Raw genomic sequence first — 72,089 nt, 5'->3', positions numbered from 1 at the left:
TGATTTTATTTCACTTTAAATAGCACTCTGTATCTTTTATTAAAAATTAAAATTGCCTTGTTTAATTCCAAACTACATACATACATAAAATGTTAATGATATAAAATATTCCATAAATATCCCAGGCTGGTGATTCAATGAAAAATTTAGGTAAGCTTTGTGTCAAATGAATGTGCATATAAATGCATATCATAACCTTATAATTTTCAAGAAGCAAATACACCCATGGACCGGATTGAGAAATATAATAATACCCGTATCCTCTCTGTCACTACTCCCCCACAAAAGGAACCAGCATCTTGTCTTCTATCAACATTGATTGGAATTGCTAGTTTTTGAACTTATGCAAGTGGGATTATAAAATACCTACACTGATTCTAGTTTATTTTTCTCGGTCTTATTTTTGTGTAATAAATCGGTGATTTATATATAACATAAATGTGTTCAAATCAGGACAATGTTATATTTTATTTTATAGATCATGTTTTCCAAACCTTGGCACTGTTGATATTTTTGACCAGATAAGTCTTTGATGTGGGGCTATCCTGTGTATTGTATGATGTTTAAGAACATCACTGGCCTCTACCTTCCAGATGTCTATAATACAGTCACCCTCTCCAGCAGATTATGACAATTAAAAATATCTCCTAACATCACCATATATTTCTACTTGAATACCACTGGGGACTGATATACCAAAGTATTTATCCAGTCACCTGTTAATAGACTTCTAGATAGTTTCCAGTTTTGTTGGTTTTAATAAATACCAATGCTACAAAAGTCCTGTAAGTTCTGTTGCCCATATTTTTCCCATATATATTTTCATTGAGTATATACCTAGGACTGAAATTCCTAGGTCATAATGGATGGATTTGTTCTCACTGAATTTTTAGAGTGATTGTACCAGTTTACATCCTCACAAAACAGTCTTAACTGATCCAAATGCTCATGAACACTTGTTATTTAAAATATTTTCCCTGAGGGGCACCTGGGTGGCTCAGTCAGTTAAGCGTCTTGATTTTGGCTTAGGTCATGATCTCATTGTCCGTGAGATCAAGCCCTATATCTGGCTCCATGCTGAGCATGAAGCCTGCTTGGGATTCTTTCTTTCCTGCTTTCTCTGCCTCCGTCCAGCTTGTTCTGTCTGTCTCTCTCTCAAAAATAAATAACCATTAAAAAAATAAAAATAAAATGCCTTTAAAAAAACATTTTCCCTGAAATAGGTATTTAGTACAATCTTATTATTGTTTTAATTCCCATTTCCCTGATACTCATAAACTTTAACAACTTTTTCAATGTTTATTATATGGATATTTTCTCTGTTTTGAAATGTGAACTTAAAGTTCCTTGCCTGTCTAATCTGTTGGGTTACCTGTCTTGTTCTTATTGATATGAGAATGTGTATGTGTGCTGAACTTAAAATTCTTTATTATATACACATGCAACAAATATCTTCTCCTCTTTGTGATTTGACTTCTCATTCTCTTACTGGTGTCTTTTGACTTGTTTTTTTCTAGCTCTGGTTTGCACTGACTCCTAGAGGGTGTCCTTCCAAGATCCAAACTGAGAGCCCATGGTGCTTAATCCGTTGTTAACTAGTTTTCTCTCCCTGGTAACTCTCAAATATTGCAATCAACTTTTCAGCTGCTTTGTAACACTGCATAGCTTAGAAAGATGAATGCCTCATGCTGTAAACTAGGGTAGCCTTTTGGGGTCACTTCATTGGGCTTTTCGTATCTGTGAGATCTTAGCCCCTAGAGTTGTGTTGACCTTTCTTCTCCAAACTTCCACTGTTCTCTCTTCAGCTACATTTTCTTTATCTTAGCTGCTTTCTGCTAAACTCAGTTTCTTGTGTAGTACAGCTTCAATATTACTAAATGGTTCAAGGGCAAAAATGTAGTACAGAAGTTTAAGCTACTTTAATGAGCTTCCCTTTTTATGGGTTCCTGTCCCCTCAAGTCCTGCCTTCCTCCACCTTCCAATAGCATTAAACACCTCTAAAACAATTATTCACATTTCTAGTTGGTCTTAAAGGAAATGTTGTCTTCTATAAGATGAAGTAGACTTCTATTGAGTAGTTTTATAACAGGGAATGTATGGATATGAGACAATAATTAAAGAAATTCATAACTATCCTACCATATCGTTTCTTTATTGGCAACCATTTTAATGTCAGAGAAATGAGTGATTGTAATAGACCTCTACTTAACCCTCCCAAACAGATATTTTGACTTTTAATTTTTATATATTTTTTATTTATTTTTTTAGCATTGTCTGGGTTTTTTTTATTTTGTTATTCTTTGTTTTTTTGTTGTACTGGCCTGTTTAATGTTCCGAACCTTAGAATTTCATGCAAACTATCTTTCCTAATGTAAAAATGTGACATTCTATAAAAGTGACAAATTATACTGTGACAGCTCAAAAGAATATATGCCTCTTTTACTGGCATTCAGTAAAGAACTATTTGTTGTCTTTCTGATATCTGATGCTTTTTGTTAGGTCATGTCAACTGTCTGCCATGGATTATGTTTAAATCAAAGTATAAAAATAAATAGCAAGAAAAGAGAAGATGCATGAATCACCAATCCTCCAAATTAATAGCAGAGCTACAAAGCTATGTGAAATAGATCATTGTATGACTAACTATATTTATGCCTCTGGAGATGAATTGTCCAGTGTCGCTTTGAAATTGTGTACATTTTCCTTTTTCCTTATCTTCTACTTCCAGTGTCATTCTTTTGTCAGTGAAATAACCTTCACCGAACCAAAAGTGTTCATATAGATGTACCTTTGAGAGTTCTCATAATGATTATTATTACATTACAATTAGAATGAAATATGTTAACGTGCAATACTTTTAACTAGTGTGCATTTGTATCTATTACCTAACAGGAGCCTCGTAATAATATGTACTGTGGGCAGACATAATGATTATTCATTTCCACATTTCGTGAATAAGTGTGCCTCTGTGTTTTAAGTAAAATCAAACTGTTAAAACATGCAGAGTAGCACTGGAAACAAAAGCCTTTGAGTTATTTGAAGGAAAAAATTACATGAGAAAAATTGTTACATGATCAGCATGTGATCAAGATACTTATGTGTACATTTTTCTTATAGGATGAAATAAATCGTGAATATTTTAAAACATTTTTTCTGAATTGTGTTATCACATCCAGTCCTCTATGTTACTCTGTAAGTTGGGACACATAACATGCTAAGCCAAGTCATACTTTCAAAAGTGAGGCAAGTGTTTGCTGCTTCCAGCTTCGTACTTGTTAGGAGGGAAAAGAGTCCTTACAGAATGCATCTAAATAAAAGATGAGTTTATGAAAAACATTAGTTTTATTGTATATTTATTGCTGAAGATATCATGAATTATAAATTTAAAAAAAAAACACGTAATGATGAACTCTGATGTAAATACCATTAACTTTTATGCACAAACTCTCAATTTCCAACCCACCCAACTTCCTCATTTATTTTAATCTGTTCCAACTACCTCCCATCCTCAAAAAAAGGAAGGCGTTACATAATTCTTTTTATACATTTATTTTGAGAGAGAGAGAGAGAGCACGAACAAGGAAGAGAGAGAATCCCAAGCAGGCTCCACACTGTCAGCGCAGAGCCAAATACAGGGATCGACTGACTGCAGGAACCATGAGATAGATCATGACCTGAGTCAAAATCAAGGGCCGCTGCTCTACTGACTGAGCCACCTAGGTGTCCCCAGCATTACATTATTCTTGACGTTTCCTCCTGTCCATGGTTAATTAGATTAAATATTGGCTCACATTTTGGCAGACTTCATTGCTAACAGAAAAAAAAAAAAAATTAAGCCACACAAAACTGTAAAAGGAAGGGTGTGACCACTTGAATGAAAGTTCTGTAGCATTGGTGTGGGTGCATATTTCAACACGATGTGTGCACCAAGCCAATATTAACAAAAAAATAAACTGGAGCACCTAGGGTTAATAAAATACGTGAAATATTTCCGCAGTGTTCTTTTGTTGCAAAGAATCACAAATAATTCCTTCAGGTCTTGGGCTACTTGCTCATTTTATTAATACTTTGTTGTGTGACATAGTAGTTACTTTGGGGAAAGGGAGGTCACTTGATAATGACAATTTAGTTGTTATATACTGCTCGTCTCTTTTTCTAATAAGATATTATAAAGCTTTATACTGCAGCTGTACATAGTGACTAGTACTAGTTTCTTTGAGAAATTAAGAATAGTAGGCTGTATTAAGTTTTTATTTTTTCACAAATATCTTTGCATCATGTAGGCATGTAGAAGTCCAGACCTACGTTCTTATTTTATTTTTTTTTTATTTAAAAAAAAATTTAAACGTTTATTTTTGAGACAGAGAGAGACAGAGAATGAACAGGGGAGGGGCAGAGAGAGAGGGAGACACAGAATCTGAAACAGGCTCCAGGCTCTGAGCTGTCAGCACAGAGCCCGACGTGGGGCTCGAACTCACGGACCGTGAGATCATGACCTGGGCTGAAGTCGGAGGGTTAACCGACTTAGCCACCCAGGCACCCCTACGTTCTTATTTTAAAATCATAAGTGAAAAGGGGCGCCTGGGTGGCTCACTCAAGTGAGCATACGACTTCGGCTCAGGTCATGATCTCGTGGTTGGTGGGTTTGAGCCCTTTGTGGGTCTCTGTGCTGACAGCATGGGGCCTGGAGCCCACTTGGAGTTCTGTGTCTCTCCCTCTTTCTCTGGCTCTCCCCCGCCCCTGCTCACAGTTTCTCTGTCTCAAAAATAAATAAACATTAAAAAAATTTAAAAAAAATAAAATCATAAATGAAATGAATGTCATGACACAAAAACAAAAGATGCATAAATGAATGAGGAACTAAAACAAACTTGATTCCAGAAAACCAAGCAAATATAACCTTAATAATAGTTAGTATTCTGCATTAATAACCCAGGAAAGATTTTATTCTTTTGTGATTGAAATAAGATGGCATATCAATTCTTTTCTTACCTAAAGTCCTTCTGTGGAACATAAAGCACCATCATTGATGTGAATACTTTGTTTTTTTAGCATGAGATGGTCTTAATCGAATTTTCTTATAATCTCTAAATTCTAGTGTTCTAACTTCTTCTGCTTTGTGTTATCTTTATTGTAAGCACTAGAATTCACAAGGTATTTTATAGAAATAATAAATAAGTGAAAAGCATTCATATAATTTATCATGTTACTGAAAGATAATTTTGACTATTCTCCTATCCTCCCCTTCAAAATAAGAAATGCAATTTGATTTTATTTAGGCTTTAAATAACTGAGAGGAAACAAATCACATCAAGGCAGTGCATGAAATTACTTGACACTCGAATGGCCCACAAGTGACAGTATAGATATCGAAGAATGATTTTTCACATAGTGTATTAGTTATAGGTGATCCAAGTGAAATAGAGTTCTTCATTCTTTAAAGAATTCATTTCATAAGAAATAAATGGCACCCAATTTAAAATACCTAACTTTACGAAATTATTTAATCAAATAATGGCAAGCAATTGATGATAAATACAAAATTATGAGTATGCTGAGATAGGCAGTAAGACATTCTGTCATTTGATACCCCTACTTCATTCACCTTTATTTTCTTAGTTTATAAAGTATATTGGCACATAGAATTTAAGGTTATTTCTCTTTTATTTTCGTTAAGAATCTACTTCATTAATAATCTCAGTACAAATATGCATGTGTAGTACATAAATAGATAGATGAAAAGTGGGTGAATAGATGTGTAGATTGTTGGAAAAACAAATTGTGTAAACAAAGAGAACTATTTGTTAGATTTAAAGCAAAAAAATATATAGTAAACATTAATACATTTTTTTTGACACTCAGGATTTAGTTTTTGGAACTTGGTTTTGTAACATTTAAATTTCAGATTAAACTGGTTCTAATTTCAACAATGAATAGATAACAAAGATGCACATACGGTCAAAATATTTCATATAACTTCTGTAGTTCCAAATAGCAAGACTATGATGATTAATAAAAACTGTATCATTTATTTATGAAGATTAATACATATAACTTTATATATCAATAAAAAACATAATAAATACATTGTTCTAAAAAAGTGTACATCTTTTATATCCATTGTATGCTTGAGCTATAATAAACTTTTATTTCTAAAACTGTAAATATCTTTTGAAAGATATCTTTAAATGTTTTACATGATAACTTGGTATACTATTAAGCAACTCTTAAACACGTTGATTATGCAGATTATGTAAAAATATGGAAAATGTTAATGAAATTATGTTAAGTGAAATAAAAATATATACATTGTGTTTGCACACACCTTGCTAATTCAGGCTTACCTTTTTTTTTTCTAACCTACATTTTTTTACCTTTAATTTCATTACACTTGGCATCCTGCAAGTGATACTATATTCAGCCTAAATAATTCTCACATTTTAACACTTATTTCAGGAATCAATCACTATTCTTGAAATATTTATCCATTCTGTGCTACTGTAATACCTGGCAAACTTTTTATCATTATACTTGTCACCTTGCATTGTAATTAGCTATGTAAAGTCTCTCTTGTCTCTGGTATATTACTTTCCTGAAGGTTGTAATTGCTTGTTCAGATTCGTAACCCTAGTACCTATCACAATGCTTGATATAGTCCTAAGCATCATTAAGTTTAATCCCTTTAGTAAAACATACCATTGCCAGAGTTGCCCTCTGTAGTCAAACACCAGGCTTCTGTACTGATGCAAGGACAATTGTGAGTGACGTTAGAACAGCTAGAGAAGAGATAAGCGATCACCCTCTACCCATACCCAACATCTCTCAGATCATTCCTAGAAGATTTTTTTTGAAAACTTTAGAGTTAGCTAAACCCACAGTATATCACACCGCAGCGATTTTTTTTTTTTTTTTTTGTCATGGCCCAGAATGTAAAAAAAAAAAGAGTAGAAGCCAATGAACAGAAAAGATTCTTAAGGACACTTAAAAATATTAGTGAACTTACAAACATGTATCCATACCAAAGGTTTTAAAATATATGTTCATGAACGATTTATTTATAATAGCCAAAAGTTAGAAATAATCCAAACAGTCATTACTTGAAAAATGGGCAAACAAATGGTGTTACATTCACAAAAAAACATTTAATAAAAAGAATGGACTACAAACACAAAACACATTGGATAAATCTACAAAATGAATTTATGGTGCTGAGCAAAAGAAATTGACAAAAATGGATACATCTCATATGGATGTATTTATGTGAAAATCTAGACAAAAAGAAAACCATCTATGGTGACATAAATCAGAACATTGACACACACTCTATGGTTAAGAGACGGATTGCCTGGGAAAAAGACCAGTGAACTTTCTGAGGTAATGGAATGTTTTGTATTTTGAGAGAGTTGTGGGTTGTTACATATGTATATGTATTTGTCATAACTCATCAATTTTGTGTGATTTTAATATCTGTGCAGTGTAATTCAGTATATGTAAATTATACCATGTTAAAAAATTGAAAATTAAATGCAAGTGTGCTTAATATGTGTTGAGAGCTTATTCTAAAGTGTATATGGAAATGAAAAAATGTATAGAAGAGCCAAAAACATCTTAAAAAAATAAATTTGTAGGACTTACACTTTCAAGTTTTAAGAAGTACTATAAATATACAGTGATCAAATTAGTGTGGTAATGGGGTAAGTGTGGACTAATAAGATTAATGAAGTATAATAGATAGTTAAGAAAAACCTAAACTAATGGGAGGAATAGGTATTAGAATGAAGGTACCAATGGGAATTTAAAAGGGAAAAGAACATGTTGTATTTCCAATAAATCCCATGGAATGATTTATATATCTGTTAGAAATAACTATGAACTTCAAGCCCTATGTCCCTATATAACACAAAATAATTTTAATTTGAACCTAAGAACAAAACACAAAAACATTTTAGAAGAAAATGTATACAGATATTCTTTTAAAAAAAAATTTTTTTAACGTTTATTTATTTTTGAGACAGAGAGAGACAGAGCATGAACGGGGGAGGGGCAGAGAGAGGGGGAGACACAGAATCGGAAGCAGGCTCCAGGCTCTGAGCCATCAGACTAGAGTCCAACGTGGGGCTCGAACTCATGGACCACGAGATCATGACCTGGGCTGAACTCGGACACTTAACCGACTGAGCCACCCAGGCACCCCGTGTATACAGATATTCTTAATAATTTAAAGTAGGCAAGGGTTTCTTATGGAATACAAAGCAAACAATAATATATAAATAAAAGGTGCTAAATTCATAAACATTAACATTAGCATAAACATTAAAAATTTCTATTCTCAAAGGATACCGTAAGGAAAATGAAAAGGACATTACAGATTGGGTGAAAATATTCATATTGTATATATCCAACAGAGTATTTATGTATAATATATGGGCGGGCACCTCTATGATTCACTAATTGAAATGGAACAACCCAATAATATAGTGGGGGAAAGCATGAGCAGACAAAAGGAGCAGTCAATGAGCACATGAAAAGGTGCTCAACATCATTAATCTTTAGGGAAACTTCAGTCAGATACCATTTCACATCTTCTAGAATGGCCAAACTAATAAGACTGACAACCTGTTGAGGAGGGTATAAAGCAACTGAAATTTTCACTGATTACTGTAAAATTTATGAGTGTGGAGAATTGTTTAGAAAGGTTTTTTTTTTGTCTTAATAAAGTTAAACACACACCTATCATATGGCCTTGCAGTTCCACAGCTACTTATAAAAGTCTTTTTCTAGAAAAAGGCACATTCAGGATTATATATAGATTTCTTATTAGTAATAGACAAAAATAGAACAAAATCAAATGCCCTTCAACATGAAAATGAATAAAATACTTTGTGATATAAAATAAATACTTTTTTGCTATAAAATGTGATATCGTACTGATGCTTGCATTGATATGGAAGTATCTCAAAATATAATGATGAAGAATAGAAGGAAGCAAAATAGAATCTGACTGCCTGTATATAATGATCCATGTATAAGCAAAACTAATCCATACTACTAGATAACAAAATTGTAGTGTGTCGTGATAATGGTGCAAACTGACAGGGAGATGGCAATGGGAAACCTTGTGTGGCCAAGGAAAAGTTCTGTATATGAAAATCAATGGTGCTTTCTCAGGTATATAACTTGTAAAATTTATACTGTAGACAGTATACTACAATCCGTACATTTTGTTATGTGTAGATTATACCTCAGTACACATTTTTGTGCTGATTACGCATTTTTATTTTTTACTGTACACAATATGTTTAGAGTCACTATTATTTCTTTTGATTAGTCAAAAAGCAAAATAAGTACATGCATGCTGAGCATTTTTTTCAGTCAAAAAGATAAGTGGATTTTCCATGTTTCCTATCATTGTCCATCTTGTTCCTTTTAGAGTTCACTTTTATTTTTGAAAGCTAATGGTTTTAGTTGATATGAACTGATATTAATATTTTTGAAATATAGTTATAACTGTGATAGTCAATGCATGGTTAGTTTTTCTCTGTGCTTGTGTGTGTGTGTGTGTGTGTGTGTGTGTGTGTGTGTGTGTGTTTTCTTTTTCCTTTGGTTGAGTATTATTTTTAACACTTAAGTTCCACAGCATCTGTAGTCTCCAGTGTGAACTTTACTCATTCCTCTATTTGCTTTCACAATGAATTTGCTTTTAGAATTTTAGAAACTAATATTTTACTAAACTAATCAGGATTAAGATGATGTGGAATTTTTTGTGAGTTAGTGAAATGAGGGCTCTACAGAACACTTAAAGTTGGCAGAAAAGGAAAAAAAGAAAGTAAACTCTTCATAAGCCCTGGGTCATTGCTAGCATGAAGTAAATTTGGGAAACTGAGCCTTTGCTTAATGTGGCTTCAATGATTGACAAAGGTATATGGTTATGGAGTGAATGCACATTGTCTGTGGAGTATAAAAAACATATTTAACGCTGTTTTTGTCATTTATTAATGGTGTGACCTCTGTATATTTCACATATTTTGACTGTATCTTGAAGCTCATAATATTTCTATTTGGTAACAGTGAATATTAAGTGCAATACTAAATGTAAATTGGTTGGCACGTTGCAGAGTCTATCTAAATATTAATTTTCCTTTACCAGGGTGAGGCAGTCAGGAGTCTATGGGAAGACAAATTGTGGAGGCATAGGGTATGGATTTGCTGGTTAGACAGGAGATAGTGAATATATATAGGTCCACTTAATTAAAATTGCCCAGAGTTGAGATTGATGGTTATATAATCAGAGATGGATGTGCAGCAGAGAAGTGTACCAAGTCTTTGGCCAAAGGTTTTCCTTCCATCTCTGGTTTCTGACTTTTAAAATAACACTGAAGCTTTTATTTTAGTATAAATATAGACCAGGGAAAATACTAACTATAAAATATTCAATAGATTATTTGAAGTGCTTGAAATACGGGCCAACGTTTCTGAAGTAAATTATGGCTTTCAAAATAAACTTGGGTTTAAAAATAAAGATATTTTGCACCAGAACTTCCAAGCAGGTCTCTAAGATCCACAAAGATTTTCACTGCAGAATTACTTTTGGCCACATTTGCCAACACCATTTTCTCTTCTTTCTGTCCATGCCAATCTCTTCCTTTTGATTCTTAGATAGCTTTCCACATTTGAGAAATATTCTTATTTGCTTCATAAAAATGAATTCCCAGAAAAATGGCAGGCATAGACCATAGCAATAAGTGAGCTTACTAAAGTTCACTACAGTAATTTGAGTTGGCTCAGACATCAGTCATTCCTGGTCTTTAAACTGTGAGAAGGGGAAGCAAGTAAGGGATTGGATGAGCTCCAGTTTCCATGGCAGGGCAAAAGTTGAAAGTGATCTGGTTATAGAGATGCCAAGAAATGGGAGACTACTTAAGCACAATGTCTACAGCAATGCATCAATGGGCTTATTTTTTCTCCCAGTCCATCATGGACTGCAGCATTTGTAAAATTGAACAGACGTTAATTACCAAAAAAATGATCATGCATTTGCATGTAGTAGCAATATCAAAATGCTGTTTCCAAATGCTTGTGCCCAATTGCTACACTTAATCTGACGTAGAATCATAACAAATAATTGAGTGATTGACATTTTTTATAGACCAAAATGTGAGTAGCACTGGTCTGTTAATACTTATTAGTCTGAATCAGTGGTGAGTGGGTAAAACAGCTCTTAAAAAACAAACAAACAAACAAAAACCTTATTTCTAAAGTGTTTGCTTTTTTTAATGATAAACTTCCTCCATGTCTGATTTCTAGCTGTAGCCATGATACCACGGAATGCACATTTGGGAGAAAAGTACAGAAGCCACTCTTGAACTTTTGGAGGACTTCACTGGTTTAAATACTAATTCGAGTAATGGTCAGCAGAACTTTTATAGCCCATCTGTTATGTCAGTGAAGAATGTGGCTGGGGGATGAATTTTTGAGAGCAAGATCCCAAGGCACACTTTTGCTGAGGAATGTGTTTGTTCTTAGGAGATTCCATCATTAAGCAAGTTACTGTGTGATATATACATTGGGGGGGGGGGGGGGTAGTGGTGCAGAAAGAGAATAAAGACCACCAACTTCATTTGGAGTCAGGTAGGGCCCAGGGGTTCAAGGAAAAACACTGTAATATTAGAAGGGAAATAGGGCTATTAATTAGAGAATTTGGTAAGAGTCACATAGTATTTCATGTGCCAGATGTACTCTCCTAACTTACAGAATCTTATTTACTTTGTTTCTTTCTTTATGTTTTTTTTTGTTTTTGTTGTTTTTTGTCTTTTTGTTTTCGTTTTTGTTTTTTGAGAGCACAAGCAGGGGTGGGGCAGGGGGAGACAGGGAGAAAAGAGGATCTAAAGCAGGCTCTGCACTGACAACATCAAGCCCGATGTGGGGCTCAAACTTGAACTGCGAAATCATGGAACTGTGAAATCATGACCTGAGTCGAAGTCGGAAGCTCAACCACCTGAGCCACCCAAGCACCCCTACTCTGTCTTAAAGCAGGAGTTAAATATTGCCGTCCTCATTTTACAGAAGAATAATCCAAAACTAAGAGGAATTAAATAACTTGCTTATCATTTCAAAGCCAGATGATGGAGCTAAGATTTGAAAGTCTGACCCCAAAGCTCGACATATTAACACTTAGTCTTAGAATGTAGCCAAAAAGTGGACAAATTGAAAGGAGGATTATTTGCTTTAAAGTAAGTGTTTTTAATTCCCAAAGTTTAGTAAAGATTCTTCAAGGGCCTAATGGAAACCCAGCAAAAAATGGCATGTTGCAATTCAACAAAACCCATATTGAGACACTTATTGATTGACGTAGTTATTATGTATCTTTTTATGCCTAATTCTCCCATCACTAAACTGGAAATAATAAATAGTAACTATGGGTGCCTGGGTGGCTCAGTAAGTTAAGTGTCTGACTCTTGATTTTGGCTCAGTTCATGATTTCATGGTTCATGGGCTCGAGCCCAAAGTCGGGCTCTGTGCTATTAGTGCAGAGCTTGCTTGGAATTCTCTCTCTCCCTCTTTCTCCGCCCCTTTCCCACTTGCACTCTCTCCCTTTCTCAAAATAAATAAATAAACTTAAAAAACAAAAGTAAAAAAAAATAGTATATTGAAGGGTCATTTGAGATTTAAATTAGATAGTAACTGTACACAGCACATGAGAATTGGTAATAAGCTAATAAATATTATCTATTTGATCATTTAACTGTTGTGATGATTGTCAGCTTAGAAATTAGGCTATCTTGAGGGGTGCCTGGATGGCTCAGTCGGTTGAGCGTCCGACTTTGGCTCAGGTCATGATCTCAACAGTCTGTGAGTTTGAGCCCTGTGTCAGGCTCTGTGCTGACAGCTCAGAGCCTGGAGCCTGCTTCGGATTCTGTGTCTCCCTCTCTCTCTCTGCCCCTCCCCTGCTCATCCTCTGTCTATTTCTGTCTCAAAAATAAATAAAAACATTTAAAAATTTTAAAGAAAAAGAAATTAGGCTATCTTGAGCCTGCAGGTGAGGTCAAATGGATTTAAGTACAAGATGCTGAGAAACCAAAGCAGTGACATGAGCTCTGATACAGCTTTGCCGTTGATGTCCTAAAACATCCAATGTTTGGTGTATTCTTAGTGTTCTTTATTCACATGTACCTAGACCATCTAAATTGTGTCCTTGGAATACATACAAGAGTGGTAGAAAGAAAGTAGCCATCCTCTTTTCAGTCATTCAGTGTTGCTTTTTATTAAATGTTGTTACTCATAAACATAATTTTTTTCTTAACTAAAGATCAAGACATATAGAATTATATCATCCTGGCTTATTTACAGCGTTCATTATATCAGTAAATACATGTGACATAATTAAGGTGTTCATATTCACTGTTAATGGAGTAATTCAGAAAAAGTTAAATGATGTATGAGATGCCAACATCTTAAAATCACAAAAATATAACTATTCTCAAAAAATAGCTACTTTAATGTTGTTTCAAGCTGCTGCATTAAGCAGCATTAATATTAACATTAAGGAACAGCAGAAAACTAATAAATTACAGAAATTCCTGTCTAGCCTATCAGCTTTCTTACTAACATATTAGCTTAAATCAACTCTAACCCTTATAATAAAACATAATAACATTGCTTAATTTCAAGCTCCCTCTTTTTATCTCACCTAGTTTTGTGTTTTTGTTGCTTTGTTTTGTTTTTTCTTTCAAACTTCTCTCTTTCAGGTTCCAGGTCCTCTCCTGACAAAATATGCCACTGGGGGAAGTTTTCTTTTGGAAAATGATTCTCTAAGAGTTTTTAGTTCATATAATTAGCAAATATTGGATTATGTCTTTCTTGGTATAATTATATACATTAATTTTGATCTCTCTGTCAATTCATAAAAAAGTCAAAACCTACAGAATTCTCCATAGCTATCTTGCTTTTCTGTAGCTTACTTCAGAAACATCATCGTCATAATAAAACAAACCAAGCTCACCTTTAGGTGTGTACATCAGGGTAAGAAAAAAGCATTACCATAACTGCAGGCACCATATCTTTTCCTAGAAAGAATTCTTTCATTAAGAAAGAAAAATCTTAATAGACTGCTTTTAGCTTAGAAGTCAAGACTCAGAAGGCAAGGCTGGAAAATGGCTATGGCCACCCACAGGGGCGGTTTTCTTATGTAGCGGGATATATTAAACACACGGAAATCTAGTAAGGTGAGAGTGGAACAGATGCTCTGATTCCTCCTTTTTCACCTTGTGATTCCCTACTGGTATATCCCACTGCTTGAAGCCAGATTGATACCAGGGAGCACAGGAGCCCTTGCAGGCAGTCCGTATACAAAAAAACTCCCAAGATACAGAACAGGGTGACAAAAATGAAGAGTGGATCAAAAGGACAGATGGAAACTATTGCACACCTCAAGGACTAAACACTCCACAAAGAGAAATTAATAAGAATATACAAGTGGGGTCAAATAGTCTAGAAAATAAATAGTAAAAATAAAATAAAATGTAAAGAATTTTGAGTCACGTACTTAAAGGCTTTTCAAAACTGCTGAAAACTTGGCCATGTGGACTTTTATACAAAAAAGCTCTTGATATAGAAAAACTTGAGAAGGAGAAAGGAAGACATTTGATGATGAGAGGATCCAAAAATTAAAAAAAAAAAAAAAGTGAACATAGGATCCCAGGACTATTCCATATTCGGACCCTTAAGACACACACACACACACACACACACACACACACACACACACACACACACACACACACTTCAAAAATTCTCTGAGAAATTGAGAGAATCACTGGATCAGTCTATCCACATGAAATGGAGTTTGAGCTAAAATTCCATTTGACCCTAAGTAGACAGAGGAACCCAGATGATGTCTAAGGCGCGCATGTACCATGAAAATACACGTCAGTATTTTCAGGTCAACTCCATATCTAGATCATTACAGCACTTTTATTTTTAATACAAAAGAGAAACTAAGAATTTCTAAAAGAAAATGCAATCACCTATTTTTAATATGTTTCTTGTCATGAAAATCCTGTTGAACTCTAAGAATAAATAAAACATAAATACGTGGCCTGAGGAGAGAAAATTCACCTTTGACATTTCTCTTTTGTTTCAAAATTCAGACAAATGTAGTTCCATATAAAGAAAATATTACCCACACAAGCAACTTTTCTAGAGTTTGTAATATAAGTAACTCTACTCATAAAATTATATTTACAAAGTTGGGTAATTATTTGTGGATTTTTTAAAGATCATATAAATATGCACCCAATTTTGTTATGCAGTTAATGATAAATGACATAATCATAAAGTTGCTGAATTTTTATTAGCTTTAAATAGAGAATACAGTTTCTAACATAAGATACATAAAGTGCCCACTCCTACTTCTCAATACTTGGTTGATATACAAGTTGGTAGATGTAATAGAAATTTGTGTCCTGTGGTCCTTATTATGAGTCTAATGTTTTAAGTAGATTTAACATAAGTAAATGACGATGGTATCAATATAAGACCAACAAACTCTATAATTCACTCAGAATACACACTGCTTTAATGATCATTTCACACAGGTGCAGAGTAATCAAATACAGTGATATACTCAATAGGTTGGCAAAATGTGACTGTTTCTAAAATTGCAGAATTTATTTGATCGAATATTATCTCTTCTCTTGAGAATTTATTAACAAAGTGATGTTCAGAAAGTTATATATCTAAATCATCACACCAATAATACATAATCCAAGTCAATTTTCAGAGGAAAAAAATTTAAATCACTGATTACCAAGGGAGTTTATAGAAGTTTCGGTAAAGTAGTAGCATTTTAATGTTTTATTTCATTTTATTAAGTAACAAAACACTTTTCAAATACAAAAGTGTCCTTCATTCTTTTTTGTTATTGTGGGAACACAGTTTTATTTTTAATCTGGTTAAAAATATAGAGCCATCCTGGCATCATTTACTGAGTGTAAATGTAATAAAGATGATGACAGCTTTATTTAGAAAGTATGATTTACACTCAAGGATGCTAGATATGAAATTTTGAAGATGATAATCATAATTTTTCTTTGGCTACCAGAGAATTCCATACTTCCATAAATCACTGGGGGAAGCACTGGGGAGATAACCATTGTAAGAATGCAAATTAACCACTTTTGCAAATTTCTTCAAGAATTGAATGACAAAGTAGACCTTGTGAGATGTAAGAGTGGGGACAGATAATCAGAGGATTTTGTACAAAGTGGGTTTTCAAAAATCTCACACAATTTCTACTGTTTGAATGACATGTAAATGAAATACACTTCTGTAGTTTCTATGTTAGGCCATAGAAAGCCTACTTATCATTTTTGTTTGAGTGGATCAAAACTCTCTTCGAGAAAAGGTAAATATTTAATGTTTAATAAACAGTCACCATTTACTTAGGTTTCTAGAGAGAAAGATTTTAAGATAAAGATTTTATTTTCTTCTGTCCTTTAAAGTGTTACTTTAGAATAATCTAGAATATCTCTCTTTACTGAATCATACTATTAAAATGCATGCAGTCTGGCTTTTATGCCACTTCTAAAAAAAGGTATCAGTGACCTCTTGCTTACAAAATCAATCACCTTAATAGCAGTAAGAGTTCTTATATTTGGGACTCTGCAAAATGCCTTATACATATTATATAATTGTGAATGATTTACATTATTTCTTTAAATATTAGTAAGAACTCTCCAGTAAAGCTTTATGTATGGCTTTATTGATTTTCTCTATCGTTTTTCTGTTTTATATTTCTTTAGTTTTTCCACTAATCTATATTATCTCATGCCTTCTGTTGGGTGTGTGGCATTAATTTGCTCCTTTTTTTTTTTTCTACTTTCTTGAGGTAGAAACTTGTTATGCATTGAGATCTTTTCTCATTTTTATTAATTGAGGCATTTAAAGCTATAAATTTTTCTCTAAGCATGATTTACTTATATGCCATAAAGTTTGATGTGCTTTTCTTTTCTATCATCTCAAAATATTCTAATCGTTTTTGGTAATTTCTTTGATTGATGGGCTATTTTGAAAAGCATTTAATTTCCAAATATATGTAAATTCTCAAATTTCTTTTTATTTTTTTATTTTAATTTGATTCTAGTCCAGTTGTGTAGCAATTTGTATGCTTTTAATACTTTAAAATATATTGGGTCTGAGAAGGAGGAGGAAGAGGGCAAGGGCGAAGCAGGAAAAGAGCAAAAGGAGAAGGAGGAAAAAGAAGAAGGGAAAAGTGGGGAGGAGGAGAAAAGAAGAAAAAGAAAAGAGAAGAAGACAACCTTAATGGAGTAATAGAAGAAGAGTTATTTTGAAAGGTGGAATATTTTTGGCAAGATAAATGCGTTTTTTTCTTTTTTTTTTTTTTTTTCTATAAAGGATACCTTTAAACCATGCCAAAAAGGCAGGTTGGAATTAATGTTCTACAGAGCTGTTAGAGTTCAATGGAATTAATTATTTATGAATATAATATAAACATGTTATTTTGGAGATGTTCAAAGGCCACACTAAATGAGGGTATGTAGTTTCACCCAAGTAGAACAAATTAACTATATAGTGTCAGGATGTATTTTAATTTATGCAATTTGAGGATATTTTCACTAAATTATTATAAAATAAATATTTGATGTCACTAGTTAAGAAATGGATAACTTTAATAATATTCCAAAGGTTATAAATATATGGAGTGGTTTTTCTTCTTAGGAAAGAATAACAGTTATTTCGTGTATCTCTATTCATTCCCAGTAGGATAGATTTGTTTTCACTCTCTCCAATAAATATAAAAAACACACTATCCTAAGAATTATAAATGTAACCCTTAGTAAGAAAATGATTTCTTTTCCAACTAAAATTATTTAAACAAAATCTATTACTTTAAAACTGAGGATGAAGATATACTTATAATTGTGTAAACAAAAGCCCAGAGATATTTTTATATGACCTTTCTTAAGTTAAAATATGTAAGTTTATGATAACATGATTTTTCTAATTTTGTCATCTGTGTCATTTAATGATTAAACCTTCCTAACTATAGAAAATTGGAATCAGGCAAACGACATCTTTATACAGACTAACTTCCACTATGACCCCTTTTTCTTTTTGTAAGTCATTGCCTTTATTATGTTTCTTTTGAAGCTCATCCAGCAAATCATGTGCTGAGTATCTGTAATGGGAAAGCAGCAAGTTCATCTAGTTAGGGCAAAAGAACCATTCAAAATTTATTTATAACTCTTCCACTGATGCTGCTGACACCATGGAACCTCCGGTGTAGGTGAGAAAATCGTTCTGTTTTCTGTGGCCTCTGTCAACAACAGGACTAATTAAAGCCAGTTATGAAGGCTGTCTTTGCGTAAGATGTGTTTACTGTGTCACTAGAATATAGGCCACCATAGTTATCTTGGTAATTGTTTTTATTCAGTCAAATTTAAAAGGGAGGTGTTTCATGAAAATAAAAATATCTCACCAGTCAATTTTATGACCGGAATAGAAAAGACATTGTATTAGATCAAAAGTCTATACTCGATAAGCAATTTAAAACATAATCAATGTATCCCTCTCTATAAAATAATAGCTGTAAGATTTAAAAAATAATAAAAGGACAATCTATGTTAATGGATATTTGAGAGGCTTCCACTCTCCTTCCCAATTTGTGAGTTTGTTTTTTTTTTTTTTTTTCAAATGTGTGAGGTCTGTAAGCAACCTGAGACCTGTAGATCAATGTTGTTCTAACATGTAAGGCATCTCGTCAGCATATTCTCACCCAACTTCTCCAATCCAGGAAACACACACTTACACTTGGGTCAGAAACATTGTGGGCCCTGGCCAATAGCAGCTGCCTCAAATCTCTCTGTGAAAGAATAATGCAAACATCACTCATGCTGACAAGAATCTCTATATATATTCATTAACGTTTTATGGTTTTCTAATAGTTTAATTCAAAAAAATTATATACCCTTTTTGAAAGAGTTTCTTAAGGTTAAGGGAAATAATTGAATGCATGCTCCTTGGAGCATTTTCAATGTCTGTTAGAAAGTCTCAGCTATGTTAACAAAACCAAAATATAGAAGAGAAACCATCAATAATTTTTATTACCCCATGTTTTCTATTTGAGGAATGTGGCTGATGATCACTTAGCTCTACTCCACAGGAAATTGACTTAAAAAAAGTGTTTTTAAGTGCTTGAAGAGGAAAGTACTGAATAATTGCAAGTTTAATTAGTTAAAATATGTAAAGACAAATCTTTTGCATTCCAAAACTGTCAGCTCTCAAGTAACTTAAATTTCTTGATTGGGCTTGGAAAGCAATTAGGTTGAACTATTCCTTACTAACTTAAATTTGCATGTTAAATGCATTATGATCTGGCTTATGTTAAGAAATATTTGCGAGAGAAACAATTCTTCCACAGGGATAATATAAACGTTTGGACGTGTTAATGTAAAAAGTAAATATAATTGTGGAACAGTAACGTTAAGCTTTTAAATACTTTTTTTTTTGGGGACAGCACAAACCATAAGTGCGGAAAAATGTGTTGAAATCTCAGATTCAGCAAGAAGGCCAGTACTTCCCCCTTTGGGGATAATATTGATCTCTTCTTTCCAATTCCCTTTAAAATGTAAGTTTTTCTGTGATGATGCAATAACCAGAACTTAACAAGGAAATAGAATAGTTGACATTCTTTTATGCTTACCAACAATTTAGGCATGCAACATTTTACTAATTTTAAATTATTTTTAAAATAGAATACTCTTAAGCCTGCCTCTCTCTCCATTTCTCTCTCTCTCTCTCTCTCTCTCTCTCTCTCTCACACACACACACACACTCACACGCACACACACAGACACCCACCCCATACACACACACAGATTCATATGCCTACATATCATATGAAAGTATTTGGTAGTTAAAGGTCAAGTAAATAAACTGTTAAATAAAATATGATTAAATACCATTTCTTAGCAAAAGCCCTTGTAAAGATTAAAGATGAGGTTTTAATTTAGGCTTCTCATATCTTTTGCATTCCATTTCAGATAATAATGTTTGCAGAGCTGACCCCTAGTTCTTATCCTGCTCCCTTCCCCCCGCCCCATTTCAGGTTCCGTGACAAACTTGTGGCCTGTTGTACATGCATTCGGAACCCTCGCTCACATACAAAGGCTCACCCACGTACTGCACAAACAGATGCCACTTGATAACTCTTTGGCCCTGGGCTGTTAAGAGGAGATTTCTGTTTCTCCTACAGAAGATAAGCACAAATAAACATGTTGCATATTATATTTAAAATAAAGAATAATCTGAAAGGTAGAGGAAAGACTAAAGATCCGCTAAAGATATCAGTACCCAAGAAATGACATAATACAGTAAGTTCCCTGGGTTTTCTATCTCATATATCCCAGACTCATAGCTGAAGAAGCAGGCATACTGGAAATGTCAACTGGCACAGAACAAAAATGTCCCAACAGAAGCCTGCTCTCTGTCACCAAGGACATTAAAAGGAGGCATCCTAGGGGCACCTGGGTGGCTCAGTTGGTTAAGCATCTGACTTTGGCTCAGGTCATGATCTCATGATTAGTGAGTTCGAGCCCCACATCGGGCTCTGTGCTGACAGCTCAGAGCCTGGAGCCTGCTTCAGATTCTGTGTCTGCCTCTCTCTCTGCCCCTCCCCTAGTCACTCTGTCTCTCTCTCTCTCTTAAAAAATAAACATTAAAAAAAATCAAAAAAAGGAGGCATCCTAAATAAACAGCAAACTTTTAGACAGTAACTACTCTAGCCAAACACTGCTGGAAAAAAAAGTAAAACAAAATTGAAACCTGTGTGTGTCCAGTGGAAGGGATGGGAGGGAGAAGTGGGGAGTGTCCTGATAAGGGACAGATTGAGGCCCTTCTAAAACATGGAATTCAGACAAGGACTTCTGCTCACCATGGTTTAATGGAAGGATTAATTAACTACTTAATAAGTGGTTTCAAGTTATTTGTTTTGCAGATTAGCAATGCCATGGTCAACATCAATGTATTCCTTTTAATCTTCCATTCATGGATTCATGTTGGCTGTGGCAACTTTAGGTGTTCCATTCTTACAGTAAGAAACACATCTCAGTGTGTGAAAGAAAATTTTTGCATCTGTACTTTATTGTATTGTTATTAGGGGAAACAAGCTAGTTCTGAAGAATTCAACACATTCCCTAACATTTTGTTGGCCAGAACTGGACACCGTTTAGTCCAAGTGCTGGAATTATTTCCCCAAAAGTTGAGAAATTCACAATGAATACAGGGAAACCTCTTTGGCTAGGCAGAAAAACTTGAGAGGGTTGGGCTACGTTGCAAACGGCTTTGGTTTAACTAAACAACAATGTGTATAATAAGCTGTATTAATATAGTTTCCTATATTAAGCATTACATTTGTCTTCTAATCCACTGTGGCCCACTGTTAATTTTATAAATTGAGGAGCATGTTCTGAAATAGCAAATTTCAACTCCATCCAAGAGGGCAGGAAGCAGACCAATCAATCAAAATTGTTTTCCTGTAACTCTGCTAAACACATGGGACTCAGATAACATAGGAACATTTAATGTCTATTCAACAGCATCTAGAGGGTACATGTTTTTATCCCTGATCTTCTAGAAGTGAAAGTCCCACTGGAATGCATATGCTAACATACTTAGTGACATCAGAGAACTTTCTTACTCTGCCAAGAATTGCCCACTTGCCCCACTGCCAACTTTACCCACTGTGCCTTGTGGAGTCCTCACACTGTTGCAAAAACATTATCCTATACTTCAAAGTATGCTACCTTTTTACTCTTGCCTTAAGTGAAAACTGTCCCACTTTCCCCCTGAAAACACAGTTACTGCTCATAATTCTTCAGTACCAAGGGCATCAATTGGCTCCCATTCAGCAGTGACATTTTCTTAGATTTCCAGTGCAAAATCTAGGTAATTTAATTTTTATCCTTCTAAAGCATTTTTCTTCTTTAAAGATTATGTCATTTGGTTATGCTATTTAGCTTACTATGTTGTAAATTACAACTACCATTCCAAATGCATTTCAACATTTATTGAGGCTTTAGCATCTGGACAATACTCATTTACATTTCCACACTTCACATCAACATTGGCCATTCTTTTTTAATGCATTTAAAAATAAAAGTTTCTGTATATTAGATTATGAAAAAAATAATGCATACACATGGAAATAAAAGCCACAGCAGTGCAGAAAAACTTGTAACCCGCTCAGTCTAATTCCTTATGGCATATATAGGTTAAGTCCTCTCTTTATATTTCCTACACTGATTACCTTAAAGATGCTAGAAATAGCTTCATACATTTCTTTCTTGAATTATCAACTTTAAATTAAATTGACATGTCATTAGCTAATGTTAATTGCTACTTTTATTTCTTCATAAACAATTTAGGAACGTAGAACATTATAGTCCTTGAACACCACTCCAATTTATATACACTTCTGATCATATTTTAGGATGTATTTATTTTAAGCCCATCACATTATAGGTATTACATTATAGAGATATTCCCATATTTATTCTTTCCATTTTTCTTAATTTTTTTTTTCCTGCATCTCTGAATTTTCACTTTGGAACATTTCCCTTTTGCTCATAAAGCAATCTTTAATGCTTATTTTATTACAAGTCTCTGTGATAAGCTATCTATATTTTTCTCTAATATTATTTCATTTATAGTCTGGAAAGTACCTTTACCATATATACACTTAAAAATTAGCAGTTATTTTTCTCTTTCATTGTCTTCTGGTGTCCATGGTTTGTTTTGAGAAGTTGTTCTTTCTTTGAGGTAAATTTTTCAGAGATGCAGGTAGTTTTCAGAGGTGAAGCAGTTCTGTCAGGAACTGACTATGCTGCTTTCATTTTCAGCAGTATCAATACATTATATTATGATAGGGCAGATAGGGTAAGTATGTATCATCTTGTTTGAGGTTTGTAGAGTTTCTTGAATCTGTGGCTTGATTTCCTTCATCATTTTGAAAAAAAAATCCATTCATTATCTCTTCAAATATTGCTTAGAATCCATTCTATTTCTTCCTTCAGAATTCTATTGATCTTAATCAGATCTTTTCCTTTATCCCTTAAATCTCATATATTTTCTTCTGTATTTTCAATTATTTTATATTCTTCTCTCTTACTAGGGACAGGTTTTTAGACCTATCTTTCATTCACTATTTCTCAATTCATCCCTCTTGAATATGTTAAATTCATACATGGATTTGCCTTTTTTCTTCCTTGTTTTCTTTCTTTTTTTCTCATTTTTTCAGTGGTAGAAACTATCATTGTTAATGTTGATTTTGTATTATTTGTCTTAAAAATAGGTTTTCTTTGATTTTTTTGTATGTATAATTTTGGGGGGGGTAGAGAGCATGAGCTGGGCGGAGGGGCAGAGGGAAAGAGACAGAATCTTAAGCAGGCTCCACTCTTCTGGTACAGAGCACAATGAGGGCTCCAACCCAGGGCCCCAGATTCATGACCTGAGACAAAATCAAGAGTCAAATGCTTAAATGACTGAGCCACCCAGCCACCACGAAAATAATTTTTAGTATTCTATTAAAAAATCTCCTAATCTTTGAGAGTATTAAACATGATTATTTTAAGTCATATGTTTATTTTTCTCTTGTTCTTTTATAAGTATTTTCGCATTCCTTTCTGTGTGTGATTTAAAAAAAATATTTATTTATTTTGGGGAGAGTGCAAGCAGGGGAAGGGTAGAGAGAGGAGCACAGAGGATCCAAAGTGGGTTCTGTACTGACAGTTTGACAGGAGCTAGGCTGATGTGGGTCTGTAACTCACAAACTGTGAGATCATGACCTGAGCTGAAGTTGGACGTTCAGTCTGATTTTTTAATTGTATGCTAGATATTAAGGAGAAATTGAGGGAGTGACTTCATGACTGTACAGATTGTGTCTTTGTTCAGAAAAAACTTATCAGTATTTATTCATGTATGTATTTGCCTTTTTTCTTCCTTGTTTTCTTTCTTTTTTTCTCTCTTATTAATTAATTAATTTACTTACTTACTTACTTACTTACTTACTTACTTACTATGTCAAGGAACTAGCAGCTTTAGCAAAGCAAATTCAAGCTAACACAGGTATAGGTGTTGAGATGATTTGAATGTGCACCCATTCCATACAAGGAATAAACCATATCTTGTTTATCCTTATTTCTAGATGTCTCCTTTTGGAGATCCCAAACAAAAACAGGGTTTTTACTAGGGATCTCTGCCCTGGACTGACACTGCTCAAAAACTTAGTTCTCCTTGGGCACCTGGGTGGCTCAGTCAGTTAAGCATCCGACTTCACTTAACTGATTGAGCCACCCGGGTCATGATCTCGCACATTGTGGGTTTGGGCCCCACGTTGGGCTCTGTGCTGACAGCTCAGAGACTGGAGCCTGCTTCGGATTCTGCGTTTCCCTCTCCTGCTTGTGTTCTGTCTCTGTCTCTCTGTCTCTCTGTCTCTCTCTCTCTCTCTCTCTCTCTGTCTCAAAAATAAACATTAAAAATTTTAAAAATAAAATAAAATTTAGTTCTCCTAACTCCATGAATTTGTCCAAATCTCTGCATGGTTGTTCAGTGTTAAGTTATATCTTCCATAACTGACAGAAACACCTCTTTGTAGCACTGTCCATTGGAAATTTTTGTCACAATGGAAATATTTTATATCTGCACATTTCAATGTGGTAGCCACTAACCTCATGTGTATTTGAGCATTTGAAATGGAATTAGTGCATCCCAGGAACTAAATTGTTGTTTTTATTTATTTTTAATTAATTAAAATGTAAGTACACAACATGAGGCTAACGTCTACCCTATTGGGCAGAGTGGTTTTAGGGAAAGGTATTGCAAAATGCTAGAGTCATAATCTGGGTTTCCTCCTTCTTGGAGATCTCATCTTCATAAAATTTCACTGCTTTGTTAGCTTCTTGTTGCCTTCAGGTAGAAGTTAAGACAAAATTTTGCCTGTATTTTCTAATTTTTCATTTATTTGTTTTGAGCAAAATTGTTGATACGTCTTGCCTGGTCACTACCTTCATACATTTAAAAATAAAATTTAAGCTTCAGTTATTAATTTTATATTTCTTGACTACTTGCTATGTAAGTTAAGTAATTTAATATTACCTATCTTGCTCCTACAACTTCTTTGACTCCTATATATTCTAAAGGTTATTGACAATTCTGTTGTTTTTACATTGCAAATGTTTACAAGATTGGCACTATTTGAGGATTATAATCAAACTTTTTATCTTCTCATGTATATTTTGATAATTATAAAAAATAACATATAGTTGTATCATGTTATAAATAAATATGATTCTAAGAATAGCATATAAAATGATTTACATATTTTTCTGGCATTCTCTGGTATTTCTAATGATTTTTTTAGTATTAGATATATTCTTTTTCAATATTTGTGTCTTATGCATTATTTTCAGTGCTCATTTTCATATTTTTCATGCCATGGTTTTTCCATTCTTTGCAACTATTTTTTTTTCTGGGCATCAGACCCATATCTTTGTTTAAGTAATTTTTTTCAGTCTTTTTTTATGGCTTTCCACATCATAGACACATTTTATGGCTATAAAAATTTGAGATTGCATCAGTTCTCTTATGTTTTAAACTACAGTTCTATTATTTCTGAATTTTAATTCAGAAGTTAGCCAGCTCCATTTTTCTTTTCTTCCATTTTTTGGTCTAGCTAGCCATTTTTGTTTGTTTGTTTTCTTTTTTGTCTGTGTGTTTTTTCCTAAATGCTTTACCCTATCTTTAAGAACAAATAGCAAAATATGGTTTGTTGTGGGATTAAATTTTGCTTGAAACAACAAGCATGTTTGAAGCTGCATATTCAGTGCTTTGGAAATTTTCACCTATCGTTTATTAAGACCAAGGGCTAGTGTGTGTGTGTGTGTGTGTGTGTGTGTGTGTGTGTGTCCCACAATGTATATGTGAACTTTTAACACAATAAGGTCAAGATAAGCGTATTTTTAACTTACTTATTAGTTGTGGGATATTTGGGTAAGCTGCTGAATATATAGTGGATATTTTCTATGTTTATGTTTCATATTTAATACAATGGTCATAGATAACAATATTCCCAACATTACCTCCTATTAGAGGGAAGGATTGAATTGCTCAAGTACATTGCAAATTTCCCTTAATTTTAGCTACTATATTAGAACTTCTACATTGTAGTATATATTAGGGAAGAGAAAGCTATGATTTTAAAGTTCTCTTTGTAAAATCTAAATAAGTATTTGGCACATGTGACAGATAACTCTGATTATAGGTGTATATATTGGTTATGAAGTTTTAAAAATTATTTTATATTATTTGCTTGAAAATTTATACTAGATATACTGGTTAGACAAAAATATAAGTTTTTAGAGATATTTACAAGTACATATCACTTTAATTGCTTGGAGAAAGTTGAGCAGACAACATAAACCACATTTTTTTGAGAATATAAGTTATTCCAAAATACTTACTGGAAAAATTTTTTATGTCTTACTACTTACTGACCAAGAGACAAAGGTAAGCCCCAAAACTGAAGTTTATCATTTTGAAAAGAAGCCATAGCCTTTAATTTTACATCTCTTTTAGTCATGCATAGTTCAGAGAATGTACCTATACTATTTTAGAGAATTCAGTTAATGGAAACTTAATTTTATTGATGTAAAATTAAACTTATTCACATAATCCTGGGGAAGTTAATATTTGCACCTCACTGTTCTTATCTGAAAAATAATAGGTTTGAATTACTTGAATTCTTCAGCTCTAACATTAACTTGGATCTAAGATATATTCCCTCACCACTCTTACCACACTTCCCTTGAATTCTTTCTGTCTACATATCTATGCACATTACTTACCCACACATATTGCATATACACATATCACATTTATACATGTATTATATGTATTTACTTATATATAATTTTATTTTTAATTATCTAAACCTCCCATTCAATGTAAACATTATATACTATTTTTTATGCCATGGGTAGCAATAAAAAAGGACATAGGACTATTAATATAAATTTGCCTTTATTCAACAATAATATACAGGTGATTAGAAAAGTTTACCCCTAAACATGTTTTTTTTTTAAGTTTATTTATTTTGAGAGAGAGAAAGAGAGAGCTAGGAAGAGAGAGAGACACAGAATCCCAAGCAGGCTCCACACTGCCAGTGTGGGGCTCAAACTCACAAACTCTGAGATCATGGCCTGAGCAGCAATCAAGAGTCAGATGCTCAACTGACTGAGCCACCCAGGCTCCCCTACCCCTAAACATCTTTACACCTCTCTAATGTATTCTATATAAAGTAGAAATATTCAATTTATATCATATCTTATGTGATACTCAGAGTGGATAGAATGCAAATGCAGAATAACAAGCAGCTGAAGACAATAATTTTGAACATCATCCTGTTTTTTATTCAAGAATTTACTTTGTTATGACATCATGTGTATATACTTTAATAAAAGATTCTCTATGTTGCACTAAGCCATTGGAGATGCATAATAGATACATTTTTGTTTCATTTTATCTTGTTAGCTCCTATAGTTTCTTTTCATATGGAAAGTCTAATTGTAATTAGATATTAAATACTGTTAAATAGATTGAGCTTCTCTGATACAGATGGGAAGTAAATCTAATTTTCAAGCTTCATTATTACCGTAGGCCAAATAATTCTTTTCTTCTTATAATATGGAAATGATATGCTCATATTATTGAAATTGAGTGGAAAAATAGAAGTGTGCTAAACTCCTACCATAAATAATAAATCATTATTTAATGATAAAAATTGTAGAAAAAAATAAGTATGACTCACACTTTTATGTTTAGTATACTTAATGTCAATAATAGCTTCTATGAAAAATTCCTGAAAATTATTGACTCTCATCTCCTCTTTATTTTTTTAAATTTTTTTCAAATTTGCACATAAGTGAAAAGCAGTTGTGATTAATATGCTTAGTGAACTTTCTAACTGCCAATATTGCAATATTGCTTCATTCAATCAGAAAGGGGAACAGAGCAAGTGAAAAGGAGAGAGCCTTACTGACCAAGGAACAATCTCTTTGGGATGAGGCAGATAGATCCTGGCAAGTATTTACATATTTAGATATTTAGGTATCTCTATGTATATATGATTTTACATAATATCTGCAAAAAGTATATTTACTAAGTATATTTACTAGAAAAAATTAAAAGCTACTATCAAAATCATATAGAGACCTAGACATTTCTAATAACATTATCGGTTTAAAAGAAGAGATGGGAGGGTGCCTGAGTGGTTCAATCAGTTAAGCGTCAGACTTTGGCTCAGATCATGATCTTGCAGTCTGTGAGTTCAAGCCTCTCATCGGACTCTGTGCTGACAGCTCAGAACCTGGAACCTGTTTCAGATTCTGTGTCTCCCTCCTTCTCTGCACCTTTCTCGCTCATACTGTGTCTCTGTTTCTGTCTCTCTCAAAAATAAATAAGCATTATTTTTTTAAAAATTATTTATTTATTTTTATAAGTGTTTTTTAATGCTTATTATTGAGAGACAGAGAGAGACAGAGCATGAACTGAGGAGGGTCAGAGAGAAGGGGAGACACAGAATCCGAAGCAGGCCCCAGGCTCTGAGCTGTCAGCACAGAGCCCAATGTAGGGCTCAAACCCAGAAACCATGAGAACATGACCTGAGCTGAAGTTGGATGCCTAACCAACTGAGCCACCCAGGTACCCCAACATTTATACCTATTTTAAAGATGAAATAGGAAAAGGAAAGGAACAAAGAAACGAGTATGTGCTTTCTGTTACGTGATTCAGCATCTAATAGTGGACTGTACCTTAAATAAAATTATAATGTTTGCCTCGTTATAAACAGTATGATGGGGAATTGATTTTGGGTTTTCCCTGTGTACCCTCTTAGTCCATCCTGGTGGTAACCTTTATAGTTTTCTTTTGCTCTTTACCTCTTCCTTTGCTGAACTCCTAAAAATCCATGGTTAAAAATTTAGTGAAGTTTCCTGCTCATGTAATCTGTGTTGAATCATACGTTCATTTCTTTTATTCAAGTGAAAAGAATTTTAGGGGTACTTGGGTGGCTCAGTCAGTGAAGTGTCTGACTTCGGCTCTGGTCATGATCTTGTGGTTCATGGGTTCAGGCCCTGGATAGGGCTCTGTGCTGACAGCTCAGAGCCTGGAGCCTGCTTCAGATTCTCTCTCTCTCTCTCTCTCTCTCTCTCTCTCTCTCTCTCTCTCTTTCTTCCCCTCTCCTGCTCATGTTCTGTCTCTCTCTCTCTCTCTCATGCACAAAAATAAATAAACGTTTTAAAAAATTATAAAAAAAGGAAAATAATTTTAAGTTTCATTATTATTGGGTGGAAAACATTGATTCATCTCTATATAACATATTACTTTTCTGCAAAACAAATACATATAATGTAAGTTTTACTATTCATTATATTTCCAAGAAATATAGAATATAATTATGAATTTAGAAAAACATGGTTTTAAATTGAGGAAAATGATTTGATATTTAAGTGTAGAAATGACAAATTTGTTGATGTAATACCCTTTTCCTTTTCCCAGATAAGAGGCATTATTATACAAAAGATTTTTTAATTACAAAATAGTTCTTTAGTTTTAGTCCCAGAGCAAGACTTAGAAGATAAAGCAGTCTTTCAGATATACTTAAGAATGAATTATTTAGGCATTTTTAAGACCCTAAGGAATAAAGATACAGTAAATTGATTGTAGTTAGTTTAAATGAAAAATATAGATCAATTCATATCTTTTATAAGCCAGGCAGGCAGTTTAGAAATACAATACACAGATTATGTCATTTGGAAAAAAATGCACACACGAACACTCATACATATGTACACAGAGAAGCACATGCATGCATGTACAAATATGTATTAATGCACATACATGTTACATACGTACAGAAGTGCACATAGTGAGTAGCAGCAGTGGTGTAGCTGTTAAAACCATGTAATCTGAAATCAGATTCCCTGAGAGTAAATTAACTGTAATACTCAACTTCTTCATCTGTAAAACTGGATCACAGTAACTTTTATTTCATAGGCTTTATATAAATATTAAGTGAGTTACTCCTTATAAAAAATTTTAGCACAATGTTTGGCAAATTGGCAAGTGTTATGATTCTCAGTGCGTTACTCTGTAAGTGTTAGCTAGCAGACATGTTTAGTTGTAAAAACCAAACTGAGGGGCGTCTGGGTGGCTCAGTTGGTTAAGCTTCTGACTTTGGCTCAGGTCATGATCCCCTGGTTGGTGGGTTTGAGCCGGTGTTGAGCTCTGTGCTGACAGCTCAGAGCCTGGAGCCTGTTTTGGATTGTGTCTCCCTCTCTCTCTGCCCCTCCCTGGTCATGCTCTGTCTCTCTCTCTCTCTCTCAAAAATAAATAAATATTAAAAAATAAAAATAAAAATAAAAAATCAAACTGATATAGACAATAGTGCCAAAACTGTGGGTTTTTAAAATTTTTTTTTTCATGTTTATTTATTTGAGACAAAGAAAGAGCATGAACAGGGGAGGGGCAGAGAGAGAGGGAGACACAGAATCTGAAACAGGCTCCGGGCTCCAAGCTGTGAGCACGGAGCCTGATGCGGGGCTCGAACCCATGGACCGGGAGATCTTGACCTGGGCCGAAGCCGGACGCTCAACCGGCTGAGCCACCCAGGCGCCCCCAAAACTGTGTTTTTAAGAAATGAGTTTGCACAGGTCAATAAAAATTAAAAAAAAAAATTAATGATTCGGATGTATATTCTTTTAAATGCTCAGTAATTTTAAGCCATATAACCCCTTAACTGGAAATTTGGCCATATATATATTTTTTCTTATTACATTACACATAGGTAATATATCATATTATTTACAAAATAAGCATGACAAAATCATTTAAGACATATGGCTGATTGTACTATAAAGGATAATTTTTACCTAATACTAAAGAGAATAAAGTAAATTGTATTAGTTTTCTCCCCCAGCACTGCCCTTCCAGTTAAAGGAAAGAAGGCACTAAATTAGTGTTGTCTGTAGATATGATGGTGTGTGGACATATGGTAAATGATATGGACTTACATATAGATCAAAAAAGAAGAAACGGAAAAGTAGAAAGAAGATATATTTTGGTGAAGATATATTTTGAACAATAGAACTTGCCCATATATTGATTATGAGATGGGAGAGAGAAAAAAAGGAGGCCTAAATGAAGAATTGTAGATTTTTACCCTAACGAAATGGTGGAATATCAGTGTTATAGACTGAGATAAGAAAGACTTGGTGTGTGTGTGGCGGGGGAGGGGCAGTGAGTTAAGAAATGCAAGGAAAATGAAAGAATGGATTCCATAAATCCAGCAAATACCCTCATAATCAATACAAACAAGAAAATAATTTTATGATAAGTTAATGAATCATAAAATATTATTACATAGCGGGATAATACACAGATCATTCATATTATGTGGGATTTGGCTAAAGTTCTAAAACTAAAGGTACTCAATACTAAGCACCTTCACATTCTAATGACGTTACAGAAGAATTGTTAACACCTTTTAGAGCTTAGCAATGGATGACCATAATATTCCTTTAACTTACCTCTTCACTTCATCAGAATAAGCATTGGTTACAAGAGAGAATGAATCTGTGGTAAAAATTGTCAACGTAATGCAGTAAATTGTGGTGTTTCTTCTCTTCCAATACCAGTCTACCAGTTAAGGGAAAGAAGGCACTAAATAAATACCATCAATTGAGCATGATGGTATGTGGGGATTTGGTAGACTAGCATTTCATTCTTCAGGTATCTGCTTAATGAAGTGTAAAATCACAAATATCCACCTTGGTAGAGCAGAAAAGAATGTAGTTGGAGAGATCTTTGGATGGTTTGGCATGTGTTACCTGCAGTTTGAGGAATCATAGTGAATGGTTTTGTCTTCTTACCTGGGGAGAATTCTACAAGTGGGGATAGGCAGTGCAGTCCAAACAACAACAACTGAAAGAACAGTGTACAATTTTGTAGTATGGAAAAGAGAAAAGAGTCTAAAATGTAAAGATACAGTAAGAAAAAACATACAAGGATGCAAATATATATAACATGAAAATAATAGTGAAAGCATGCTGTCGTAGCTATGTAGCTATATTGGCATCAGATGTAAAAGATGTTTAGCCAAGTAGTGATATGTATTTAGAAACTTTGAATTCATCATTGAGGTAGAACAATTATGAATTTACAATTCTAATACAGTTAAAAGCATCTAGAAAGAGATTATAGTTTTTAAATATATGTTAATAAAGTAAATAGCTGAAAATCACTGAACTAAGAATCCATCTCAATATATAATGTAGGAAATACAATTCAGGAAAAAGACTATAGTCAACAATGATTTATTGTACACCTAAAATTAGATACATGTTAAGTGTTCTAACCACAATAAAATAAAATTAAAAAAAATTATAATTGAAAACCTGTCCTTAAAAATAAATCAATCAAAAATTCATTAGCATATCTAACAATATGTATTTTAAGATGCAAATTTTACATGAACTCTCCCATAGAACAAAAAAGAGGAAATGCTGAACAATTTACTTTAAAAGGCCATTGTATTGTTAATACTACAATGTAATCAGAGCACTAATAAAAAGGAAAAGTACAGGCTAAGAGCACTCAGGGAAAAGACTAAAACCCTAAAAAAATTTAATTCAAATTTGTTGCAGTTGCATTCCTAATTTATTAAAAAATATAATGTATAAATATTACAGCATGATAAGTTGAGATTATTCTATGAATGGAAGATTGATTTTAGTATTAAAAAAAGTATGGTTTGCAACACTGACACAATAAAAAAGAAAAAACATTTTAAGTAGCAGAAAAATCATTTGATAAAATTCAAAATCAATTAGGAAAATTTTCCAACTAGTTAAATATAAATGGAATTATCATTATTGTGATGAAGATTATCAAGAAAAATTTTTGCAAAATATCACACAAAATGGTAAAATGTTGAAATCATGCTTTTTGAAATCAGCAAAAAGACAGACTATCATCACTACTCCTGTTACATTGTGCAAATGCAATAAAGCAAGAAAAAGAAATGGGAGAATTGATATTGGAAGTGAAGTAAAAATAATGCCTCATTCTCTGTAGACAGTATAACTGGATAAGCAGGAAAACCAAAAGAATTTGAAGCTATATCACTAGAATTAATAAAGAATTAATAAGGCAGTTTAGCAATCTTTCTGCATTTGAGTTTAATGGTTATAAAATGACATTTTAAAACCATCAATAAAATAGTAGAAAATGAATTTTTATACCATTTATAATCACATACAAAGTATCAATATCTATGAACAAGTCTAATGAATGCTGTGTGAAACTTTTTCAAAGAAAATTATAAAATATTGTTGACAGAAATTAGTCATAAATAATTTAAAATTACACCATGTTTATATATTGAGAGAAGCAAAGGTAAAATTATTTCCTCAATCTGGTCTACAGTTTCAATGCTCTCCACAGAAAAATCCCAATATGTTTTTACTGTTGCCTCTGTTTATTCAAGATAATTGTAGGATATAATAGATCAAGCATAGTCAAAGCTACACATTAAAGTAAATCACTGAAGTTTGTGGACCTGCTCTACCAGATATCAAGATTTATTTTAAATATACTAAAAGTGTGTGAAGTTGTCACAAATATAGAAAGCTGACAAAATAAAATAGAAAGCCTAGAAAATGATTCACACATATATGGACTTGTGACTTAATAAAAAGTGACAATATAGAAGGAGAAGTGATGGGCTTTTCAATAAATGGTGCTGGTGCGTTTGGATGTTCATACCTAAAAAAGTGCAGCTTGATTTCTATTTCAAACCATGCACAAAATTATTCCAGTTGGGTTATAGAACTCAATATGAAAGGGCAAGGGATAAAGTCTGACAAAATAACCGAGAAGATACATTTGTGGTCTCATAGTAGACCAAGTTTTCTTAAATGGGAAACAAAAAGATTAAACATAAAGAGAGATGATATTAATTGAAATGAAATTGAGTTTTTCTTCACTGGAAAAGAAAGAATAGGAAAAGAGAAAATATATTTCCAACATATATAAAAAATGATGTTTTTATAAAAAAGAAAAAATTATATAAAGACAAAGGATTTTTTTTTTACATCATCTAGGTGACTTGGTTGAGCATCTGGCTTTTTTTTTTAAGTTTATGTATTTATTTTGAGAGACAGAGAGCATAAACAGGAGAGGGGTGGAAAGAAAGGGAGAGAGGAGAATCCCAAGCAGGCTCTGCATTGTCTGCAGAGAGCCCAACGTGGAGCTCAAGCTCATGAACGGTGAGACCATAACCTGAGCTAAAATCAACAGTTAGATGTTTACCCAACTGAGCCATCTAGGAGCCCAAGCATGTGACTCCTGATATCAGGTCAGGTCATGATCTCTTAGTTTGTGTTATGGAGCCCCACATCAGACTCTGCAGTGAGCATGGAGCCTGCTTAAGATTCTCTCTCTGTGCCTCTGTCCTTGCCCCTCCCCTTCTCACGCATATGCACTCTCTCTCAAAATAAATAAAGGGATACTTAAAGAACTAAAGGCAAAGGATTTTTCTCCAAAGTATATTTCTAATACATTCAAATCAATAAAGGCAACCCATCAGAAGATTAAGAAAGCTTTTTGAATAACCATTTCATAAAAGAGAATATCCAAATAGTCAATATACATGTGGACTAATGTTAAACCTCCCTCATTTAGGGAGACAAGTTAAAATCACAAAAAAAGAAATTAGATGTCTGTTGCTAGCATTTAAAATTTTCTAAAAATTCAAATATGGCAAGGATATGAAGGTATAGAACCAAAATCACAAACTGATAAAATAACTTTGAAAAATGTCTTGAACATAAAATGAAGACAGACTGTGTCCTAGCAGTGGCCATCCATAGTTAGGTAACCTGAGCAAAATTTTAGATAGACTAACACAGATTTTCATGTGCCAAAAAATATATACAAGAACATTCTCAGTAATGTAATACTTAACTCTAAACTGGGAAAAACCCAATTGTCAAATGAGGGTGAATCAATAAGTCATTTCTACTATATTTATGAATAGAATACTATGGAGTGGAGGCCACCAAGTATTTTCTATAAGGCGTAGGACAGTAAATATTTTAGGCTTTTTGAGACATAATATTTCTGACTTCACCACTCAACTCTGTTCTTGTAACATGAAAGCAGTTAAAGACAATACATAAATGTGTCTGTGTTGCACTGAAACTTTATTTTCAAAAACAGGAAGGCCAGAATTGGCTTAAAGTCAGTAATATGCTGATCCTACTTTAGAGAAAAACAAACAACAACAGTAACAAAACTATAGCTAAACACAACAACATTGATGAGTCCATACACAAATATAATGTTGAACAGAAGAAATCACACATAAAAAAATAAAAAAAGTAATCATAAAGCGAATAAAATAAATGATGGCTCTTGGAGAAATGACATATTCTAGACCTGGAGAAGGAAATATACAAGAAGAGCTTGAGCATCTTGTAGTGTTAGAAAGGATTAAAGTGCTCAAAAACTAAGGCAATGATGGAGGGGGATATCAAAAGGACACAGAAGTCAACTGAGTGAGTTCCCAATGACCAAAGCTGGACGTATTTAAACAACAAAATAAATAACAGAGTATTGGATCATAACCCAAAGTATAAAATAAACATCCTTGAATTCATCCTGATATAAATAAATGGTTGAATAAATAAATAAATGGGGGATAAGAGCCTAATTACTCATGCAGAAGAATTCCAAATAATTTATGTAGATATTCTTTCATCAAGGAGATACAGCTTAACTCCCTGCTCCTTAAATGTAGGCTGCACATAATGACTTCCTTCTAAAGAGCACATTATGGAAAAAAGGTAAAGGAAAAAAAAAAAAGGTAACTTTACAGTGGAGAAACCTGACAAACAGTATCTCAGCCAGATGATCGAGCCTAACATTATCACTGATAAGTCAGACAAAGATGAGTTGTAGACCCTGCACTCCTAGTACGGTAGTATTGTAAATGCCACACACAGAAACTTCCATTAGGGGAAAATTGAGAGAACTTAACTCTTGAATGTAATTGGAATCTTCACCTTAGAGAGTGGAGTTGAAAATGTTCTAGCTCTGGTGCCCATTTATTGCTTTCTGTTGGCAGGTGCTCACATGACTTGGGGTGAGGGAGAGGAGGAATTGGCTATGTCAACCAAAGATTAAAACACTGGATGAGGAAGTGTGCTTACCTTGGAAATGTTCTGTTTAAAATTTGGGTCATGTGAATCTGGTGTAGGATCTAAGGTGTGCACCCTTGGTATAATGTGATTTGAATGGCACTTCATGTCTTTGGTCTTCCTTTTCAAGATCCATAACCCCTGTTTTATAATGAGAAAAACACCAGACAAACCCATACTGAGAAAAATTCTACAAAATACCTGACAAGGGCTCCTTAAATCTGTGAAGGTCATCAAAAATAAGGAAAATCTGAGAACAACTATAGTCTAGACAAGCCTACAAAGACATGATTACTAAATGTAAGGTAGTATCTTTCATGGGATCCTGTTACAGAAAATAGGAAGGAGGGCATTAGGTAAAAAACAAGGAAATACAAGTATGAACTTTAGTTAATAATTATGCCTTAATACTGGCTCACTAGTGAATATATCATACTGTGTAAAATCTAAAGACATGAGAAACTGGGTACAGGGAATATTGGAACCATCTGCAACTTTTCTGTAAATTTAAAATTACTATGACTATATAATAAAAATTTGCTAAAATAATTCATGATTCCATTTATAAATTTTTTTAAAGCGGTCAAACCCAAACTAAAGTCTTTAGATATACATGCCTGAATGGTAAATTATAAAGGAAAATAAGAAAATGATTTTTCTTATGGTTAGGTTAATAATTACCTTATGAAAAAAAACATAAAGCAATTGAGAAATGAAATATGGTGAGCTTTTAAAATGCTGGTAATGTCCTATCTTTTGGCCTGGGTGGTGGTAACAAAACATTTGCTTATAATAAGTTGTTCAGTTGCACATTTTTGCATACTTTTCTATATTTGTGCTAAACCAATCAATCAGTCTATCTACCTACCTATCTATATATACATGTGTGTGTATGTATGTATGTATGTATGTATGTATCTGTCTATCTATCTGTCTGTCTGTCTGGCTATCTATCAGTAGAGCCATCAGCTTGATGAAAGTAGGGATTCCAGCAAGGAGCTGCTAGGGGAATACCAAGAGAGAAATTATTTTAGCCAGATATTGCCTCTCTAACATCAGAGAACCCTGCAGGGAAGAGTTCTTCAAAATACCTTGCAAAGTCATCCTGTCAGGACTCATAAGAATTGAAATGTGAGGGCCTACCACACAGAGGGCATTGAATAAGATTGTAAGACCATCACCCACGTAGACTCCTTTTACATTCGTCTCTTCCTCCTCTTCTGATCATGGAAAAGGCAGCCATAGGAGAAAAAAATAATATTATTATTTAATTTAATTAATTTAATTAAATTATATAATTTAATTGAAAGGGCAAACCATTCCTCCTTTCTCAATGAATTTTCCAACTATAGATTAGCCTGTTGCTGGGGAAAGGGAGAATATTTACACTGAATATAAGTTGGGTGTTTCAAAATTAGGCCACACCAGCTTTATTAGGACCCAAATTCCATGAGACTACTTGATATTGGCAAGATATTGAGAAGAGAAATTTCCAAAGCATTTTCAATTAGATAAAATTAAAGCCTTTTGGTCTGTACTTACTAAACTCACTCCATTATAAATTTCATTGCAATATACACCTTAAACATGTAGTTTGACTTAAAGCACAGAAATATAGACACATGTCTATTTTTGAAGGTAACACCTGATGATGGAATTTCTCTTTCTTGCATCAACCACACCCTATTCTATTATAATTTCTATATCTGGATCCTTTGAAGTGTAAACCAAAATTTAAGAACCCTAGCAATTACATCTTAGAACTAAATCCTTCTTGATTTCTCTCAAACTTTTTCAGCTTTTTAGGTAAGTTGTTTTTAGCAGTTGACATTTCTCAGATTTTTCTGAAGCTTTAAAATCAGTTTCCACTAAATGGTAGCCTTCTTGTATTAATTTTTCCTTTGTTGTATTCTCTGTACTTGAAATCTCAAACCTACCTAAGAACAAATATCAATGACACTGATGAGCTTTGAATTGACTTATGTGGAATCAGGGTCTGGGCACCTGTTAGCATGTGTTATGGAGTTAACAGACACTAAGCAAATGCAGTGTATCACTTAAGGGTTGAAAATCATTTAAAAGTTTTCTTGAGGTATCTGGGTGGCTCAGTCAGTTAAGCCTCTGACTATTGGTTTTGTCTCAGGTCATGATCTCACGGTTTGTGCATTGGAGCCCCACGCTCAGCTTTCCATTGATAGGAGACTGCTTGGGATTCTCTCTCTCTGTCTGCTCCTCCCCGCGTGCACTCTCTCAAAATAAATAAATAAACATATAAATAGATAATTTGATAGATAGATAGATAAATAAATAAATAAATATTTTCTTCTCCCTTAAGTCTGATATACCTATAGGCTTTCCAGTAGTGATGCCATGGATTCATTTTAATGTATATCTCCAAAATATATGGAGGGAAGTCTCAGACGTGCATAAACTTAGGCAATGCTGTTACATAAAGATATTAAGCAACAAGAATGGATGAGATTACCCAGTAACAGAAAATAAAGAAAAAAGCCCAAGGTAAAGTTCTGAGGAACTGAAAATATTAGACTCCACCAGGAGGGTACAGAATCCAGAAAGCAGAAAGAGAGCAGAGATTGAGGTACAAATAAATCCAGGATCATTTCAGTATCAGCTAAATTAAGATAGATTCTGTTGAGAAGAAAGATGAATGTCAACTGTGAAGCATACTCCTGAGAGTTTGAATATGATGAAAACTGAAGAGTGACCACTGTATTTAGCAACCTGGCATCCTTTGATGATTAGGACAGAGCGTATCCAGTGCTGTAGTGAAGATATGAGCCAGGTGCTTTAAGTTTGGAAAGAGCTAAAAGGGAAAGAAGTTGAGATAGCATTGTAATTTACATTTTCAAGACATTTTGATGTAAAGAAAATGAGGGAGTGGCTATATGGGAAGGAGACAATGAGAAGTATTTGAATATATTCATAATTTTAGGGTGATGATATGTAGAAACTGCCAAATTGAAAAAGTCTAAATGAATGTGGATAATACAAGAGAAAATATCCTTTATACAGCCTAAGCGGGGGTATTGGTCTTTAGAGAGACATTTAGTTCCTTATAACAATGCGAACATGAGCATACTTCCGAACAGAATAGTAAACTTTGTGGCAAAAAGTTCTAAAAGTCTGTTTTTAGATTAATGATTTCTGTTTTCTCTATAGACACAATAAGACACAATGTCATCAGCTAAAAGAGATTGTATTGGTCTTGATAGTGGGGCCCAAAGCATAGATGAGAAGTTTGATCATAGCTAAGAAGACATAATAAAAAAATGTTTTTTTCAGAGATTGAAAATAGGCTTCCACAGAGATATTTTAGGATTTATAATGTTTAATATCTATTTGAGGTTTGATACCATGTGTTTGGAGTAAAGCCAGTCACCTATCTTATGAAAATTTTTCCTGTGAAGTTCAACTGCTCAGGTACAAGCAAAGACAGAAAAAAAATGGTTTCTAAACAGAATTTGGCTTTTTCCACGTTGGACATTTGTGGATATTTGTAAAGGGTATATTATGACGAGTGGGCCAAGATCGGTACGAGGAGGGCCGTACAATGCACTGATGGATTGTGAGATTATGGCAGAGCTACTGGATTGGAATTGTTTAAACATTGAATGTTTAACAGCGAATATTTTTAGACAATCTTACCACTCCATGCATGATAATATAGGCTCAGCAACTGACTTCTTTAGTATATCAAGGAAGAAACTATTTATTACTCCAATATTTTTCTTCCCCTCTGTTTAGAAGGATGCCAAAATACAACTTTGACCAAAATACTGTTATATCCACATAACCCTATTGTAAACTTTTCTGCATTGAAATGAGATTGTAGGTTCATGAAACATGTCCAGTTTTTCTTAGTGTTTGACAAATATGGCATAAATGAGTGCGGGGTGCTTGAAATTTAAACCAGTAACTGTTTGGGGGCATTTGTTGCAGAGAACGGCCATCAGCTGAGGTCATGAGGAAGATGCATGTATACCTGGAAGCCTAAATGTTGCTCTCATAGATCTAGGTTTAAAGATTAGCTTTTTGGTTATTGTTAGATCTGTATTGAAATGTAGTGATATTACTCAAATAATGTTTAATTTGGAGCAACCCTCCATAATTTGGCCATATTCTCTCTCCTTGGAACGTTCAAACAAATGTTGGAAGGTTCAAACAAAAGTAATTGCAGCTCCTTTTGCTTCCAATTGTGTGTTCCCATTAATTTTTTTTCTATAGGCAGCTTTCAGCTACATGCATAATTGTATCTAATTTCCTGAGTCGCTGAGTCTCTTAAATTCAGATTATGATGACTAAATGAAATCCTTGGTTTCTTGCTTGCTTAGTCTCCCCTCCACACCAGATTTTCCACAAATAATTAGTTGATCTTTTCTTTAAAGCTATTATTCATATCCATTCAAGCTCAATGAGTTCTAAGGCCCAGCTGAAACACCATTTTGGAGTTGGGACAGTATGTACGGCAGATTCCGCTTTCATGTCGGAAGACAGATCATCCTGGTGTTGCTAATACTATTAATTAAAATGCTATCAGATTTGTAACGTTTGAAGGAGACAAATTGAAGGGCATTTTTAAACAGTCTCCTAGATTAAGCCTGCTGTTGGCTCAGTCTTCATAAAACCAATCACGTGACACGTATTTAAAGAAAGAAGATCCAGGAATATGGATTTGGTACATATGTCATCCTATAAAATTCCTGTCAAAATGCGAGATGAGAGTTACAAGAAAAATGCACCAAAATAATTTCAAACAACAGTTATCTCTCCCAAGACCCTAGGCAGTCACTGTAGAGCTTCCTGGCAACATGAAGCAGCGGGAGCCAGCTAATGAGGCAAGTCTTCCGTTGTCATTGCGGTGCTTAGCCTGATTTAGTTATCTGAGTCAAAATGACAGATTCAGGAGGAAGGCTCCTGGGAACTTGACTGAAAATGTTATGTTGATGTAACCATGCATTGATCAGTCTAGTGGAGTGCTTCTTAGTCACCATGCCAACAATAAAAAGAAACAAAAAAAAAATAGCAGGTTAAAGGGCACACTTTAGGAAAATGGATATTGGGCAAGATATTTTCTTTATAAACAGGCTGAGTTAAACATTGAAATAAGCTTCATGCCCTGACCCACCTTGGGCTTCTCACACATAAGAGGTTTTATAAAGTAATTTCAGCTTGTCAGGAACAATTTTCCTCTTTCCCTTTAGGATTACTTATAACTTTAGCTTTTTCAACTATAACCCAGGTTATTGGCAGCCTATTAACTTTATTCCAGTGTGAAAACTGCATGAATTAACTCTTTCTATCCTTGCCTAATCCTGTGCTGTTCCCCAAAGCCAATAGTAAGTAGACAGCTGTTTTTAAAATGCTTTTGACATGCCAGGCATGAATTTAAGAGGCTTGATAAAAGAGGTACTAAAAATAAGAAAAAGAAAGAATCAGAATTACCTGAGGGGAATACATGCTGTTGACAAATAGCTCTGTCTGCTAGCCCTCGTTTTGAGAAAGATTTTGATAGTTTTGATCAGTGGGCCAGACATATTTTTCTTGTTACGGGCAAACTATCAACATTCAGAAAATAGCATAAAGGGCACATTAAAAGCCACATATGATGAAGAAAAGATTGCTCTTCTAAAGATAGAATAGCTCATTGCACAAACTTCATTCAGTCAAACATATCAGAACTGAAGATGGCTTATGAAAGAGAGGGTGGTTTATTATTGGTTTTTTGTTTTTTGTGTTTTTTTTTTCCCTTGGACATATGCGCATGTTATCATTATAGGACATGAACAGAACCAAGAAAGAAGAAACCCACACACATTATTCCATTTGATGTGCTTGGTTTATTTTATGCTAAGGAGTGCAAATGTATAAAACATCTTTAACTACTCCCCTGGAGTCATTGAAGTTGATATGGGCATCGCATTAGGATTTTCTAAACTGATCCAATTTAATGCTTTTTAAAAACTTTGCTTTCTTGGTCTTTCAAGCAGCCTCGCTACATCTCCAAAACAAAGTGCCCAGCTGTATAAATGAATGAAATAAGGATCTGCAGGAAGCCAAAATCCTAATTTTAACCACATGCTGGAAAAAGAAAAAAAGAGAGAATTTATCAGTTTTATCCAAGTTTTTTTTTTTTTTTCTTCTCTCTTAAATGGAAACTGTGCCTTTGTTGGCAACTTTTCTCTGGACTGTTGATTGAGTATTTAGTCTAGGCTGAGCAAAATTATAAGGATAAGCGGGCATTACTATGTATATTATCACATCTTTCCAGGAAAGTCTTCTCAGTGGATATCTGTGGGTCCTTACTTCACCACATCTAGTTACAATGCAGGTATCTTCCAGCCAACCTCTTAAAGTCCCGAAGAGTCTTCCGGCTTTGGGTGAATACCAGAGCAATGAGACTGGTCTGCTCACAGCCTAAGGTGGGGCAAGACGAACCTGGGGAAGTTAGGTCCTGCATTCTGCTCTGAGCACAGGTTCTATTCTGGCGGTCTGGTGACTTCTGAAGCCCAGCTCCTCACCTGCCAATACTATCCATATGCTCTAAGAATGTCTGTGCTTCCCTTATTAGGCAGATCAGGAAGCAGTGAGAAGTCTTATCATACTACTGTGTGATAGTTAACTTTTAAAGGATTAAAGGATTGTTAGTTCTGTTCATCTCCTATCATGCTCACCATCATTGTTCATCAAAGTTATTTTACGTAACTTCTTGTTTACTTTCCTGACACTGTTTTCTTTATAAAATTCTCTGCTTTCTCCTGGAATTCATTGTGACTTGAGGGCTTCCTGAAAAATAGTTACCAATATCTTATTCAATTAAAAAGATTGATTAAGCATATATTCAGGGAGTAAAATGAGGAATGCTGAAGTTTGGTTTCTTGCCAATGTAGAACAATCCACCAAGCGAGCTAAGAACCATGTACAATGAATTATGACACAGGAAGATATACAGTAGTAAGTAGAATAAAAGATATTATATATGAGTTGCCTACAGATGCTTAGCCAAACGAGGAAAGCTCAGAGCAAGGTTCCAACAAAAGGAAGTAAGCTGCAGGGACAGCTGGCCCTCTTTGGAGCATATCACACAATGCAATGAACTTGTTCTCCTGCTAGGAAGCATTCGGTCTCAGGTCCAGGAGGATTGCCCCAGTTGGGTTAGCCAGCTAGCAATGAGGGAAGGAATACGTACAATGCTGCGTGTCCCAAAGCTCCATTGGAACCTTTATAGGAATTCTTTAATTTAGTCCTTTTCTTGTTTTTAGCTTTTGTAAGAGAAAGAGTCTTCTGAGCCTCAGCAATTCCTCTGGTAATACTTCCATCAGATCATTTCTAGAAAAGCACCTTTCCCCCTGCTGCCTAACACTATCTGCACTGTTCCCATTATCTTTTCTTCCTTAGTTCCTTCTTCCACTGTGCCTAACACTATCTGCACTGTTCCCATTATCTTTTCTTCCTTAATTCCTTCTTACACTGTCTACATAAACAATAGCAAGAACAAGTTTTGTCTTCTTTTTTTTTGTAATGAAGGATGAATAGATTTATTCCTTCCGAAGTTTATATTTAGTGATACATAAAAGATGATGCTGACAAATTGTTGGAATGCACACATTTTGTTGGAACTGTTGCTGAAATCTCCACAATATCAGCAATTCCAAAACAACCCAAACCTTCGATAGTTGCAGTTTCATGCAGGGAGATTTTATAGAGCCACCTGGTCTCTGCTGGGCCAAGGCAGCTATGGAAGCTTCATTGTTTTAGTTTTCCTGTAGATTCATGTTCTTTGTGATAGCAAATTAAAACCATCACACGTTACCATCACTGCATTTCATCTACTATGTATTTAAACTATCCTAACCTTGACACTAATGATCTAAACATTATGCAGAGAGCATACCACCCAAAACACAAAATAAATTGACATATGCTGATCAAGTGAAACTTGAATGCATGTTTACTTTTTAGGTTTATTCTGTGGAATAACAACTATTGAAAGCGCAGGGAAAAACATTTGGATTTTCAAACATGAACAAGTTAGTTTAAAGGGTTTTTATTTATAAAACATAACAAAAAACCAAAAGAAACTAAAACCAAAGAAAATAAATGAGGAGCCAGATTGATTTATAAGGGAGAAAAAGAATCCCATTTCCTGCCAGATAAGAAACCTCCAATAGATGTGCTAACTACTAAAAGAAAATGTTCCAAAATGGAGAATAACTGTCTTCTCTCCCTCCCTCCTTTCCTTCCTTCCTTCCTTCCTTCCTTCCTTCCTTCCTTCCTTTCTTCCTTCCTTCTTTCTTTCCTTCCTTCTTTCCTTCTTTCCCTTCCTTCCCTCCACCTCTCACCCTCTCCTTTCCTTCCTCCGTTTCTTCGTTCCCTCCTTGTCTCCCTCTCTCTTTCGTTCCCTCCTTGTCTCCCCTCTCTCTTTTTCTCCCTCTCCTTCCTCTCCCTCCCCTCTCTGCCTAGTTTTCTCTCCCTCTCTCCCCCTCTTCCTCTCCACCCTCTCCCTCCCCTTTCTTCCTAGTTTTCTCTCCCTCTCATTCTCACTGTAGTTCTCTTTTTTCTTTCTTTTACTGTTTATTAGGAATAGTCAACTGATTCAATTCTGTTATCTCATTAATCATCCTAGATGAAGAGAAAAAAACATCCAATGAAGAATTGATAGACTCTATACCAGTTTTGGGGATTCTGGATTTTCACATATGATAGTAACTGAAAGAAGTATACATTCCAACTAAATTTTTCATTCTAGAAACTTAAAAAGTCAGAGTAGCCTATTGTCACATTCCCAGTGCCAGAATGCCACAAAACATGCTCCACCTGCCAGAGTCAAGTAAAGGTGGCTTTAGCCATATTTTCAACAGATAAGGCATCGGTTAGAGAGACCAGAGATAGTAGTGTGTGGCTTGGGGTAGGATAATTATGAGAAGGAAAATACTATAGGCACATGTGTTGCTTTAAAGAAAAAAAAAACATTTTTATTAATATCTTAGGTGGAGATTAATCACATTTTTTAAATCTGAAACAAATACCAAAAGAGTCATTAAGATTATCCAGAGACTCAGAGTGGCCACTATTTGCTAAGTTTTAGTATCAGTCCTGAGAAAGAAGAGAAATAGCTTCATCTATTCAGTGTTCTTTCTCCCCTGGAAGAAAAACCAAAGTCTTCAATGAAGGAAAATATGATTATAATCTAGGTTTCTAGATGCACAAATGGAATTTAAACTAGTGAGACATTTTATATAGCCACAATCTCAAAGGATATAAAATTATTCCATTATTCATGTGAAATTTTTGCACTTAGTAATCTCTAAATTTTTTGTCTTTCTTTCAGATTTTATGGGAAGGTAGAACCCCTCCCCTTATGGCAGCATAAAAGCCTAATGTAACAGAAAAGGCTTATTGAATTAAACAGGAACATGGCCATTTGGTCTTCCTTATCTATGAGACTGCATGGGATACTTGAAATTAAATCTGAATCTATTTTCTATCTCCTTCCCCATATGCTAAAAACAGCTGATATTCGTTCTAAAAGAATGTATTCAGTTGTGACTTGGATGAACATCTAATTTTGTATATGATTGCTTAAATATACTGCTGACTTAGCACTCCTTTCTCTGTGCTAGCCATCCCCCACCCTTGGAAAAAAGAAACATTTGTTTTTCTTAAATTGCTCCCATGTTAACTCCTCAGATTCTGTCCCGGAATTCATGCGTTGTATTCAGTATTCTAAGAGGGAATCCGAAAAAGGTCCTGACAGATTATTTTTCCTTGGAGGATTTAGGTTTAAGCCTTTATGCAAAAAGAATACTAGATTAGTGATAACTGAGTAGTAAGGAACATTTTTTCTGGTCTCTGAGCAGTGAAAATGACACATGATAGTGTGTGGTGTTATGTAGAGTCCTTAAATCCCAGCTGAATTTCAAAGACTTGAAGCCAGCAGTGTATTGCTTTTGCTACTGCATGAATGTCATTTTAAGTATTCATTTTTGATGGTCCTCTACTGAGAAACACCATTTTAAAGCTTTCTTTCATCCTCATGGGTGAGAGAACTAAAATATAGCAAAGAGGAAGAAAATGCTATTTGGGGGAAATGAAGAGCTCAAATTGTACTGCAATATAATATGTTCTATATTATATTTTAATACAAATGTTTTATGTATTATATGTTTATATAATCAATATATAAATTTATTTATTCAACCTCAGTCCCAAATGTGACAGTCATTGATTGTCTACTATAGAAATATTATCTAGCCATTTAGAATAAGTCAATCTCACACAGTAAGCTTAATTGATAGTCTCCATCTTGTACAATGAATGTGACCATTTGATCGTGACTAGTGGAGCACTGAACTGAGAAGACTTTGAGGACATATCTGTGCATCAGGGAAAGGGTTTCAGACTACAATTAGCTTTCACTTTCTGCTTGCCTGTTAAAAATTATCTTTTGATCTTACTTGTTTTGTTTATATTCAGGCAAGTGGCAGTTAACTTATATGTAAAATTGGCTACGTAGAGTGCCCAGTTGGTTGGTCAAATGCTTGCCTAGATGTTGCTATGAAGATGCTTTTTAGATGTAATTAACATTTATGGTCAATAGCCTTTGAGCAAAACATATATTCTCCATAATATGGTGGGCCTCATCCAATCAGTTTAACTCCTTAACAACAAAGACTGAGGTTTCTGGAGGAAGAAGCAATTTTGCCTCACGATAGAAACATAGAAACTCTGCCTAAGTTGCCCACCTGCTGGCCTGCCATGCAGACAGATTCCAGACCAAAGACTACCACGTGAAGTCACCTGATTTTTGTAATGTTTATTTATTTTTGAAGAGAGCACCAGCAAAGGAGGGGCAGAGAGAGAAGGGGACAGAGGATCTGAAGTGGGCTGTGTGCTAACAGCAGGGAGCCCGACACGGCTTGAACCTGGAACCTTGAGTTCATGACCTGAGCCAAAGTGGGAAGCTTATCCTACTGAGCCACCCAGGAGGGTCACCTGAATTTCTAGTCTGCCAGCCTAGCGTACAAATTTCAATTTTTCAAATCCCCACAATCATGTGAGCCAGTTCCTTAAAGTCCACCCCCTCTCTCTTGTATATATATCCAGGATATGGGGATATATATATTTATTTATATGTTTATTTTAATATACAACACAAACTTATAACAACTATCACTATATATGCATATGTAGTTATATATGTGTAATATATGTGTATGTATACATATATTGGTTCTGTTTCTCTGGAGAGCTGTGCTTTGAATACTATAGACCTCTTCCATGACCTTGCCATAATATCAACTAATGCTATACCCATCAGTGATATTCCTCCTGAATTAAAGTCACATTCCTTAAAATTACATGAAATACATAATTTCATCTGATTGCTACCTACTTCTTGATATTTAGCTTCTCATGATCCCAGCCGTCATCTTATTCTCCAACATTACTGACATCACTGACTAATAGTACAGGTACTAACAGTGCTAACATTACATATATGGTTTCATAAATAAATCAATTCATTTTATTCATCCTGTCAGCCAGGAACTGGTTGATATTTATTGGATACTACTTACTTGGCAGTTTGTTTGATACCAGGATAACAAAGGAAATCAGAAACAATCTGATTCCTAAAGAGCTTTAAGACTATTAAGAGGATTCTATTTCTGGAAATGTTTCAGACCAGATAGCCAGAAAATCCCCTATTTCAAAATAACTAAAATGCTACATAAAATCCAATTTTTCCCCCTACGTACCTAAACTCAGAATGGAGTAAAGAAAATCTCCAAGGTTGTAAAAAGAAGGAAAAAAAACCCTAAATATTCAAGCTGTTAGTAAATTTTGCCAATCACTGTAACTAAGGGCCTTGGGAATTAAGGGTTACACATGCAGGAGAAAAGCCTTTGGCAAATTTGAGAAGATAGCTGTAATTGAGACCTTCACAGGAATCCAGGATATGTGGCTAGCAACACGTTCAATGAAGAGCTGAGCTAAAAAAAAAAAAAAAAAAAAAAAAAAAAAAATCTATTCATTAGGAGCAAGAGGCAGGAAGGAAATCTTTTTTCTTGGCCTTGCTCTGGGTGCTAAGAAAAAAATATATATATTTTCCACTCATTTGTAAATATTCTTATTAGGGTTTGGGTTCTCAGTGATACTGGGCCCATAAAATGAGACAATAACCCAAGAGAGTTGTTTTTCCTGCAAATATCTAATGGAGATGTAATGAAAACAAATGCAAAAACATTGTATAAGGGATGAAATCTAGAACAAAATCTGTATTTCTAAAGATGAAGTCCTCAGGAGCATGTAGTCTCAATTTATACAAAACATTCATTAGAGGAAGGAGGTTTGCAGCATAATTTCCGGTGCCAAAGTGTCAGATGAAATTATCAGATAAGGACTGTGTAAAAACATATTTTATGTGATAAATATACAATGAAATTGATTTTTTTTTCAAAAAAGGAACTATCTGATATTCAGAAAGATGTAGGAACACTTTTAAATATCTTTTAAAAATGACAAAAATGGTGCCTTCATTGAAATTAAAACAGGACTGAACGGTTTAAACAGAAACATTAGCAGAAGATAGAATGAGGAGGTAAGAGTTAGAGCTGGAACTAAAAATGCAAACATTGATGAAAAATAAATGTAAAAAAAAAAAAGAGAAGGGGTAATAGATAATGGGAAAAGAAAATGATACTCCATATAACAGGACTTTAGACTGAGAGAATGCAGATATTTAGAAGTATTTTTACAGCAGTAACAGTTGGGAATTTACTATAACTATATGGAGATATATACCCTCAGATTTAAAAATCTTGCAAAGCTACCAGATGTGTTGTAATACGACAACCAAAGAAGTGTAGTACTTATTAAAAAAAAAAAAAAAGAAAGAAAGAAAAAAGAAATTTTTATCTCTCAAGAGCAACAGAAGAAGATGTAGGAATAATGCCTTCAAAGAGCTGAAAACTAAATTACCATTTGATGGTAAGGGCAAAACGACTTCACCTATATACAAATACAAATTTGCAAAATCACTTTGGAAAACTTTTCGGCAATAACTAATAAATCTTATGACAGGGCAATTCATTCCTAGCTGAATACTCAATGGAATGTGTTCATATAAGTAGTCTTAACAGATAGGTACCATAACGTTCACAGCAGCTTTAGATTTACAGCCAACATTAATTACAAATTGCTTGAAAACTGATATATAGATGAATATTATTGTGTTGTGTGTTTTATAGAGGGAATTGACTTTTTCTCTAATCCATACCAAGAATTAATCTCAAATAGATTAACATATGAAAGAAATCAGACACAAAAGAATACATAGCATATGAATCTGAAAGAATACAAAATTACTACTGATTATTTTTGTGGAGTTGAGAGATTGTTACGGGAAGTGGAGAGAACACAGTCCTCTTGGGTGAAGGCAATATTCAATTTCTTGATCTGGGCAGCAATTACACAATTCATACTTTGTGTCACATCCTCAGTTTGCTCACTTAGCATCTGTGCACATTTCTGTGAAATATAATTAATTTCAAAAGTTTCTATAAAAAAGGGGAAAGGATATAAAGAAGCATTTCAACAACAACAAGAAAAAAAAAGACCTTGACCACATGCTGAACTTCTCTGGTAAGAAGAAATATACATTTTATTCAATGCCCAGCAATGTGTTATGTCTTTAACGTTTAAGAGGGAAAGATAAGACTAGAGAGCTTGAGAAACAAGATAATTTGTTTGGAGAAGCCGATGGAAGGGAATGGTACATTTTAATTTTTTTAACAAACAGTTATTAAGCACTCAGGGAAGTAGTCTTCTTTGAGTTGAGGCAATAATGGATGCCCTAAAGCCAGACAGTTCTACCTCTGTAACTGTCACTTACTCATGATGATTTAAGCAGGCCGTATGCCACGTATTTTCTTTTTATTTTATTAATTTATTTTTAATGTAAGTATAATTAACATACAGTGTTACATTAGTTTCAAGTGTACAATACAATGATTAAACAATCTACGTGTTCAGTGCTCATCTAGATAAATGTGCTCTTGAACCCCTTTATCTATGTCACCCATATCCTTACCCACCTTCCATCTGGCAACCACCAGTTTGTTCTCTGTATGTGAGATTCTATCTTTGTCTCCTTTATTTGTATGTTTTATTTTTTAAATTACGCATATGAGTGAAATCATATGGTCTTATCTTTCTTTGACTGACTTATTTCACATAGCATTAGACCCTCTAGGTCCATCCATGCCTTTACAAATACCATGATTTCATTCTTTTTTATGGCTGTGTAATATTCCACATTCCTCTTCTTTATCTTTTCATCTATTCATGGACACTTGCGTTCCTTTCAGATCTTAGCTATTGTAAATAATGCTACAATAAACATAAGGGTGCATATATCTTTTTTTGAGTTTATCTTTTTAAATAAATCAGAAAATTTTGTGATGGGTGCATGTGGCGTAGCTCAGGACCTTGGGATGTAATGTCATTCTATTCACATCAGTGACTACATTGGAAACTGAAAATATACATATACAATATCTTCTTTATCCACCTATATTCTTTGTAGGTCATTATCCAAGTGCTGTACATGTTAACTCAGTTATCCACACAGAGCTCTAAGAATTATTACTCTTAGCTACAGAAGAATATGATTAGGGAAAGCACATAAAAGGCTTCAGGGGCATCAACACTGTGCTATTACTTAAGATGCATAAAAAATTACCATCTTAAAATCATGGTCAAATATATATATGTAATAATATTACATATTTGTATTTTACATTAATTTATATATTAATATAACATACTATAAAACATTATATAATACAAGATAAATTGAATGACATTTAAAATTCAGACTTGATTTCAGTGACTTATTAGACACAGAGGATGAGAAAAATATATTCAGCATTATATTGCAAGATAATAGCTTGAGAAAACGGGCAAATGCTATTGCTTTATATTATAGCAGTGGTTCACAAATTTCAGTGGGCATCAGGTTCACCTGTAGGTCTTGTTAAAATACACCTTGATGGAAGCCTAGACCTATACTTTCTGATTTATTTTTTTCTAGAGTAGGGCCCCACATTGTGTATTTCTGAGAAGTTTGTAGATACTGTTGATGCTGCTGGTCCAGAAACCATACATTGAAGGATATATATTTGTTGAGTGATGAACAGATTTGAGGATTTGTTACATAATATAAAGTCTTTCTTTTTATCTAGAAAACCCACACATTTCTTTCTATTATCCACTCAAGTAATCTCTATTCAGATCAAAAGAACCTTCCCTGAGAAGCAGGTCAAGAAGAACCTCCCAGTCTTATTTATATGCCTTCTGTCCTCCCTTTGAATAATTCCTGTCTTGTTGAAAAATCTCTCTTCCTTTTCTTTGATGATATACTGCTCTCTTAATTTATTTCTTGTCAGACGCTTTAAATCTCTTTGGGCTCTGCAGCCCCATGAATCCTTGCTTCTTTCCTAGAGACTCTGTTTTTACTCCACCGAAATTTTTAGGAGCTCTAATCCATTCCCATGGCTGCAATTAGATCTATAAATAAATGAATTCAAAATCTGCATTTCCATCCCAATGTCTCTTTGGAGTCTTACACTAGTGAAATGAACAGCTTTCCAGAAATCAGTATTTAGATACCCACAAACACTTGAACCTGAACATGCTCAAAATGGACTTTCCATCTCCAACAACCCTTCATACCCCCACACCCTCACATGCAAACACCAGCCATCAGTTTGTGTTCTCTGGCCCTACTTTTCTTCTTAGTGCATACCATTACCACTCCTCATGCCAGGAATCTGAGCATCTTCTGGGATTCTTATTTTCTTTTACTTTATGGCTAATCTACTTCATTTGATTAACTTACCATTTAAAGAGATCTTGAATCCATCTATTTTGCTTCATCCTCGCTGGCATTTTCCTATTCTGTGCCTCATCATCTCTTGCAAAGAAACTTCAAATTTCACTCCTGCCTAGTTTTCTCTTAATCCATTCTTCATAATGCAGACAGAGAGACCTTTATTAAACCTGAATATAATCATATTTATCACCTGGTAAAATCTTTTGTATTAAATATGAATCTTGCTTACAAATAACAGAGACATATTTGAGTGAAACTTAAGAAGATACACTGTTTTTCTCTAAGATTGTCAGACAGAGTACTACTGTAGTTACAAGGGCCTTTAGGAACAACATGATATTTGGAGATCACACCTAGTCAGACTCCCCACCAGTTGCTTTTGTTTTTCCATATGCTTCGTTGCCTTACTAAATGCCAGACAGAACCTACTCATCCCCACATTCTGGGCTTTTAATCTAGTCAACTTTATTGAGGCATCTCATGTCTAGTCTCATATTTCCACAGGAAGGATGCCAAAAACCCTTCCTAATACCTAAATGTGGTTTCTTCTGTTATTCTTTCCAATTGAATCTATTTATCTTCATAGAATTCACCACAATTTTTAAATACTAGAATATGTAGTTAATATCTGCCTTCACTTCTAGACTGTGATTTTTTTATAGCTAAGAACTGCAATTTTTTGGTTCATCAAAAATGACAAGAATGGTGAGCAAGAATTACTCATTTGGACACATCAAACAAAGTAGAAACACTAAAGGTAAATAAAATATTTTAAAATAAGAACCAGAGTAACAAAAATATTTCTTACAAATGAACCAGAAACTGACAATAGAATTATCAATGGCAGGTAGAGAATACGATGGAATCTATCTATCTATCTGTCTATCTATCTATCCATCTATCATCTATCTATCATCTATCTATCTATCTATCTATCATCTCTCTCTCTCTCTCTGAACTATCTGAACTATCATCCAAGAAATGTAATCTCAGCTAAAATATTACTCACCAAGGAGAGCATAATACAGACATTTTTCAGGCAAACAAAAAAAAATTATCATCATTAAAGAAAAATCTAAAAATGTATGTCAGGAATGAGGGAAAAGACCACAGTCCAAGGTCTGAAATACTAGAAGGGATACTATTTTTTTTTTAACTGGTAAATTTGTGGTTATATGTAATTCATACCAATTGTATAATACAAGGGGAATCATTTTTCAATTATGGAGTTATTTTCAAGAATAAAACACTAAATTTGGCATTCTGATTCAAATAATTTTAATGTATTTGAATAGGGAGGAAAGTAAGTCTAGCTTCCCCACTATCACTCTAGACATTTTTATATGAAATATGAATAAGGTAATTTATAGAGTAACCACTAAGTTAATAGAAATTGAGCTTATCATAGGTAGAGGGATTAAAAAAATGTAACAGGGGAATTCTAAAGAAACAAAAAAAGAACAACAACAACAACAAAACAACGGTAAACAAGAAACACAGGGAGGGCTATTGGCAAAATCTGTGAGAGAAAACATGTAAAAATAGGATGAAAGAAATCAAAATGTATTCACCAGCATGCCCCTAATAAAATACCCTCAATAGAAACAAAGATGAGAGCAAAATTAAAGAAACTCACATCATGGGGTTTTATGTCATTTCTCTTGTCAAGTATCAAGCAGACCAAGTGTCGATACATGTAATTGCATAAGCATAGTGTCTCTCTCCCTTTCTCTGTCTCTCTTTCTCACACACACATGCAGACACATAGGACAATACACATTCTTTCTGGTACCAAGTACACCCAAGAAAATCGATCACATTCTAGACTTTAAAGCAAGTTGCAACACATTTTAAATAATTGGTAGCCTACATACCACATTTACTGACTATAGCACTGTTAAATATAATAAATTGAAAACAGATAAAAGCAGCTTATCCATTTTAAATTTTAATACAATGCACATCTAAATAATTTATGGCTCAAGTCATAATGGAAATAAAAATATACTTTGAACTGAGAAATAAAAATGCTACACACCAAAATGTACACTATGAAGCTATAGAGATATTTACAGATAGATAGATAGCCTTCATTAGAAAGGAAGAATGATTAAAAATAAATGAGCTAGGGGCACCTGGGTGGCTCAGTCCATTAAGCATACAGCTCTTGATTTGATGACTCAGGTCATGATCTCACAATTTGTGGGATCGAGCCTCACATCTGGCTCTGGCAAGAGAAAGAGAGAGAGAGAGGGAGGGAGCTTGTGCTTGGGTGTGTGTTGGGAAGGGCAGAGAAGGAGGAAGAGAGAATCCCAAGCAGGCTCTGCACAGAGCCCATCCCTCCCGTGACACACCTGTGAGCATGCTCTCTCTCTCAAAATAAATAAACATGAAAAAAATAAATAAGCTAGTACCCAACTTATATAATACAAAAGAAAGGCAATACGAGCAAAAAACTAGTGAAACAATGGGTATATTATAGAAAATCAAAACATCAAAATTTGGTTTTCTAGAAAGAAAAATACCATTGAAAAACTTCTCATATAAATAATCAACTGAAAAGATACAAGACAGAAGATAAATGTTAGAGAATTTTTAAAAGCTTAAAGCATATCTTTATCAAAGAAAATTATAGAAATGCATTATAATTATTGTATGTCAATACATTATAAAGTTAGGTGAAATTAAACCTCTTTGAGAACATGTAAATCACAAAATGTACTCAAGAAAAGTAGGATATCTGAATTGTCCTATCACTATGAAAGAGGTTGAGTCTCTAGTTTAAAATTTCCCTACAAAGGAAAAACAAGTCTTAGGTCATCTTTATTTGGAAATTATAAATTATATCAAATTTTCAAGAAGCAAGTATTTTCAATCTTATATAAAGCGAAGTAAATACTTTCCAACTTATATTTTGTTATAGCATAACCTTGGCATATGAATCAGACAAGGACATTCATAAATATAGATGAAGATACTTAACCAAATATTAACAAACTGAATAATGTAACCATAGGTATATGACAGAGTACATTGTGATCAATTGGTTTCTTTCAGATAAGCAAGGTTTATTTAACACTATAAAATTTTCTCAGACAATGATATTAAAAGACAAATATAAAAAATTTAAAAATAGGGTTAAAAGACACACACTAAACTAAGAGAAGTTACTGAAGGAATTAACTAAAAAGGATTTATATTCTTTATATAATTTCATACTTGAAAAATAAAAAAGATAAAGCAATAGAAAATGGCTCAAAATGCATACAAAGAACTTTCATAAAGGAAAAACACAAATGTCCTACAAATACATATAAAGAAGTCTAAATACAGTATCATTTAGGGAAACTCAAAATAAAGTAAAATACCACTCCATATCCACCACACTGGCAATATTAAAATATATACGTCTTTTAGGGGACATGAGTGAAGGGAAAAAATATAGCAGAATTCTCTGTTTTATCTTTGAAGTTTTTCTGTAATATATTATATATATGTATATATATGTATGTGTGTCTATATATATGTATATATATATATATACATATATACATATATACATACATATATATATAATTAGTATCTAATGCAATGCTTGGTGTACAGAAGCATTTGATAAAAGATAACATGAGACACATTAAAATTTTCAAGAGTTTATTTGAGCATAGATTGATTGGAATCAGGTAGCATCAATCCAATGGTGGTTAGGAGTACTCTACCCACAGGAGCTATCCAAGAAGCTTTTACAGACAACACCAAAGACAATGCAAGGAAATTATTTGATTTGATTATTTATTTGGGCAAGCCTGATTCGTTGTTTGTGACTGATTGCTCTTAAGTTTAATATTTTTGGATGCGAGTGCATTGACTCTGGATTAGGTGGTTATTTGCTTAGGCAGGCTACTGAGGCAATAGATCCACCTTGGTCTAATGGTCTTGTTGACTTACTTTAACACGTTCAGTAAATATTGTGTGAAGAAATGTGACAGAGAGGAAATGGCACAACATTCACTAATACAAGTATACTTGTAGTGAAAATTGGGGCCATCATTCTTTAAAAAAAAACAAAACAAAACACCTGAGAAAGTTAATCAGGTACATACTGTAATGAGACTACAGTTTCAATGTGTGTATATCTTGAAATTGTATACACATGTATTTATGTGCACATATGTGACCTTGAATTTTATATTTATGTATATACTTTGAATATATAATATACATGGTATGTAGTTATATCTTAAATATATGAAAATTATCAAGAATATACTATCAATCTTATAGGCAGCAGGATCCATTAATAATTTTGGTACGTTCAAATTACATATTATATCACACTGAATAAATATATTTCTGTATGCCCTATTACTCCAACATTACTTTTGTGAAAAACAAGTCAAGGACATGTCCAACATGAAAACACTTTTATAATATTTTAAAAACAGACAAAATGAACAATGCACTATATAGGGATACATTTGAAGTTGATAAACATATTTAAAAACATGGGAATGATTATTTCAGGATATTGGTCATTTAGAGGTAGAAGATTTGTGCCTGTTACAGAGGAACAAAATGAGGTAAAATGTTTGGTAATGTCCTATATCTTAAGCTGTGTGGTGGGCACAGAGCACATGGGCACATGAGTATCTACTTTTATATAATATGTGTAAGTGTATGTATTTATATACAGGTTGTCATATTTAGCAATGATTAATTTTTTAATGTAAGTATGTCCCATGCAGTATTTGGGATATACTTGCATGAAAAATGTATCTATTGGTTATCTGAAATTCACATTTAACTGAGCATTTAGTATTTTGCATGATAGCCCTATTCACAGTAACTACTATGTAAAAATCAACTAAGTGTTCTGTTGATCTTGTATCTGGCAACCTGATAAACTCTTGCACTATTTCTGTTAGTTCTTATGTCAATTCATTTGATTCATTTTTTTCCATGTAGATTTTTTTTAATGTTTATTTTTGAGAGAGAGAGACCGAGAGAGTGAGAGAGAGAGAGAGAGAGAGAGAGACAGAGACAGAGAGACAGAGCCTGAGCATGGGGAGGGGAAGAGAGAGAGGGAAACAGAGTCCAAAGCAGGCTTCAGGCTCTGAGCTGTTAGTACAGGGCCCAAAGTGAGTCTCAACCTCACAAATCACAAGATCATGACCTGAGCCAAAGTCAGACACTAAACCAACTGAGCCACCCAGGCGCACTTTCCATGTAGATTTATACCATGACTGATCATCTGTTCTTTCCCAGAATCTGTGCTTCTTATTTATTCTTTTTAATGAATTGATTATTTCAAAAATTACAAAATTAATGGTTTGGATCAATTGTCCTTTCTCCACCTGAATGGAATTAATGCTTCAACGATAGGATAATGTTTGCTTAGTGTGTGATGATTAAAGGAAAGGAAGCTGGAATTAAATGGCCTGAGTCAAAATCCCAGGTGACTCTGTGTTATAATGACATAGGCATGGAAGGGGACAGCATTTTGGGAAAACCCCGCATATGCTCGTTAACCTGTCAGAGGTGCTCGCCTGACACTTAGTAGACTTCAAAAGGAAAATCAAATAATATGGGAGTTGTGGACTTGAATAATTATAAATTCAGATGAGCAAGTTTAAAAAAACATGTCTGTGGTTTGGTTGACCTTTTGTTTTTTCTCTCTGTGACCTTGTTACAACTGTAAATAACTCACTCTTACTGGATCCCCATTTATTTTGTTCTCTATTAATGTATATTGTTGCAAAGACTGGTACATACTTTGAAAGATGAGAGGAATCTATTTTCCTAGGGCTTATTTCTTCTCTTGAGATGGTTGTGGTTCCAACAGCCCAGGGTTTCAACAACTGAACTGCTCTGGGGGCACCTGCATGGTTCAGTCAGCTAAGCTTCAGACTTTGGCTCAGGTCATTGTCTCACAGTTTCTGGGTTTGAGCAAGACATTGGTTCGAGCCTCTGCTTTGGATCCTCTGTCTTCCTCTCTCTCTGCCCCTCTCCTGTTCTCTCTCTCTCTGAAAAATAAACATTAAAAAAATTTTGAACTGTTCTGTCTGTTACTTTTGGCCACAAAGGAGTAATGTGCAATAGTCCTGGACATGGTTAGGAATGTGCTGTATTTGTATATAAAGCATTATTCTTATAATAGACAGATGGCTTTAATTTGCTTTATTTAGAATTTTATTTGCATTGAGGCTTATAAATGAGATTAATTTAGAGTTTCCTTTTCCTTTTCTGTTCGTATTTGGTTTAGTATTAGGGTTTTGGAAAAATATAAAACTTATTTTTATTGTTTTCCCAGAAGGTATTATGCTATGCAATAGTGCAAAAGTTGGAAATTTACTCTTCTTTTAGAGGAAAGGTAAAAGGAAGTTCATGTTGGTGGGTTTATCCTGTGTGAAGAGCTTTAAATTGTTCAATATTGTTGGTTATTTCTGACTCAAAGTTGAATAAACACACAAAATAGACATATACACACCATACTCTTTTCAATTATTATGTGCAATTGTCATTTTAAATTTGGCATTTTGCTACAGTAGGGATACATTAGTAATTCAGAAGCTCCATGAAAATAAATTCTGTAACTACCCTGAGACAAACTTATTTGAACTTAGTTGTTATTTCTTAGTGTTATCCTCTCTCTGTGTTATCCAAATCTCAATGGACCACTAAGCATTTGAGAAGTTGGGTTTTTCTATTTATTCTTTTATTGAAACTGAAAGAAAAAAAAGTGACTTTGTGGATACATTGGGATAGAATTTTTAGAAAAAAATCTTCAAAAGATTTTATGTAAACTGAATGGATTTTCCTTTTTCTACTTCCCCTATCTCTCTCTTCCCAAACCCATTCCCCAAAATTCTAAAGACCATATTTAGAAAGTTGAAGTAGAATATGCCTGGGGTAGTGAAAGCCTTTGAAAGTGTATAAATAAAGAAACAAACCTTTTGGACTGAAAAACAAGAGAATGTTTAAATTCTTTCTCTCACATACATGACCCCATGAAAAGTTCTCTTTGGAGAAAATAGCAGGTTTTGCAAGCTACAAAAAACGACATTGTGCCCTAAGGGTCAGTAACTTTATTCCATGGATAGAATGTTTCAATTTAATGGGGATTCATTGGCTAAGGGCCTTGTCAATTGATAGTCAGCAGGTCAGCTTGGTGTGTCGGTGGCAGATCCTTGGAGGGAAAAAAAAAACAAAAACAAAAATAAAACAAAACCAACCACACACTCTAAAGAATCATAAACATGTGAAATAATTGGATCAGGGCACATTTAAATGTATCTATTTTTCAACTTGGCAAATAGCCTCCAATTTACCATTGGTACAAATATCAACATTACATTCTTTTGTGCAATTTTAATTTTTATCATTTTATATTTCTTATTTATATTCTTCCACTTACTTTTATTTTCCATCTGAATCATGAATTGTTTCCACTTTTTAGGCCAATTTTTTTTTTTTTTTTTTTACTTTGCCACTTTACTTTGGCCAAAATGTTATTTCCTTAAAACTTGCTGTAATTTCCCTCCTTCCTCTTCTTATGTCTTGCCATGTGTGTTTTATATGCTCATTTTCTGCAACTTAGGTACATGTTTGGGAGCCTTTAATTGGCTGATTTAAATTTCATGGCAAATCTAGATCTTGTAAACTATCAAGTTTTACTTTCTAGTTTAAATTATGTAAGGTAATGATATAGGACATAATTTTAGTAAGGACCAATCTGTCTTATGATTGGCCTAAAACCAGATTTGTTTTTAATTAAAACATTTCAGAAGTTGTTAGAGAAAAAAAATTTAATGATTCTTAAACTACGCATTATTTACAGGGAACTAAAAATTATGTTATCCCATTTCTGTATCATTCAGGACTCCAGTTACAAAAATAATAAAAGAATTTATTGGCCTATTTTCCCCCGAATTCCTTCACAGAAAAAATAAGAAGGAAGAAGAGAACTACCATTCCTTTTGCCATTTCATTTTCTTTCATATGGATTACCAATACAGCGATTTGTAAAGACTTATATAAAGAATTATCAAGTTGTGTAACCAGCATGTTTTTGGCAGCCTAGCAATTTTTGTATTTTTAGAAGGTTTAAAAATGATGTTTCTGTGAGTTCCTTTGTCACTTCATTCAATTCACTTTTGTTTTCCAAATGGATACAGGGAGGTGATTTACAAGCATATGCAATTATTTAAAGTTTTGGAATTAGAGGATGCCATGAAAATAAGACTGAATGCAATCATTTTCAGTCACAATTCATTTAGGAATATCTGCAATTTGATATAATAAATAGTGGTCAAATATTTTTAAGATGTTAGTTTTAAAAATCAATGTTAGAAATGACCATTTAAAAAATGAATCTAGAAGGTGGCAGAATAAGAAGCCCCAGATTGTCCTTTCCCCAGAGGAGACACTAACTCAACAAAAACACATAAACCGGTTCTCTTTTTGAGAAATTCAGAAACCAGTGAAGAGGCTCCTGCAGTCCAGACAAGCATGAAACCACGGCATCTGAGCCATGAGGAAGATCTGTGGCACCCCCTTGCTGTAGCCTCTCCCTCCAGCATAGTACAGCACAATTGAGAGGAAGCTCCCAGGTCCTGGCTTCTTGCTGGGGATGGAGAGACAAAATTGAAACATATGCCCAATAATCAGACTTCTCAGGGGGCTATCTGAGAGAATGATTTCTGTCTTGCCTGAATCTAAACATTGTTAGGAGATGGTGGTAGGTTGGGGGACCACTAAGAACCAAGGCAATGCTTTGGACTAAGCACATACTAACTCTAGTCCCCTCCCCAAGCTCAGCACGGAATAAATGGGAGAAATCCCCCAACTCCCAGTATATCCCTAGGGAGGGAAAGTTGGAGCATGTGTCTAAAGTATAGGTATACCTTGAAGATACTGCGGGTTTGGGGCCAGACCACCTCAATAAAGCAAATATCACAATAAACCAAGTCAATTTTTTGGTTTGCCAGTGCAAATAAAAGTTAAGCTTATACTAAATTGTAGTCTGTTAAGTGTGCAATAGTATTGTCTAAGAAATAATTAAAATTAAAAAGAAATAATTTAATTAAAAATGTTTATTGCCAAAAAATGCTAACCATCATCTGAACTTTCAGCCAGTCATAAACATTTTGCAGGTGAAGAGTCTTGCTGATTGATCAGGGTGGTGGTTACTGAAGGTTAGGGTGGCTGTGGTAATTTTTTAAAATAAGACAGCAATGAAGTTTGCCACATTGACTGACCCTTTCTTTCATGAACAATTTTTTTTGTAGCATGTGATTCTGTTTGATAGCATTTTACCCACAGCAGAACTTCTTTCAAATGGGAGCCCATGCTCTCAAACCTTGCTGTTGCTTTATCGACTAAGTTTAATTAGTTTTCTAAATCCTCTGTTTTTCAGCAGTCTTCGTGGCATCTTCACCAGGTGTAGATTCCATCTCAAGAAACCACTTTCTTTGCTCATGCATAAGAAACAACTCCTCACCTGTTCAAGTTTGGTCATGAGATTGTAGCAATCCAGTCATGTCTTCAGGCTCCACTTCTAGCTCTAGTTCTCTTGCTATTGTCACCACATCTGTAGTTTCTTCCTTCACTGAAGTCTTGAGGGCCTCAGAGTTAACCATGAAGGTTAGAACCAACTTCTCCCAAACTCCTGTGAATGTTGATATTTTTACCCCTTCCCATGAATTACAAATGTTCTTAGTGGTATGTGGAATGGCGAATTCTTTCCAGAAGGTTTTCAGTTGATCTTGCCCAAATCCATCAGATGAATCACTGTCTATGGCAGTTATAGCTTTACAAAATGTGTTTTTTCCCCAATATTAAGACTTGAAAGTCAACATTTCTTCTTGATCCATAGGCTGCAGAATGGATATGCTGTGTTAGCAGACATGAAAACAACATTAATCTCATTGTGCACTTCCATCAGAGCTCTTGGGTAACCAGGTACATTGCCAATGAGCAGTAATATTTTGAAAGAAATCTATTTTTCTGAGCAGTAGGTTTCAACACTGGGCTTAAAATTATAATATTTTTGCTACTCAAAGTGATCTACAGATTCACTGCAATCCCCATCATAATCACAATGTCATTTTTTTCTTGCAGGAATATATACAAGTAATTCTAAAATTCATATGGAACCACAAAGGCTCCAAATAGCTAAAACCACACTGAGAAAGAAAAACAAAGGTGGAAGCCTCACACTTTTTTACTCCATACTATATCACAAAGCTACAGTAATCAAAATAGTATAATAATGGCATAGCAACAAACATACAGTCCAGGGAAACATAATAGAGTCCAGAAATAAATCCATGCATGTAATGTCAAATGATCTTTGACAAGGGTGCCAAGACCATACAATGAGGGAAAGATGGGTTATTCAACAAATAGTGTTGGGAAAACTTGACAGCCACACTCAAAAAAAAAAAAAAAAAAGGACCTTTATCTTATATCATATTCAAAATCAACAGTAAATAAATAAACACTTAAACACAAGCCCTGAAACTGTAAAACTCCTAGAAGATAACATAGAAGATATGCTTCATGACATTAGTGTTAGCATAGTTTCCTGGAAAATGACACCCAAAGCACAGTCAACCAAAGCAAAATCTGGCAATAGGAACTACATCAACCAAAACAAAAAACAAACAAAAAAAAAACCACACACACAAAAAAAACAAACTAGGAGCCATCAATGCAGTGAAGAGGAAACCTATGGAATGGTAGAAAGTATTTGCAAATTGTTTAATAAGGGATTAATATATAAGGAATCCCTAGGGCTTAAAGTAGCAAAACGCAAATAACCCAATTTAAAAATGGGCAAAGAACTTGAATATACAGTTCTCAGAACAAGAGTAATTTAGTGCCTCACAATTCTAGAGGCTAGAAGTACAAAACCAAGTTGTCAGCTGGGCTAAACTTCTGAAACCAGCAGGGAAATGAGTCTTCCTTGTTGCTTCTTGGCTTCAAGTGGTTTGTTCACAATTTTTGCAGCTTCTTGGCTTTTTCATGTGGCACTCCAGTCATATGGCCATCTTTTCCCTGTGCACATTTACTTCTTCCCTGTGTGCCTCCCTGTCTTTGTGTCCAAAATTCCTCTTTCACAAGGACACCAGTCATACTGGATTAGGGCCCTTACTAATGATCTTGTTTTTACATTACACTGTTTTTCAACACGAGTCTGTCCCCTCTGCTACAAGACTTACTGATACTGACAAAGAATTCTCTGGTTCCCTTACAAATCAGCCAAAACTCAATAAATCATTAATATCTGGATTTCTCACAAATATCTGTATTTTATCTTCTAGTATGTCTAGGAAGATAGTCCTAAAATATTGCTTAAAACATTAATAAGTAAAAATTGTATTTTACTAATCTTGTTTTTCCTAACATTACCTTCTTTTCCAGTGACTGTGCCCTGGTATTATGATTCTGAACTTCATTAAACAGTCCCATCCATATTAAATTAAATTATCTATTACATTCTTGAATTTGTCTGTCATATCCTTCCTCAGCCTTCATCTTCTATACTGAGGTCTAATATATCCTATACTTTTTTCAATGTTGATTGAAAAAAACAGTTTAAGATTTAAATATGAAGTCAAAGGATAATCTATCTCCATATTGAAAATAATTATAAAAGACTATTGTATTGTTTTCTACTTTTTAAATAAACATGGTGTTGAATTTTCAGAGTCTTCATCAAAGACTAGATTTTGCCTTAGGAATATCTTATCACAGAATATAAAACATAGAAAAACAGGCGCATATTAGTTTCATCTAAATATTAATTTTTTCCTACTGTTTAAATGATAGACTTTCCTATCCACTCTGTCATTATACAGTATAATAATATACTCCATCATTTTCCAGTAAAATGTTTTAATAACCTTAATAAATATTGAATCACTAAAATATACATTTTGAAACATTTCAGTCCTATTGTATGTTTAACTTTGTTTCAGGTCAAATCATCTATCATTTAGAGACAGAAAGATGATTAATTATTTTTCCATTTGTTTAGGAACAGGCCACCATTTATAAAGCAAACAGACAAGTCACTTCAAACAGAGAGGGCACTCAAAGCGAACTGGTATACTTCTTCAATTGATACCCCATGACCTTTCAAGATGAAAGGATAATAATAGTCATCCACCCAGAGAAGAAGGAGAAGAGTTTTATGGGCTGTTTACAGGGTTTAGAGGTCACTTGGTTATGCAGAAAACAAAATACAATGGAAACTGCAGAAAACACTAGAAAGAGGAATCATGGCTACATATTTTTCTAAGCTTCCCATTCACCACCAGTTTTCATCTTTTAATAAGCCCCTCTGTTCCCCAAACTAAGGCCACATTCTGTTTATTGTGTGGCTGGGGCCCCCCTTACGTTCAGCTGTCTATCTGTGCCCTCTTTAGAGTGCAAGTAATTGGCCTAAATCAAGAGCCAAATGGCATGTCTAGCTCATTCAGCCTTCTGGTGATCATATGACAGAGCTTCGAGAATTTGAGGGAGGTCTCAAACAACAAAGCAGGATATTATTTTCAGTGAAGTCCAGTGGCTATGTGTACCTCTGTTGCAGGGACAATTAGAGTCTTTGTTTCTCCTATGATCCTAAGAGTCAGCTTGACTGTCTCATTGAAAAAACTCATAGGCGTTCCCATAGCCTTTTCAAAGCATCATAGACTATATAGAGACCACTCTGTATTCAACTCTCCAAAACATATGTTTAGGAAAAATGAGCGATTTCTCTACTCCACTAGTCAAAATTTATTATATTTCCAAATGAGTCATAACTATGATGACACAATCTTGATTTAAAAGGCATAAAACAACTAAACATCAGCAAGTTTACGTTTTGTTTTAAACATATTAAAAATGCAGGTTTTGGAATTGTGAGTTCAGATTCTAGCTCAGAATTTTACTTGCTTCTTGCTATGCCCATTATACTTTTTCTATACTCCCTTACCTGCCCATATTTTGAAAATAAACCTGATTTGAATTCAGAGACATTTTGAAACTGCTTGAAATATACTATTTGTTTTTCAGAACTGTTTGAAATCATGTTGTAAGATATAATTGTAAAAAAGTTAATGCTATAGTGGGTTGTGACATATATATAAAGATATTGATTCATTTTAAATATATATTTTATTTAGTAAATATCAGGGTTACCAGGAACCTATGATTATCACCAAGTATGAGGCTAAGTTATTTTATAGATGTATTTTGACAACTTGTTCAAAGTTACAGCTGAGGGGACTGGCATCCAAAACTTTGGATTCTTAGTTTAATATTCTCCCTCATGCTACTCTCCTCTTGAGCTGCAGAAGCACATAGTGCTAATTCAGAATAGAAATTCCTATATTTTCATAAATTTTATGAAGAGGTTATACATTTATGTCTCCAGATTAGGTAATATACAAACATATTCTCAAACCATCAGAGAAAAATACTTATACTTGCACAAAAACATGAATCAGCAGGGATAGCAAATGTCAATGCTTCAGTCCCCATGGCATTGCTTACATGACCACTTCAAATTGAAACTGCTCAGCACAGATTTGGCAATGGCATTGTAAATTCATGAGATTATTTATTACATGATGTCTTTCATTTTGAAGCTATAGCACTTCAATTCCCCGGAGAAATCTATTAAAAATTGACTACCTTCATAAAATATTCTACGATTAGATTTTGAATATTCATTAGTGCGTATATTCAATAAACTTGGAGGCAAACACTGTGCTTTACTCTAATGTTCAGGACAGAGAGTAGAAAAGGGAGAACAGTCTTTTATACTACTGTAGATCCATACTAACCAGAGTTGTTTTGGGTAAATGACAGCCTAGTGCAATATATTCCTACACGTAAAAACTAGAAAAATATAGAATAGTATTTTCAAAAGTCTCAATTACATATCTTAATGATACCTCTCAGTTCACTTTTTTTTTCTTTTTGTAAAATGAAAGACTGGACTAAATCATATCTAAGGATTAACCCTTTCATGTGATCAAACATTATTATTTTCTTAAAAATTTAAAAATCTACAAAATTACCACCCATTGTGAAAACTGTTTTGGCTTGTTCTCAAAATATTTCTTATAAATATAGAAAGTATTACCAGTCTTTTAGCATGGTCTGTTAAAATCATATGTTTGCAATCTATATACTTAATCAGTATGAGACTTTAAAGAGATAACACTTTTTAAAGGTATCTAAACTATCTAATATTTAAGGTTAGAGATAGAAACATTCATTCCCTGTATCAGGAATTGCCAAACCATGACCTGCAGGCCGAATCTAGGCTCTCACATGTGGTTTTATTTTCTGTTTTTTTTGTTTTTTGTTTTGTTTGTTTTGTTTTAATAAAATGTTGTTGGCACAAAATAAGACTAATTTGTTTACACACTGTCTGTGTTTGCTTTGAAGCCACAATATCAGAGTTAAATATTTACAGCAGACACTCTATGGCCTTCAAAGTTTGAAACATTTACTATCTGGCCAACTTTACAGAGAAGGATTTCTGACTTTTACCATATATTATAGACATAGGGAAAAAAGGCCATGCCATTCAAGCTAATATTGGAAAATTATCTGATAATGTGAAAAATTATCCGAGTTTTAACATCCATTGGAAAGTCCAGAACTTGTATATAAAGCAGTGAGTAGTAGTAACTTAGTTGGAAATGAGTTTTAAGGGACTTGTTTTGAAGTTGTACTTGCATAGCAAGAACATCTCCTTGGAATTGATGTTACTTAAGATTACTAAGATGTATCACGATATATTTTACTTAAATATATTAAATAGCTTATATTGTCTTGTAATGGTGGTTTTTTTTTTTCAGTAAGTATATTATACCAGTTGTAGGTTCAGAGAATTATTGTGAAGATAGTACAGAGAGTCCCTATATTCCCCACACCCAGTGCCATCTTACATTCATATGGTACATTTGTCATTTAACGTAATACATTTAATGAAGCAGTACTGATACATTATTATTAACTAAAATCCTTACTTTATTTAGATTTCCTTAGTTTTTATTCAGTGTCCCTTTTCTGTTCCAGGATCCCATTCAGGAACATTATGTTTAAGAGTCAGATCTCCCCTTGGTTGTGAGTATTTCTTCCCCTAAGTGTAGACTTCTTTTAGCTGTGACTATTTCACAGTGCCTTGTATTTGATGACCTTGACAGTTTTGAGAATTATTGGCCAGGTATTTTGGAGAATGTTGCTACATTGGAATTGGCCTGATGTTTTTCTTATGATCACACTAGGCAAATGTGTTTTTAGGAGGAAGACCAAAGAGGCAAAAGTGTCATTCTGATCACATCATATCAAGGATGCCTACACTCAACATGACATAACTATTATTGTTAACATTGATCACCTGGCTTGAAATAACGTATGTCGTATTTCTCTACTAAAAAGTTATTATTTTTTGGGTGCCTGAGTGGCTCAGTTGGGTAAGGCTCGGGTCATGATCTAACAGTTCGTGAGTTTGAGTCCCGCTTTGGGCTCCATGCTGATGGTGTGGAGCCTGCTTAGGATTCTCTCTCTCCCTCTCTCTCTGCCCCTCCTCTGCTCTATCGTTCTCTCGAAATAAATAAATAAACTTTAAAAAATTTTTAAAAAGTTACTATTTTCTCTCTTTTCTCTTCCAGTAGAAGAAGTAATTGTGCAGTGCCCATACATAAAGAGCATATGATTATGTTCCAACTCCTTGACAATGGGGTAACTATATAAATTATTTGGTATTCTTCTGTATGGGATATTTGACTATTTTTCCCATTTGTTTATTTATTCAATAATTTACTTATATGAGTATAGACTCATTGATATTTATTTTGTACTTTGGTTTAAAACTCACTACTACTTTTTTTGACATACTTGACATACTTCCTTCATTGTATGTACGCATGTTTGTGTATGTGTGTATGTATGTATTGATGCTGAGAATTTTCTAACTTTTGATACTAGAAGAAGCTCCAGGCTCTTTTTGTATATTTCCTTCCCCAGTCCTAGAATCAGCCATTTCTCCATTAGTTCTAGTTCCTTTTACTGGGGAATGGTAGTAGAAACCAATATCTGGGTGTTAAATATTCTCCTCACAACTGAAATGGCATTGCTTTTAGGTCCTATAAGCTGACAGGTATGGTTGATATGTATATACATTTATAAGCTCTTCTGTATGTAACCATCAGTATCTTTAGTAAGCTAAACATGAATTTATACTGGCATCTCTAACTCTAATCTGTTATTATAAGGATCATAATTGCCTATGCTCTCTACTTCTCTGTGAATTCCCTTTCCAAAAGTGAGAAATGTGGATCCTTCTATTTCCCATTACTTATTTAGTTGTTCAGTTACAGTGCATAGGTGTACTGGTTTCAGAAATGTAAACCTCCACCCACATAAAAGCAACTTGACCAGTAAGAGTATAGCACTTGAGAACACTTTCTTCTGAAATCTTTACTCTAACAGATTCCACTCATCTCCAAAATTACTTAGGACAGTACCTGATTTCTCAACCCCATTTGGGGAAGCTCTTTAAGATGTTTGAAATGTATATAGACTCTTTTGGCACATTTTGCATTCTATCCTTGGATTCTCTGACTTCCTAAATCATTTTCTTTAATTGCATACAGTAAGCTTTATTCTCTGTGCCATAAAGTTCAATGATTTTTTTAACAATGCTTTTGACTTGTATTCACCATTATCTTATATTACAGAATAGTTTCACTTCCCTAAAAATTTCCCTTCTACTTGTCCTATTCAACCTTCTCCCCAAAACTATGCTGATGTTTTAAAGAACAATGCATATGATAAAGTAGGTTCATTTTTGTTCTCTTTCCAATGCAAGATCTTTCATCAGTAGGGAAATGTATCATTGTAATAAAGTTTGATACACTAAGAGAAGAACAGAAAAACATTATCATATCAGAATTGATGGCCTAAAACACTTGACACGCTATGCCCGCCTTTCCTGTTACAGCACTAAGAAGGATAGATGTAGAAGGAATACTCATATATATTATAGAGATTAATCATCAATAACTAAATCTTCATGGGAAAATATATAGGGATATCAAAAATTATGAGGATCCTGAAGAGACAAAAGGGATTATTTAGCATTCTTTTAGCATAGTGTAGGAATTGATATGTCATTGTCTTGGTGAATTCCCTAATCTGTAGGAACAGAGGTTAATTTGTAGAATTTGTCAGGTGGAAAAACAAATAATTTCTGTCTAGTAGAAGAGGTAGCCTCAGTGGTTGCTGTGTATGACCCTGCCGGCTATTAACCAGTTTTGCATCTTACCCAGCATTATAATCCTCACATTTATTTGTTAATTGCATATATGCATGTGCAATCTGTTCAAATATATTGTATATATTTGATATAGAATATATATGTTAAGTGTATACAATATATTTGAATGAATTGTAACATCTTATTGGTTCCTCATAATTAATTAGTGTAAGAAATTTTTTTTAATGTTTATTTATTTTTGAGAGAGAGACAGACAGAACACTAGCAGGGGAGGGGCAGAGAGAGTGGGAGACACAGAATCTGAAACAGGCTCCAGGCTCTGAGCGGTCAGCACAGAGCTCAAGGCAGGGCTCAAACTCACAAATCGTGAGATCATGACCTGAGCTGAAGTAAGATGCTTCAGCTGAGCCACCCAGGCACCCCATGAAAATCTTTTTTAATGTGTTAGTTTTATATGCGTATGAAAGTCTTGATTTTACCTTTTTGAAAATTATCCTTTAACGTTGATTAAACTTACTATAAATAAGTAAAAAATGTAATATTTTAAAATAAAGAATTAGCAATATGAGAGAAAAAGTTTATAAACCAATAAATAGAAAAATAGATAAGATGAAGTATATTTATAAAAAAAACAAAAAAGAAATTAAAGATGGTTTGTTTAATACTATCCAGTTTCCATTAATTAAATATAGTAAAATTATGTACTTCTTAATATGTAATATGGGTCATAGCAGAGCAATAAGACATAGCTACAAAGTATGCACAAAATCTACAAATTCCCCTAAATTATTTTTTAACAAAATGTGCAACTAAACTATCTAAAAAACTACCTAAAGAAACTATATTGCTTTACAGAAGTATACAAACTGAGATCAGAAAAGATGAAGAATGATATCTTGATCTTACCTGAAAGATTTAGTTAGACCATTTTTAATAAAAAAGATGAATATCAAAATATTATAGCATTCCACTCACAATGCCATTTTTTTAAACTTGATAAGATATGTGTAAAAAATGACAGTGTTCCTTTAAAACAGTATTTATATAAAAAAAGTGGTACAGAGAATATGTACTTTGAAAATTACCTTTAATCCAATAGTGTAAAAACAACTTATTAAACATCAGGAGAAAACCAAAATAAATAAAACAGGAAACCAAATAAAAAAAAAAGATATGGCAAAATGTGTCTCTGGGTGAGCAGTGGGACAGAAATACAAAATACTGACAAAGACTAAAGCTATAGGCTTCCTGGGCTCTGTAAGCCAAAGGGCCAGACCTTGTCTGGTAAAGGGAAAGAGGAAGGGAGCCAGATTAAACACTGAGGCTGGAGGGTTTGAGTTGAGTTACACTCAACTTTGGTTCTGAAAGGGGACCAAACAATGACAAAAAGTCTGCAAACTACTGTCAAGTGGAAACTCTGGGCCTAAGGAAGCAGGGACAAAGACATGTCTTTCAGAGAGAAATTAAGAAGGCAATGGTCCTATGTTTAAGTCTATCTTAGTCCTAGTAACGTAGGTGGCAATAATTCATAATCAATCCCAAATTCTTCTTTCTTCCTAGAAACAAAAAAGGGAAAGAGGGAGGAGATGTCCCTCAGGAAATAGGAAATCCCTGAGCAAAAAACAAGAGAAGAAAGCAAGGAATTGGAAAAGAGAGACAGATCATTCAGTCTTTCTATCCCTACAACAAAATTGCAAATGCCCAAAGAAATATAAGGCTGAGAAAGACTATCATCACAATAAAAATTATATATATTGTCAAATCTTAATTGAGCTTATTTTACATAAAGATTTGTCAGTTTATAAAAAGAAAACAAAACTGAGATTTAATTTAAAATAATTAAATATGAAACAAAAACATCAGAAATGAAACAACCTAAGGTAGATTAAAATCTTTAGAAATCTCAAAATGAAAAATGTAGTCATTTAAAAAGAAAGTAGAATATATGATACTGGACACAAAGAATATATTAATTAATTCAGAAGATTAAACTAAGAGTAGTTGAGACATAAAATCACAAAAACACAAAAGACAGAATAGAAAAATAATTGAAAAGATAAGGAAATAGATTAAACATTAACAGGAATTATTCTAGAAAATGACACCAGATATAACGGAACAAAAATGACACTAGATTAAATGTTGAAAATTCTCTAAAGGCAAAAAATAAATACATAGATATAGCATTTTGAGTTATCAGTGTGACAAATAAAACTAAATCTACTTTTAGAATGATTACAATGAAGCTATATAGCAGCAACAATAAAAAGACTTATCTTATTACTAAAAAAAAACACCTTAGCTTTTAAGATGAAAATTACCTGTATCATTAGTAATATTATAAATAAATATTTCCAAAGTACTGAAGAAAAATAACTCTGTTGGCAATCAGCAGCTAAATATAAAAATTTCATTCAGGAGTAAAGGAAATGTAAAGACATTTTCAGACAAAAGCTAAGAAAATGTATCACCCAAAGACCATTAAAATCTTTAAGATCATAAAAAAATTGGTGTGCACCATTAAGAATACAAAGATAGAAGGTATGTACTATAAGGTATATTA

This window comes from Panthera leo, chromosome B2 (genome assembly GCF_018350215.1).
Source record: "Panthera leo isolate Ple1 chromosome B2, P.leo_Ple1_pat1.1, whole genome shotgun sequence".
NCBI classification, from domain to species: Eukaryota; Metazoa; Chordata; class Mammalia; order Carnivora; family Felidae; genus Panthera; species Panthera leo.
Note: the sequence above shows the minus strand (reverse complement) of the source record.